The sequence below is a fragment of the Nansenia antarctica genome (assembly GCF_963989245.1).
Source record: "Nansenia antarctica genome assembly, chromosome: 11".
NCBI classification, from domain to species: domain Eukaryota; kingdom Metazoa; phylum Chordata; class Actinopteri; order Argentiniformes; family Microstomatidae; genus Nansenia; species Nansenia antarctica.
Genome location: NC_137681.1, coordinates 7,336,724 through 7,408,812, shown reverse-complemented (window position 1 = coordinate 7,408,812; position 72,089 = coordinate 7,336,724). Strand labels below are relative to the sequence as shown.

Genomic DNA, 72,089 nt, shown 5'->3' with positions numbered 1-72,089 from the left:
GCAGGAAAGGGCATATAAAGATCAGGGGCTGATACATCTCAATCACCAAGCAAACAACAGAAACAGTACATTAGAGAGCCCAGTCTTGAAGCCTGGGGGTGATTATACCATAAGCTCTATCCAGTACTCAAGTCAATTTTAGCATCCCCAAAGTGTCAGTGACTTCAGTGTCAGTGACTTGGTAAAAATGTCATTGCATGTGTGCGTGCCCCCTCCCTCGCCCACAGTATTTTACTCAATATGCGCAAAACTAAATGTTGAAATAGCAGTAATACCACGTTCATTGATAAAATGACATAAGGGATGGAAAGGGGGGATGGCAGTTTTAGAAGGGGGATGATTTTGACTGTTTTATTTCAGGGGGGATGGCATCCCCCCTCATCCCCCCTGAACTCGAGTCTTGGCTCTATGCAATGTGTGTGTGTGGGGGGGTGGGTGTGAGAGAGAGAGAGAGAGCTAAAGTGATACTAACAGAAAAAAATGCTGACATAGGCTTTAATCTGACAACTTGGGAAAAACCTCCCGTGTTATGGGGACCCCGCTCACTCAGGGAGATGTTGAATGGCTTCAGATCAGAGTGAGCATGTCCCCATAACAGTGTTTCCGTCCTAACACTAACAGCATCAATCACGTTTCTCAATAATAAAAAATAAAGAAATAAAGCAGACACTAAATATCTTGTTTGAGAACACAAGCTCAATTACTCAATTGACTTTTTTGGCTCTGTGAGGTGGTTGATAAATATAAGCTGGTGACTGGTCTGGAAGAGGAAATCAGAGGTGGGCTCCGGTTGTTTCGGAAGTGCAACTTATCCACAGTGTGGACGCAACGCACGTGGTCACAGGGGACTATATTTGTCTTTGATCCTGTAACTCTATGCTAAGGTCCCATGTTAAAGGTATATAAATAACCAGGTTTTCCCCTCCACAGTGTCTGTTTACATTTAGCCAGTGACGAAGCTAGCTTGTGTAAGGTGGAACGGATAGATTGTTCGTTTATTATCCTGAAGTTTGGAAAAAGCAAACAGGTATTGTCTCTGGTCAATTACTTTTTAGTGTAACCTGCAGGTTATTATTGATGATCTTTGTGCTCTCAATAGAATATGCATGATTTGTCCAATTTGACTCGAACCACCTTGAAGTTTGAGTGAAAAGGACATTCTCCGTTTTGCTCACTCCCCTGATTGTCGTTCTGTTCTTTTTGTAGCCCGAATTTGGACTCGCTATGGACCAACACCAGGACTACATGAACAACGCCCCCAACAGCTACAGCTACAACTCTGGGGACACCATGAGTGCTTCTATAGGAGGTATGACCATCAATGATCTACACCACCAGGAAAACGGGGTCCAGCTGGGACTCAGGAACCCTGGGGATGCCCCCATGAAAGGTCAGACACCTATTAGTCTCAGAGAAGCAGCTCAACTAGAACAGCAGTCAAAGAAACGCTTTGCGATCTGGCCTCATAATAATATCACGGCCAGGCTAGTCATCCCCAGCTTTCAATTGGCACACTCAGCTTTCAATTGGCACACACTCACCCCCCCCTGCACTCCCCTACAACTCTTCCCCTAGGTACTGCAATAGTTCTCAGTCAATTTGCGTAGTAAAATGAGGGTTAAAGGAGCAGGGCTTAAGTCTGTTGTAAATCTGCCGCCTTTGGCCACAGAGGAGAAATGTAGAAACCCCCCCCCTAAAATGGACTTGCGGTGTTGGACATTAGCTGTTGTGTTTCTGCCTGTGCGCCTGATTTGAAGAGGCAGCCACTAGAGACAAAAATATATAAGAACCTTGAAGGGAAAACTCCAGAGGATATCTTCATTAAAATTGCACAAACCATAAAGTCCGATTAGGGGTACATTATTCAGGAGTAAGACAACAAATTACTTCATTAGAACATCTTATTATAGCTTCACGCAAGCAAATATCTCAGATATGTGTGGACAGTGACACGATAGGAATCGCAGCCAAGAAGTATTATTCAGATCCCCAAACTCTAAACATCGCCGCCGCCTGTCTAAAAGAGGAGCATTCGACTAAAGATCATATGCCCGTTTCCTAGTCGTAGTCTATGCATTGAACAGGGCGAAGGCTGAGGCCTAGGCTTTTGATTGTGCTTTGTTTTAATCCCTGCTACGTAAAGAAAACAAGGCATGCTTGACTGGCGGTCTCTCCGATTGCAGCTGCACACTCTGCTCTGGAATCCAGGCATCTGGGTCAGGGCCTCAGTACGCACCCTGCCCCGCCATCCGCTATCACTGCTACCAATTCAGCCCAGAAACAATCATGCTTTCAGGACCGTGCGTAGTAGGCCATTGACCTACAAAAATGGTACATTTAATAATCACATTGATTCTCAATGGGATGCTAAAGCCAAGACGAGCGAAGGGAAGCAATGATAGGAAAAGTGCTTGGCTACAGTGATGATATCCGTCCCCTTGTAGGGTTGGCACACTGTACGCAGAAAAGCACAGTAGCTGTACTAACAGAGTAGTCAGTATTGCCATCCCTTCCACAATGACGACTGTTGTGTCAACGAAAATGCAACAACGGTAATAACCATCTCTTTTCATCCCTATGCACCCCATTGGTCTTTTGGCCGTGTAGTACGTAGCCTAGCGTTCCCCAGTTTACAGCCCTCATTAGTGCACTCGTTCTCCCCCTTCGGCCTCCCTATAACCCCTCGGAAGAGCAGGACGCCCTACTCAGAGTCAGGTTCCTCCACCACGTCACATAGTGAGTACCTCACACTTCACTCTTTAGTAGGTAGACCGTGATTTGGCCCGTAGTCAAGTGGAGAAGTAGACTGAAAGGTGAATGATTCCTATTTAAAAATCTAATTTCTATGATTATCCACTCATCTCAACTTCCAAGGGTTTTTTGAGTCCATATCGTGTTCGTAGAGGGTTAACTCGTAGTGAAGTCCAAGTGGAAGTGAACAGTGTCTGACAATTTAAGTCTCCAAAAACCCAGCAATATGTCCGTCAAGTATTTCACAGCCTGTAAAGCAACTACATGTATTTGGAAGCCATACATGTTCCCTGATTCAAGGCAAAAATGTATTCTCTCACAAGCCAAAACAATGGAACATCCCAGGCTAATAATGGTGGATTGCCAGGGGGAAATGGATAATCATAGAAATCCTTTAAAAAGGAGTCAAACAGTTTTGAGTGTTGTTTAGTGATAGATGAGAATCTCTAGATGTGTACAACTGTATTTTGGTTATATTTATCAATGTTTTAAAAGCTGGTCACTTCCTGATATAATTATATTTCAATTAAATATTGAGTTAGGGGTGCAAGAGCTGGTTGGAGGGTGCACATTAAGCTTGGATTTAGGGACTCAAAAATAATACCCAATGCCAAGGTATAAGGCTGTAATAAATACTTTTTTTTAGATTCCAGTTGACCGCGTTTGTTGACAGTCACTGCTCTGATCTCGATGAGCACATTTAGTTTTTGCTCTGCCAGTGTCCTGCTGCACTTGGTGAATCCATCTTTGCCCAGTCAAAGGACATCTAACCTAATTTCCAACTGAAAGCTTGCCTTTATGGTAAATGCTAAGTGGAATTCTTTGGATGATATGACACTGAGGTCATCCGGTTGAAGTTGTGATTTAAAACGGGTACGGTTAGGGTTAAGATTAGGGTTAGGGTAAGGGTTAGGGTTTAGGGTAGGGTCGTCATCGACCTTGCCTTTATCTCACAGTTGAGCCTGAGGGACCAACACCAGAGGAAAGAGGAGCTGAACCAGTGGTGTCTGAGCTCTCTGAACTAGAGGGCGCCCCCTGTGGTGAGGAGGTGCTACTAGGCACCTCTGATGAGGATGATGCTGGTATGCCTCCACTACCACCGCCCTTTGCATTCAGCTTGAATACCAAAGATTGCTACACATTAACTTGTATCCTAACTGCTGTTTTTTTGCTTCCACTATGTTTATAAATGTGTGTTTGTTTGCAAGATATCACTTTTAACATTACTTTAACTATTAATTTGTTTCAGAGCCATACACCTGGGAAAGCTTGCTTTGGTTTGCACCTTTTATTTGCCTTTACAGATAACTTTAAGAGCCTTCATTTACTAACCTCGACTTTCTTCTTAATTTAATTTAGTTTGGCCCACTTGCACACCATGCACGACCATGTTTATGGCAACATGTCGGTAATGAGGCTAGAAATTGCAGTAATGTTGCTCGCTCAAAACAGATCTAAAATTAGCTGTAAAAAAATGCTATGCAAAATGCTAAATGAATCTCCCCATTCTCCACAATAGCTTTGTATTGGGGAAGGGCCATGTGTCACTGACTAACAAGGAAAGAATGGTCCTCTGTGTTAGTAAGAATGAGCTGCGTTAGCCCCCCTCCAGTCTGAGTCAGACATGTTGATCAGGAATTTCACATTTACATTTTTGGCGTTCAGCAGACACCTTATTCCAAAGCGACTTACAATCAATACATTTGACTAAGCAAGTGAGTCATCAATCCACCAGTCGTAGCAGGAAAAGTAATCTAGCTCAGGCCCGGGGCCATTGGCAGTCTCAGTGATAGAAGGATTTTTATTTTTATTTTTTATATATAGGCACCGGAGAACAGAGAAACAGTACAAGGGGGGCAGTAAAAGTCTTAGGGGACACAGTAGAGGGGAAAAGCGGGTGTCTCACGAGACGCAGTGCTGGGGGGTAGTAGATGTCTCAGGAGGAGCAGTTAAGGTGTAACCTGAAGAGATGGATCATGAATAGTAAGCATTTGATGGGAGGTGTATTGCAGGTTGAAAGGTCCCGCCGATCTGTTAAACAGACCCTGAAATATATATTTTTTTTTAAACACAGCCGAGCCGCCAGAGGAAATACAAGATGAGGTGTAGTGTTGGACCAACCTTAACGTGAGGTGTAGTCAAATTCTCACTGCTAACCTGTCAATTCCCAAATGAAATTCTGGCCTTGATCTACCGTATGAGGCAAACGTATGGGAGACCGTTGGTGTTAACATTAGTTGTCGCGGGCGTGGTGCTTTAACTTTAATGACGCCGCACTTTGAAGATATGTAAAACTATTAACAAAGTTGTCTCCTTTGTCCCAGGACGATAATAATTGACTAATCATTTAGACTTTCAAATGAATATTACAAATATTAATCTATTGCTATTCTGTATCTATTCTTTCTTTCATTTTTCAATCATTTTTTTAAACATTTACCACAGTGCCTTGTGACTGCATAGGGTGATATCCACCTGCTGCCTATGTACAGTATGAACCATCACTAACATGTTGCGTAACCTTATTCCTGACTGAAAGCTTGCCTTTATCTCACAGTGGAGCCTGAGGAGCCAGCGCCAGAGGAAAGAGGAGCTGAACCACTGGTGTCTGAGCTCTCTGAACTAAAGGGCGCCCCCTGTGGTGAGGAGGTGCTACTAGGCACCTCTGGAGAGGATGCTGCTGGTATGCCTCCACTACCAACGCCCTTTGCATTCAGCTTGAATACTGTACCAAAAACTACTAACACAATTATTAAATTAAAAGTGCATAGCTTATTCTCTTTGTGTACATGACATGACATAATGGCTTTGGGTACAGTGTGTTGAATAAGCTTAATACTGTTTTGCTTAAACTATCTGTTTGTTTCAGAGCCATAACCTGAAGAGGTTTATTTTTTATGCTTTGCAAACTTTATTTGCTGAGGTTAATGGTCTTCACAGACTAACGTTTCTTTCCTTGCTTTAATTAATTAATATCTTCTTATGTTGACTTTTGATTTAACTCCCTAGGTGTGGAATTATTTACTGTGCCTTTGTTCTGTTGTCTGTGTGGTCAGGTGTCTAGCACATAATCACACAGCATGACGTCCTCCCTTGTTCATACACAATACCACTGCTACACTATCACTACTAGAAAAATAGTTTATATAATCAGGGCCTACCGTGTGTTGATCATGGATATTATACTAAGCATGAGAGAGAGAGGGAGAGAGTTTCAGAGAGGACAAACTGGGAAAGCTGACGATTGAAAGGTCCATGTGATCTGTTTAACAGATACAGGGTCCTCAGATATGGGGAATGAATGACACAATAATGGAGAACACAGCTGAACAACCAGAAGGAATACCAGGTTAGCAGGTTAGGTGTGGCGTTGGACCATGTAAGACTTCAATGAAAACATTGTGTTGGTCTCTCAGCACCTTAAGTCTCAGCACACATAGATACTCAGATTCAAATGAGGATGTTTCATTGAGTCTTCTTTAGAAATAAAGAGTTGCTGTGGCTTTGTGCATTAACCAAGGAATTTTTTTGGCATGTTGTTAAGTGTCCCAGGCTCCTTTGCTTTCTTTGCAGTGGTGTGGTTTCATGTTAAGTAGCCGTGGTGCAGATGTGTTTGACAAAGCCTAACAGATGATTGTCTTTTGTTCCTTCCCTCTGCATCCCCGTGTTTGAACAGCGACTGGTGGAGCAGCTACAACCGGTATGTACTGTATCTCATTTGAGACTATGTAGTTTGTAGTTGTACTAATACCTTTTTCAAGATACAAGCCGTTTTGATACACATTCATCTTCTCATTGTATGTTCTCTGAACACTATGGACATGTTTCCTGGACACAGATTAAGCCTACAGCTAGACTGAAAAGGTATCTTCAATGGAGGCTTCACTTGTGTTCGGTGAACCGTCCCTAGCTCAATTGTAGACTACAGAAGTTGTATCCGAGCAACATTTAACTGGATATTGTTTTGGTATTTCAATAGTCCCCACTGATAACATATTTGGGAGAGAATTGTTCTATGAGAACTGTTTAAAAGATGATTCAGAGGCCAATCAACAAGTTGAAAACACATTTTCCAACAAATGTACAGTATGACAGCACATGCATCACAGCACATTTGTCTGTTACATCAATGTTTCAGTCATTGTCCTATCTCTTCATTGTTTTGTGTTTATCCAGCTATGATGCATTATGTTCATCTTCACGTCATTTGTTTTGTAAAGCTTTAGAAAGCTTTACATGATTTGCTTTTCATAGCTGATGGACAGGCATCAGCTATGAAAAATGGACAGGCATTTTTTTTCTCCAGTTTTTGTTCTTTTTTTGTTCCAAATCATGGTCATAGAGCTCACTGTCAATTGTATTTCTCTTTTACTTCTCATTGAATTATATGTGACAGCAGCTGGTGAAAGTGGGAACTAGTCGACAACCGACCAAATGTTCAGACTTTTATTCTGAAAAATGTAAATGTGGATTCGGAATCCATTGCATTGCAATGTCTTGGCTTGACTAGCGAGTGTCATTGACTTTCAACAACGTTGACATTTATTCAAAGTTTTCAGAATAAAAAGTCTGAACATTTCGATTTTGGTTTCCGACTTGTTTTTACCAGCTGCTGTCACATATTTATTGGGGGAGATGGAAAAAGAGGGCTGTGAATGTCACCACTGTCACCCCTGTCACCATTAACCTGCTTTTCAAACAAACTAGAGGGGCATTGTGCAGGAGACCTCAGTGGACTCATGTTGGCTGCTAGTGGATCTGAGGGTTCTGAAGACAAAGCGATTGTTGACTTCATGGCCTTGGGAGCTTTCTGTTCTCCGGACTCTGGAGGAACCACGGAGGCTGGAGATTCAGGGGGTGTTCAGGAAGCAGGGAAGCAGTGTGGGAAGAGATTTAGTGACTCTCCATGGGCCTCTGATGACCAGGGCCATGGGTCAAAGGAGAGAGGGGATCTCTCAAAGTGGGACAATGCAGCGGATTCTCCGAAGGCTTTCAGTCTCGACGCGCCCGAGAGCCTGGCTGGACTGAGCGATCTGCCAGGCGTGTCGTTGGTCCGCAGCACGGCCTTGGAAGACCTCACGTCTATAGGACAGAAGAGACTGCTGTGGGTGACTGACGAAGGAGAGGACTCCTTCTCAAATGAAGCCACAAAACCTGGACTGGCTTTTGACTACGCTGAAGCTCTTCAGCAGCAGGCAGCTCCAGGTTCTTTCACTAGCTGGGACAATGGATCCATGCCGATCATTCCAGAAAGCCCAGATCCTAGACAGATTCAAAGTTTGTCCAATTCCCCCCACTTTGTTCCTGGGGACTCCATCATACCAGTGTCCCGAGGCACTGGCCATCAATCAGGAAATCTTGAAGAGGTGCCTGAGCCCATATCTAAGGGCACTAATGGATTCCAGAACCCAACACACATCAACGGGAACATCACTTCTGAGAGTGACAAACATTTGCAGACTGTGCTACCTGACAACGGTGTCATTAACTCTAAAACTGACACGGCATTACAAGGTGCAAGCTATACTTCCATGCCTGACGAACTTGTGGATGACTGTGAGGTGAGCAATGGCGTACAGTCCTCCAAGACAACCGAATTCAAGAAAACTCCCCAAGGTTCTCCTGCAAGAAAGTCATTGGTCCCAGTTGCTATATTCAAAGGTCTGTTTGCAGTTCTATTCACCAATCCCCAAACCAAATCTCTTTAGTTAATTCCTTCCACTTTTTTGATTTACAATACAGCTACTGTATGCTATGCAGCACTCCCTCTAAAAAAAACAAAACACTGTGGAAATAAGCGTTTGGCTGAAGAGAAGCTTGTTGTCCTAACCTCCCCACTTTCTGTTTCTGTTTCGTCTCTTCGTCTTGCAGCCCTATCCACCTTGATTTATGGATAGAGCCCAAATGTATTTGAGTGTTCCCACAAGTAATGTATGTACAGTATGTCACTCTGCATGTTTGTTAAGTCCTCCGCATCACCATCTTTGTATCGTGTTTCATTTTGTCTCCACTTCCACTTGTACACACAGATAAAAAACGAAATATACTTATTTGCCGTCTCAAAGTTCCTGCACTTGGTGGGTTACAAAGTGGCAATAAAGTAAGCAATTACAGAGCTTTTTTATGAAAAGATGAAAAGAAACACACAGGAACTAAGTCTCGGTCTCTCCTTTACTTCCATAGCTCCATCAAAGGTTGACAATGACACTGCAGAGAAGAAGGTAGGTGATTGAGCCAAAAGCAGATTTGCAAACTTGGTACACATGCCACTCATTTCCTGTTAATTAGTCATGTAATGCATGATTTCCCATCATTTACTTTAAAGGTTTTAGAATTTGGTTGTTTATTATTATTATAATCATTATTATTATTATTATTATTATTATTATTATTATTATTGTTATTATTATTATTATTATTATTATTATTATTATTATTATTATTATTATACACTCATTTCTTTCCTATGATATAAAGACACCCAAAACTGCCACCAAAGCTAGACCCACCTCTGCCCCTAAAAGACCCTTCCCAGTCAACAAGGCCCCCAAAACTCAGGTCCCCTTCAAAATTGAGTTCAACCTTCAAACTTCAACACCCATTAAAGCCAGTGATGTGATGGCCAGGCTACCCAGAGTAAGTATGGCCTAGGTCAGGTCATTCTCCGCGCATGGCTGAGTGTGGCACAAGCTAGACCTCTCCACCATCTTTACATCCTGAAATGATTGTATATCATTCAACGGATTGTTCATGATTTTGGATGTTATACATGCATATTTTAATTTTTGCTGTTAAATTAGTAAAGTGTATTATTATTATTGAACGGAGAACACTTACTAAGACTTACTGGTTATTACTTTTGAGCCACTGAGCTGCAGCAAACTGTTTCAAGAAGGGAAATATGACATGGAAAGTGTCTGAATATGACATATGGAAAGTGTCTGAATGAATCAACCAATCTAGATAAGCGGAAAATTAGGTACAATGCCGAAAAAAATCATGAACTATCCCTATAGCTAACCCTAACACTCACTAACCCCAGCCATGTCAGCTGTTTTTGCAACCAGTCATGATTGAGGGTGGATTAAAAGGGTTTGAATGTAATAATATAGATTATATTTGTTACATTCCAGACCGGTAATCTCTACTAATGACTGAGGGTAATGTCCTTTGTTTGGTAAGGTTTGGCAACGCTCTTGAATGCATTTAGGCTACAGCAAGCCATGAGGAGCTCTTTCCATTTCTCTTTCAATTGCAGCTTTCAAGGAACTTTAGGTTAAGTGGAGAATGCTTGTCACTAATTGTCACTAATGTCATTCAATCATGTGTTTGTTTGTCTGGGGACGGATAGACTACAGGTGGTGCCAGGCCTCAGGCCCCCGGGACTAAGATCCCTGCTAAAACCCCGATTCCATCAGGTGTGTTGCTACTGCATATGAATGGATGAATGAATGAATGAATGAATGAATGATCTTTATTGTCATTGTAACAGGTACAACGAAATTTAAATGCAAGCCCTAGGTGCTAACAATCAACACAGTCCTAAGATAATTTAAAAAACAAGAATGAGACATAAATAGACATAAATAGGGGTGGATATAAATAAAAATAGGGGGATAAGTGATCGGTAGACATCTGAGAATGTATCTATTATGTGTATCTATTATGTGAACTTCTATACTTATACACTATATGGCCTATTCACAGGGGGTATAGACATTGCCAAACCACTGATTAATGTCCAATTTGTGGTGTTTTTGTAATACAGCAGGTGCTAAGAAACCACCCTCGAGCAATGACAAAGGTAAAGACAGAAAATTACAAATTTAAAGCTAAATATAGTCCAATTCAAGGCACAAGACATAATGGCACTTTTCCACTGTCACTTTTGGCACCAGTGCTTAGCCCAAAGACCTTCTTGTTTACATGTTCGAGAACGGCCCATAAAAAGCAAAGGGTCATGGCACCAAGACCCTACCCTGACCTGGGACCTTGGGGAGATTTTGGAGACTTTTTTGGGGACTGCTACTTGTTATGTTACAAAAGCACAAACACATTTATTTTTCTTTTAGGGGGGGTAGATCAGCATTGAAAAGTAGTCAATATAATTACATTTCTATCTAATGGCAATGCTTGCATTATTTCTAGCCCCCCCCCCTTTTTTTTTTTGCTGCCCCAACCCTCCCCTCAAATGGAAGACACTCAATTCTACTTAATGTATCTATTCACTTGGTATGGTACATACATACATACACCTACACACATACACATACGTATATAAACTGTTTAAAGCCACATTTAGAAGCATTTACATGCACTATTATGTTAGCACAGGGGAATAAGCACTCAATGGGTAAGCAAGCACCCATTTAATATCATGAGTCATGTGACTGGCTCATCAAGGCTGCCTTGCTAACTGAACAATCTAGGCTAATTTTCTTACATTTCCAAACTAAATAAATTCCTCACATTCAACCACAGAACTCATTTGCTAGTTTCAAAGTCATGCTACTAAGAAATAATTCACTGGAGAAAAAACATGACAATTATTACAGTTATTGTTTCAGCAATAAGCAATTACCGTCATTGTAGTCATGTCAATTATGTCATTATTAATTAGTCCGTTTCTGGCGACATTGATAGTTTGATCCTCCCTGCTCTCCCCAGGACCTGAGAATCACTCTAGCTGGTGGAAATATAACGCACACAAAAAACCACCAGTGCTCTAGCCCCAAAAAGGTCTAGGACCCAGTCTCTAGTGGAAAAGCGCCATAAGGGGTCTTGGATAAAGCTAATTTCATAACTTTAAAAACACCATGGCCCAACCCACAATTTTTTTTTTTTTTTTCAATGGCCTCTTAAAATTAAAGATAAGAATCTTAAAAAGTTCTATGTTAATAATAACATATAGATTTTTATTCATTCATCTGGCTCTTCACTCTGCACTCTACCCTTTACCCCGTTACCCTTTCAACCCTCTTTCAGACGACACCAGTGGGAAGAGCAGCCCTGGTACTCCCAAGTCTCCCTCCGCCAAAGCCCTTCCCGGGAAGCCCTTGGCTGTGGCTACCAATCAAGTGAAGAAGGTTGCGGTGGTGCGTACCCCGCCCAAGTCCCCTGGCTCCCTGAAGAGCCGCCCGCCTGCCCCCCTGACCCCCGCGGTCCCTATGCCGGACCTAAAGAACGTCAGGTCCAAGATCGGCTCCACTGACAACATTAAACACCAGCCTGGAGGAGGCAGGGTAAGAATAGGTGTAATTGTGTTAGTACACTGCAATGTGCCTTACATAACTTGTTTTCTATTCCAGTTCCCTGATTCACTGACACTGTCCCTGTCCCCCCCCCCCCCCCCATCTGCTCTAGTGTTTTGCACAGAAGTGGTGGTTGTGTGTAGTTAGCTTTCAGCTTTTCTTAGCTTTTTTTTTACGGAATAGACTAAAGTAGCGGATCTGTAGGTGGTGCTAACCGATGCTTTCTAGTATTCAGGCCAATCATGTACATTTCTTTGAGGCTTATACATCTTTCTGACTGTGCTGAAGATCTGTGGGGAGGCTGGGTGTTTCTGACAGCAGCTGGTGAAAGGTGGAACAAGTCAGCAACCAACCGATGTTCAGACTTTTATTCTGAAAAATGTAACTCACCGAATCCATTGCATTGCAGGCTAAAGAAGGTCTACGACCAAAAGCTTGCAATAAATGAATGACTTTTGCACAGATCTGAGTGTGTGGATGCTGCTTTTTTTCACTCAGCGTTTCAGTAAAACAATGTGTTTTGAATCAGTGCTCTTATGAAGGTGATTTGAAATAAACCCAAAAAAACGTTGTTGAAAATCAATGACACGCTCGCTAGTCAAGCCAAAATATGGCAATGCAATGGATTCAGTGAGTTACATTTTTCAAATAAAAGTCTGAACATTTGGATTAGTTGCCGACTTGTTCCCCCTTTCACCAGCTGCTGTCACATTTGTTATGTACAAATAAAGGTCTGCATCCATTTCCAATGCTATCCGCTCTCACATTTCGGTCCTCTGCCTTGAAACTCTGAAGGATAACAGCCTCTTCTTCCCCTACCTCTACCTCTTTTCAGGTGCAAATACTTGAGAAGAAGATGGACTTAAGTAGTGTACAGTCTAAGTGTGGCTCCAAAGACAATGTGAAACATGTCCCCGGAGGTGGCAATGTGAGTAACTAAAGAGATGAACTCAACACCATCGTCTTGAGTATCTCCACAGTTATGATCATCAAAGCAAAAACATTGGAAATAAAATACGCCTTCTGTGCCGGTTCTTTTGTCCTTGCTCTTCCTAAGATAAATGATCATAGGTTCACTAACTTGACAATGTACTGCATTAAGTATTGAGTAACTAAGTGAGTCAAATTATCTCTAGATCTCGAGATGTTCACATCCCAACAAAGAGTTCAAATTCCTCTTTCAGCGTGGTCCTCACCTGCAGCCTTGCTGCGTTTATTTACTACAGGGTGACACTCGCTTCCCTCTACTTCTTTCAGGTCCAAATACTTGAAAAGAAGTTGGACGTAAGCAATGTCGTGGCTCGCTGTGGCTCCAAAGACAACATGAAGCACACTCCCGGAGGAGGCAGGGTGAGTAGCAGTGCTCTCAGCTTATGTTTGACTTTTCTTGTCAAGACAAAAATCTCTCTCACACAATACCTATCCATCTATCTAATACAATCTGCTCAATCAGTGCCTCATCTATCTGGCAATTTCTGGAAACACCCATGCTCTCAGTAGCCTCATCAAGGCCAATTGATTTTCCATAGTCAGGTCCTCATTGGGCCAAATAGGACTAGGGGCCTACTTTAGATTGAGGGTGGACTTTTTCCAACACCCAAGTACTTAGGTTGGCTAGTTAACATGGTGGGTGGCTAGCTATGTATTGTTAGCGTATAGTTTGCCATGAACCTCAGAATGTAAACGAACTGGAGATCATAATACTGGGCTAATTTGGAAGCACAGCTGTACAAATATGGTTCTTCACTGCAGGGCTCTGAGCGCCGACTGGCCACTAGTTAGCATGCAGCACGGGCACCACTCTGTGGAAAGCCAGCTGGTGATAGAACCTAGTTTCTTTGAATCTAGTTATATAACAGACTATTACTGTAGCTCAGTCGTCATCAGATTTCACTCACCGTCTCAGCTTTCATCATCTGCAGCTTTCATGCTGCTTTCGATTCCTCCAGTATCACAGGTTTCTTCCCCTAACTCTGCTGCACCGTTTCAGGTAAAACAATACTTGATCAGAACATGGACGTTGAATCTTCCTTTGCATCGATTGGCTTAAACCGGCTTAATCTATCAACCAATCGTCTCCCACAACACCTCCCCCCCAGTGCTTGCATCATGTGTTGGATGTGTGATTCACTATAACCAGTGGTGGTCTAGTCTAGTGGATAGTGAGTTGGACTGGTGATTGGAAGGTTGTGAGTTCAAATCCCACCTGAAACAACAACACCACCACTAGTGTGCCCTTGAGTAAGGCACTTAGCCCTCAGTTACTCCAGGGAGAACGTCCCTGTAATTGTACCGGTAAGTCGCTTTGGCTTAAAAGCGTCTGCTAAATGGCAAATTATCTTATAATGTAAATAATGACTCACTCCCACTAAGGCCAGGTTTATTCCAGTTTTATATGCGCTGTGCAATAGTAAAGGATGAGTCTTGATCATCATCAAAGCAACCTTTGGTAAGAAAAATCGAGTTATTGTCTACCGCCCCCAGCCCTCCCCCCCATCACCTGGTTAAGTCTTATGAATATATTGTACCCCTCTTCGAAGCACATTCAACATATTCCTTCATGACTTTCTCCTCTGGAACAATGGTCCTCATTCGCCAGCCTCGGCTGCTTTTGGGTTTCCCTAAGGTAACAGTCTCTTTCCCTGCATCTGCACTCCTTTCCAGGTACAAATACTTGAAAAGAAGTTGGATGTAAGCTATGTCCAGTCTCGCTGTGGCTCCAAAGATAATATAAAACATGTACCCGGAGGTGGGAATGTGAGTAACGGGAATAACCCATAACCCCCCTGCAGTTGTGCAGCTCTTTCCAAAACCCTTCCCTAATTCCAACTAGAATAATCTGCATCTTCATAGAGGAACTCTGACACTGTTGCACGAAAATCCCCTGTCGACTACTGTGTGTTCTATCCGTTTCAGTCTGAGAACACAAATCCCCCCCACTTCTCAACTGCGAGATATTAACACGTCACTTTACCAATTGTCATAAAGCCTATATGAACAGCAATGAGCATACCGTATGTAGAACATTAGCAGAGATATCGGTGAGATGATTCAACACTGTTCTGTTGCATAATGCTGTACACACTGCATTGGCTAGCTTGTCGGCTTGTCATCTAGCTGACCTAAATTGCTGCCTGTGTCAGTCAGAACTCTGTTATATCATATGACATTAGTCACAACTTACTAATGAAATCTTATGTAATGCTCATGGCAACCTAAAGTAGGCTTGATGACATATCCCCCGGAATCTGTGTCTGTTAATTTCCCTGTGTTTGGTGACGAGATCAGCAATAGTTCACTTGACCTTCAGATAACATGCATGGAGTACTTGGCCTTGTGCATTGTGAGTGCGGCGGCCACACTGATCAACCGACCCTAGACAGGTCAATTATCTAATATGAATTGCACTTCAGTTGTCAAGCGCTGTTAGATATCATATTTAGTTTTGATTTAGTTAACGGTAGCGATGCCAATTGTAAATAATAGAATATGACATTTGAAGCAAAGTTATGAAGTAAAACAATGTGCACACAATGGAATATCCAACGGGACAGCCATCTCTTACCAACAGAGTGTGTCTGTCCTCCGCCCCTGCTAGCGTAGAGGCTAGCATAGTGAGCAGCAGAGAGGCTAACGTAGTGATCAGCAGAGAGGTGACATCACTGAGGAGACAGGGAGCTTTGTGTCAGGAGACGCCAGCCGAACCCCTCATCCTGGGAGCCTGTGATGAGGTCATATGGTGTCATATCTGAGCTTGTATTGTAATGCGCGGCTGATGAACATGGTATTTATCTAAAAGTAACATTAGCAGTTATTCAAAATTAGACTGGGTCCAATTTACTGCTAGGAAACGTCTCCAACAATGTCTTTCTTTTTGGTAAAGCAGTGTTTAATGATATTGTAATCAATTGTAACCGTTTACTGTAGTTTTCTACAAAAGCAGTTTCAATGTGGGACATTTAAAGATGTCAAGCTGGTTGAAGAACTGGTTGATCAAAATGTAACTATTGACTTCAAATGTACAGTTATATGAGCAAGGTCAAAGGGTCACTCAGGGTTTGGTAAATACATTTTTGGACTTAAAATGAATGATATATAGCCTTTTATTCTTCTAGAATATAACTTTCATATTGCATCCACTGTGTTGTTGTTTGAATCCCAGATTGCCCCTTTAACGTAGCAAGTCAGTCTAGTACGTAACTGAGTGTTTCTGTGTGTGGTGTGTTAACAGTGTTTTACTCCTCCCAATAACCCTCTTAAACTAACAGGTCAATGCTAAGAGGCCAGTGCAAGTTCCTACTATATGTGGTTGCATGCATTAGCAGGTCAACAATAATACTTTACCGGCAAAGAAACTATTCAATAAACAATGTATTGTTATTTTATCTTTTATCTCTCCGCACAGGTTCAAATTGTCCACAAAAAGATTGATCTGAGTAATGTTCAATCGAAATGTGGTTCTAAAGACAACATCCGTCATAAGCCAGGTAATTACTTCTTCGACCTTCTCCATGCAAGACGATGCATTGTTAAACATCCTCATTATTGTCATATATCCTGGTAAAGGTTTAAGGGGACCCACAGTGTTTTGTGCACTGGAGGTGGTTTGGTGAGCCACTGTATGAGGAGTAACTGTGCCTGAAGATTTGCTTTAGCTCCCCAAATTAATACCTAGTCTGTAGCTCAGCCATCCGACGAGCTAATACCTAGCGACGAGACCTGCTGGGTCTGATACTGGTTGGTCACACCGGCTGTGACCTGGATGGGTATCTATTTGCAAGGAGGGGGGAGGTCAAACGGGTGTGAAGCGTCATTAGATTAGATTAGATTAGATTAGATTCCACTTTACTGTCATTGCATTGAGTACAAGTACCAGACAACGAAACGCAGTCACAGTATTATGTCGGTTAACCACCATGTGATGAGTCATCTTGCATGAGACCTGGAGATTATAGCGTTAGCTCTCTGAGATAATACTGAGGCTGGCTAACACAATCTGGAAGCGACTCATGTTCTACTACTGGTCACCCACATGCTTGAGTTAAGAGGGGTAAAATGTCAGCCAAAGTGACATCAATAAGCAATAATAAAAAAAAAAGTTTATTACATGCATCATTTAGTTTTTTGTGCATCCATTTTGCCTTACAGTACTTTTTTTATTTTTTTACTTTTGCAATTTAGGTGGAGGAAATTTTGAGATGAAGACGGAGAAATTAGATTTCAAGGTTGAATCGAAGGTCGGCTCTCTGTCCAACATCGGGCATGTGGCTGGAGGTGGAGGGCGGAGGGTAAGATGACAGGCAGTTGTTCTTGAAGATTGTTGCAATTTCCCTGGATTACACATTACATATCACACAGCCCCAGTATCTGTGATTGTGTGCTTTCTACATTTTCACCTTGTACCGCAACATTTCTCTATTGCTTGCTCCAGGCCTTGCGATTATGGAAACATAGAGCTGAATGGAAATTAATGATTGCAACAGTCTCATAAATCAAATATCGTTTTTTCAATTATCTGCTAACACGATGCTATGTGCTATGTGTGTCACATTGCAAAATGGCATTGTGCAAAACACATGTGCCAGACATTCATTTGGAATGGTTTGTTTATAGTTGTTTTGTTTATTATGTTAGATCCGTATAGAGAGTTCATGCGTCACACAGCACATACTTGTGTGTAACTACTTAAAAGTGCATTAATAGTATTGTTGTATGATGTTCCCATTTCTGCATTCTACTATTGACACACACAAGGGTTTAGGAATCTTGGCCTTTTCCACAAGAGGCTGTAAGCCAACTGAAACATGCGCAGACTAAAAGCACACAGCCCTGCATCAGTCAGTCCCCTGGGTGACTGTGGCTGCCTAACCCCTGCTCTCCTTCCCCCTCTCTCATCCCCTCTCCATCCTCCCCCTCTCTCATCCTGTCTCCATCCCCCTCTCTCTCATCCCCCCTCCTCCCCTGCCTGTTTGGTGTCATCCATTTCTCTTACCGCTCACATACTAAAATACTGGCTTCCTGCTTCTCTCACCACAATCTCTTAGCCTAACCATCTTGGCTCGTCCCCCCTGATCTGCTCCATTAGCTGCACACAACTACGTATCCATGGCTTCTAGCACTTTCTTCATGCCTTAACCCCTAACCCCCCCACCCCCTCCACCCCACCCCACCCGCAGTATCTTTAGATTGTTTTCCCTAAATGAATAATCATCTAACATTCACTTCACCCCCAGTACATGGTTTTGTTTGAGAGCATCATCGTCATATTCATCAATTCATTTAGTATTTCACACATTTTGTTTTTGTTTTGTTTTTCATTATGTTGACCCCCATCACGTTGTTTTTGTTGCATGCTTTGTCACCCCCACCTCACTGGGGGGTACCTCTGTAGAGAGAGAAGGGGAAAGAAGCAGAAGGGTGTTCCAAAGACAGCCCCTCAAATGGGAGCATGTCCAGCCCTTCCCCTGCAGACACCCCCCCACAGTCACCTCAGCCACCCCCCTCAGCCCCCGTCACACCCATCCTGATGAACCCCCTCATAAAGATTGAGGACTCCTGTAAGTACGTAACATCCAAGAGTGGGGGGGAACGTGATCTGTTACTAACTGTGATATACTAAGCATTATAGTGTATCCCCGTCAGAGCGCAAAGAACATTATCTCAATTCACCTCTTCCACCATGCTTTAACCACCAGAGGGTGCCCAAATAATATCAGAACAAATATGAGAATATTTTGTTACTGCATGGCTTGATCATTTGGTTTAACCTAATGAAATAAACCATCTGAAAAAATAAATGATTTGAAATAACAGTATTTTACCGCAGATAATTAGCCAAACAACTTTGACATGTGTCGGACCCCAGGAAGACTAGCTCATGTCATAGCATTAGCTAATGGGGATCCTAATAAACAAACAAACAAACATGCACTTTCTTTGTCAATAACATTAATCAACCAATGAAACGGTCTTGACCCACGATCCAGCAAAACCATTACGCTTACAAGTGTGTCGAGGATGTTGACGTACGTGTCTGTTGGCAGATTGAGAGCCACAAGCTGACGTTCCGCGAAACGGCCAAGGCCCGTACTGACCACGGCGCCGAGATCGTCTCTCTGGAAGACGATCCCCAGCAACTCAGCACCATGTCCTCCTCCGGCAGCATCAACATGGTGGATTCACCTCAGCTCTCCACACTAGCCGACCAGGTGTCTGCCTCTCTGGCGCAGCAAGGCTTGTGATCGCACACCTGAACCGTCGAGACCCCAACAACCACATTACCACGTAGGAGTCGTGACGCCTTCCTCGTCATTTTCACAGAACTTTTCTAGCTACCCCATATCACTGTTTGTCTTCACTGACATTTTTGAATTGAAACTGTTCTTGAGGTATTATCATTAGAAAATAGGTCTTAAAAAGAGAAATCCAAGTATAGGCCAAACAAAGTTCTGTCATCCATGTCTGTGGTTGTTTGATATTTCTTTGCCATTCATATTTCTACCTTTTGTAAGTGTCAATTTAAGAGTTTATTGATCAAGAAAGAGCAGCACCCTGGACATCATCTTAACATTTGTATCCATATATTAATTGCGTCTTTAAAAACGAATTGCACTGTCACTATGACTGCGAAGCCCTTAAATTGATTAGCCTACTACATTTTCAATGTGCAAATTATCTTTCATGAGCATATCCTGGATGGCTTTGTGATAGCTTGCATGGAAAACTGGATTGAGACATGGGACATGGGAGGCCCCACGTTTTAAAACGTAGTGAACACAAGAGAACACATTCAGTTACAGGGTATACAGTAGGTTCATCCGTGGTGAGGAAAGGTGGGCTCATGTAGCAAGTATTTCATTTGGACAGTTCAGTTTAGACCTCTCCTATTCGCTGTCTTTGCTTTGCGTGCCAAGGTTGTATAGTTCACTAGGGTTAACATTACCTCTCTGGGCTAAAGAACAGATACAGAATGATAAGCATAGAACCTTGGTTTGAGTGTTTGGGCACACTTTTCTAATTGTATTCTGTGGATATGACATGTATTTGATATGGAGGAACATTTGGATTGTGCCTGCTACTGTCAGTGTTAATTTATTTTTGGGTTTTTCTGTTGTTGCTCTTGTTGTAAATGCGTTTCCGCTTTGTCTTATGAGGTGGCAGTTTAAATTGTACTTGTTGCTACTATTAGTGATAAATTACAAACAAAAATGTGTGTTATTCTTAATAATGTTTAACAAAGAAGAGATTAATTAGAGGGGAAGACTTCAATGTAGAATTAGCAGAATTATAGCAGGCAAAAATGTCCAAGCAAATGTAGGTCATCGCACACAATTGGCACTACACCTTTTGCATATTTTGACAAACATCGAGGAGCACTGTTGAATTCAACTAGACAATAATTTAAACTGATATCCAGACCACAATGGACAACGATGTAAGGAGTAGCACTGGTGTATACAAGGTCAGAGTCTACCACATTATGGCTAGAGGGTATGGACTTTGAAAAAGAGCCGTCTTACTGTCTTAAAGCCAATAAATGATCTGATTGGTCAGAGGCACACCCTTCCCATGAACCTTTGCGGGGGTGCTTTAACTTGCCTGATTTGACTGACACATGCCTGATTTGACCAAGGACAGGAATATATGTTGAGTATGGCATACGTTGCCAAAAGAACACAAAAGCTTAAAAAAACACAAAAATAGTAAGAAATAAAAAAGAGGAGACATGAAGGTAGCATCATGAAATAAACAATTAATAGCCTAATTGCATACGTAATAAACATATTAAAATTAACATGAAAACGAGAACAAAAATATGGCTATTCTCAAGATAGTTAACTTAAGACGTTTTGAACCGTGCAGCATTGGACTCTCCAGGCGTGTCACGTGAAGGTACAGTACTTTAGCGTCTCCCTGCGTGTACGTATAGGCCTACTAGCTGCCTGTGCATGAGCATGCCCACACCTTCCTCAACTTGTCTCACAGGTCATAAAACTGTGTGGTCTGTTCCCTACAACGTCAATGTACGCAGCGGGTCTCCTACGGTCATAATCAAATACACAAAGTTGTGTCCCAATGTTTAATGGTGGGCCACCATTATATTATTGTCATCATAGATTGCTGTCTCAACTCTGAGACCATCTAACCTCCTTGCATGCATTTCATGTAAGATTAAGCAGTCTGTGGTCTCCCTTTTTACACTGCTTTCATTGTATATCCTGGAATACCTGCTTTGCCTATTAGGATATATCATGTAGGTATTAGTAGAACAAGGGAAAACCACTGTCCTTTAGGTGGAGGCCAAGGTACATTGACAACATGATGTTTTTTTCCAAGTGTGTATGTTTGACTTGTAATTGCAAAAGATATTTCATTGACTGAGAACGCAGCATTATAGACGAAGGTGCTTGCAACACAATAATCTGCATGCTAAATTGTTGGTTATTTTCATCACTAATAGACAACATTTGTTTGAATGTGTTCAATGGGTATGTGCACTGTGTTGTGTGTGTGGTTTACTGGGACAGGTATGTCGGAGGGCAGGTACTGACTGAAGAGTTCCAGTACACATCAAAATAGGGAAAAAACTTTTTGGGTGGTCCTCTCCATTAGCCTCTGTACTGGGGCTAACAGAAAGGTTTTGCAGTAACAAATATCATAATCACCCGTTGGTTATTTTTGCCGCTGTACAGTTGTGTGGAACATGTGATTGTTGATATTGTTATGGTGCATTTGATCAATAACTGGTTTGATGATTCTTGTCGCTGTACATGTGAATTTGAAATAAATACTATTAAACCACTGTTTTCTCCTGCCTTAAAGCACAGAATAGGAACACCACTGGTAATTGCCTGCAACCACTAAACGGATATTCTGAGTTCTTAAAACAACAACAACCACCTAGGAGACGTTGTAGGCAATATTATCTTCTGTAATCACGTCAGAAAGGTTAATGAGGAAACCTAGACAACTATGCCAAGTTAAACATAAATGTTTTAATGGTACTATTTACAAAAAACAATTCTGCTGTTGATAAGGTTAACTGCTGCAACAATTTAACAGGTACACTGACATCTTGCGTAACTACAAAAACAAAAACAAAAATACAGTGATTGAATGACTGTGGCATAAAAACACAGGTGTAAAACCATAGATTTTGCATAGCAATTAGTTACTCAAGGGGGATAATGGTGGTGTTGGTTATGACATTGTGGGGTGGCAAAAACAAAAAAATGCATTCTGCAGAATAGTAGTCTCTCTAGATCAGATTGATATAGGGGCGAAAGTATTCTCAGCATCAGAAATATTCCCTTAAAACTATAAAACCTGAGGTCTGGGCTGCTTCTAGCAAAGAGCTGCTACATTTGATTGAAATAGAGAACAGAAGTTTATGTTCTTGTCAAGTTGAACCAGACAAATTCAATTACCAACATAGAAACATCTTCCAATAATTCACCAGCATGTACTCACACAATGGTGTGTGCCTGTGCACCCCCCCCCCCCCCCAAACGGAAAAAAACCAGATAACCTGCTTGATTTAATCTTTTGCATCAATTTGACTACGCTAACATATTAGACCAAGGATCAGGTGTGCGTGCACCAGAAAAGAAGAGAAGCAAGCCGATGCTAGAGACATCCCTATTCACCCTCATGCGTAGAAAGTTCCTGTTCTATGTGTGCTGTGGAGATCTGATTAGCATTAGCATGTTATAGCATGCAGCAGCGTTCCCTGTCGGACAAGTGCTCTAGGACACCTCCCTCCCCCCCCACCCTTCCCTCTGCTATCGCTCCCACAAACAAGATGGGCTCGCAGGGTCAGTCGGAGGATCTTGGGTGTGTACTCAAAAGAGATTCTAAAGGAATGATTACCATCCAAACACAAAAAAATGTGTAATGTTTTTTTTATCAGACGATACAAAAAAGCTGTCAGGAATGAAACAAACAAGAAAAAGCAAAACAAACAAAACTTGACTTGGCAGTGAAAGAAGTGCTCCATGATTTCAGATGCCCTCTACAAAAAGGACACCACATCCCAAATGTACCTGTTTATTGGGGAGAGAATGAGTATTTTTTTTCTTTTTTTTCCTGTTTTGTTATTTGTCACTCCACTAAAAATGTACATGGGAACACAAGCAAACTAGTCAATAGAAAACACCCTTTGGCCATACTTTGAGGAGTCCGCTACATCGTGCGCTACAAGTGTACACGCGACATATGAAACACCGCTAAGCCCCATGTACATCATTTAGCCTACTACAGAAATAATTTTTTGTAACATGTTCTTTTATACTTTTTTTTTTCCATCTTTTTTCTTTTTTTTGTACATTTATTTTTACCTGCGACAAAAACAAGTGTAGGGAAAGGCTTCTATGTTCCGTAATATTCACTAAAAACTGTGAAAAGTATTAGACTGATGTTTGAATATCAAACAACAGGAACCCTTTTAATATCTTGTTTCGGTTTGAGGTTCTGCTTGTTAATGCCAGAGAGGGGAGGGGTGAGGAGGACCTCGGCCTGTCAGTCATTCATCGGTGGGCAATGGCCTTCTGTTGTTTGGGGGTGTCGTCCTCACAAGGCAAGGGGGCGTCTGTGTCGTCCGATTCCAGTCTACCGTAGCCTGTTGCTCGGCAACCTGAGACGGTGCGGATTCTTGGCCTCATCTCGTCGTCCGTCTCGATCTCTGGTTCTGGGTCCTCCGACAAGGGGAAGTTTCGACGCTCCCATGGTGCCACCGTCTGTAAGGGGATGAGGAGAGGTACACGGCGGATTTTAACATCATACTGTAGAAACTGAAATCTGAAGCGTTGTTGTACGTTAACATGCATGACGAAATAGTCAACACGGTTGTGGTATTGTGCCGGTTCGTAACAGCATCAACCCCTACTCATGTTTAAGTGATGTGAGGGGTTAGGAAGGTGCGTACGTACCCTCTCCTCGAAGGTGAAGTCGGGCGTGGAGCAGCGCGTGTCCTCGCTGGACAGCAGGCGGTGGGAGTCGCGCGAGCAGGGCGTGTAGGGGTTGGAGGTGGTGTCAGGGCTGGCGGGGCTCATCGGGGAGGGCACGTAGCTGTAGTCGTGCAGCAGGGGGCAGTGGCTGTGTTCTGGGGACGCCGGCTGGGGGGTGGGGGGGTTGGTTCCACACAGCAACGGGGTGGTCCGCCCGTCGACGGACTTGTAGGACCTGGGGAACAAACGGCCAAGTGTGAACAAACAGCCAGGTAGGAACGGTCCTGAGAGCAACTAAAAGGGGAAGAAACGACTATACACCGAACCTCTGACTCGTTCTCCAAAAACACTGACTCAGTCTACTTATATGGTTTCCACAGATCCCCCACAGACGTCAGGGCCTGAACACCACCCGGCCAAACGCAGCTACGTTCTGGCACTAGCGGGTAAATCCATCAACCCTTACCAGCCACATTAGCTGGGTAGATCGGGGCGAGTCACCGAATGTTGTTTAGAAAAATGTGAAAGCTAGAGTATCTAGGCTACAGTACTTTGTCTCTCTCCACCGCACCGCCTCCAGATGGTCACACAGAACTCTGCATCCCTCAGCCTGCTCTCACACTGCTCTCTCCTCGTGGACGACTGCCAACCTAAAGCCGAGCCGACTGCTCAAACCCTCCATGCCAGAACAACTTGCGGGGAGGAACGTCGGGGACACATTTTCCATGACACAGGAATGGGATAGTGGGATTGGGACGGGGGCTTGAAAAACACTGAACCCGTCCAGAGATAGCCTATGATGCATTTTACTGGTCCAGGAGAAAGAAAAGTAGGTTAGTGTCTGTGTCTGTGACGGACACGGCTGTCTAACGTGACTGACCTGCTGCCTCTCCTCTGAGCGGGGGCCAGGGCCATCCAGGTGAAGCGCGAGCGCTCCTGGTCCTCGCACGGCAGATGGAGCTGGGAGAAGGCCGCGTCCGAGAGGTCCTCCACCTACGCGCGCACGGAAAATGGTCAAATGGTAAATGGACTGCACTTATAGAGCGCCTTTTATCCAAAGAGCCTTACAACGGCCTCTCATTCACCCATTCACACAGACATTCACACACCAAGGGCGGCAAGCTACCATGCAAGGCGCCGGCCCCGCTCACTGGGAGCAATTTGGGGTTCAGTGTCTGGCCCAAGGACACTTCGACGATGTGGCCAGCCGGGGGCTCGAACCGCCGATCTACCGACCTTTGCGATCATTAGACGGCAGCTCTACCTTCCTGCGCCACATAAACGTTTGTGTATGAGCCATTTGAAATATGCCACGGGGGCTCTGAAAAAAACAAGGGCTTAGGAAAGAAAGAAAGTGTGTTTGTTTTCTTACCTCTGTGGCGTTTTCATCCTCTGCCATGGGCTGGGAGAAAAGGTCTACTTCGCGCCAACTACGAAAAGGCACAGAGAGACATCGCTCAGCATCACGGTCGTACCGTTTCTACACACTACTGAAACATGCTCACTTTAGCTCTGACTTACTTAGCTACATAAACAAATATGTCCATTACCTAATGTGGAAGTGGGCACCGGTAGGACATGGTGTATTAGAAGTGTACAACGTGTGTATGTGTGTGTGTGTGTGTGTGCGGTAGCTACCTGGGTGTGAGGATCTCTTTGTACTGCAGCTTCTCCACGCGCGTGGTGGCAGCGATAGACATGGGGATCACGATGTTGTTGATGTCGAAGGAGCTCTCGCCTCGCCTCCTGCGGATGGGCTGCTGCAGGGGGACAGACGGACGGACACGGGGCTGTCAGTCACTGACCCCGAACCACGGAACACACAGCTTCACCTGACCTCTAACCCTGAGGGTTCTCACCTGACCCCTAACCCTGAGGGTTCTCACCTGACCTCTAACCCTGAGGGTTCTCACCTGACCCCTAACCCCTGAGTGTTCTCACCTGACCTCTAACCCCGAGGGTTCTCACCTGACCCCTAACCCTGAGGGTTCTCATCTGACCTCTAACCCCTGAGTGTTCTCACCTGACCTCTAACCCTGAGTGTTCTCACATCACCGGGCTCCGACTGGCAGACCAGATCAAGCAGTCCAGTTTAACGGAAAACTTGGTTCATATCACAATAACTCCATCCCCCCCCCCCCCGCTAACCCCCCCCTAAGTCTTGTTCTCTACCTCTTTCTCTCCCGACAGTAACACACACTATGACGCATCTACGGTCCACACCGGTACACCTAATCAAGGCCACATTGGAATGGGAATGTCCTCCTCTTTCCATCACACAAACACTTATCATACACAGGTGGTGATTTAAGTACTGATCAAAACCACTCAACAACAGTCCTCCAGCCTCCTCTCTCCCTCTCATACCAACGCTACACAGTTGACCTATCGTACGCCTCGTCGCTCCAGGGTGTGCTCTTACGGGTGTGTTTAGGATGCTCTGGTTGTTGGGGCCCAGGGGGGTGGAGCTCTCGGAGGAGGTGGACAGCTGGCGGGTGAGGGGGCTGTGGATGGAGGAGTGCAGGCTGGTCAAGGAGGAGCAGGGGCTCCCAGCATCCAGGAACAGCTTTGGGGAGGCTGGAGAGAGAGATAGAGAGAGAGAGAGAGAGAGAGAGAGAGAGAGAGAGAGAGAGAGAGAGAGAGAGAGAGAGAGAGAGAGACATCAGTGTCATTAAAATGGTCATCGAGCAAACCTGTCTAGAGTTGCTGCTGTCCTGTCTTTCTAGAGGAATCTAGAGGTGTGTGTTCTCTTAAACACAAACACTCAATTTCCTTTCCCTCTACATTTACTAGCCAATCATAAAGCTCCAATGTGAGACGGTTGAGGTAGCCTCGTCTCCTCCCTGTGAGCTCCTAACGAGGAGGTGGTGACATATACACTTTTGATGACGCTCCCACATCGAAATTCCAGGTCCTACTGCTAAATATTGATGAGTGGTTGCAGTTTTTGTGTCCCCCGACCACAAGGGTTTCATATGAATGCAGAATATGGCTGTGTTGCGCATTGGCATACAGGTCTATCTACGTCAACTGCAGTACAACAGAACAGGAGGCAAAAAATACAGCAAATACGCTTCATAAAAAAAATATGAAGCAGCGTATCTGATCTATATTTTCAAGGATTATTCAAGTGAGCCTTGTCCTACACTCCAACTTTGTCTCCCTGGAGAAACAACAGCCCACGTTCTCTGGCAATCAGGCAAAGTTAGCTGGAGAGTAGGCGATTGTTTTTACATAAGTGAACAATAAGTGGTTCTATCTTGCCGTATTTAGTCGTACACATCCTTTTCCTCCCCAGGAGTTTTGAACAGTGTGGCGCTGGGTTGCATCATCGAAACCCGAATCTTTATTCTGAATGATTTATGTCAAAATGAGCTAAAAATACAGCTAAAGTTCTGAATTCACTGAAGAACACACTAAACGCTTTCACTTCATTTCACTTTCTCTTCTGATCAAAGATACTAAAGTTACTCTACTATTACTAAAAATATATTGTTTCATTTGCCATGAGATGTTTACATAGTGGCACTGGCCAAGTCCACAGAGTGGCCAGCACCACTCTTCCATTCTTTGGGGTGAGCTCTGGGGGTCACAGAGGTGTGTGTTGGGGTCACAGAGGTGTGTTGGTGTGTTGGGGTCACAGAGGTGTGTGTTGGGGTCACAGAGGTGTGTTGGTGTGTTGGGGTCACAGAGGTGTGTGTTGGGGTCACAGAGGTGTGTTGGTGTGTTGGGGTCACAGAGGTGTGTGTTGGGGTCACAGAGGTGTGTTGGTGTGTTGGGGTCACAGAGGTGTGTGTTGGGGTCACAGAGGTGTGTGTTGGGGTCACAGAGGTGTGTTGGTGTGTTGGGGTCACAGAGGTGTGTTGGTGTGTTGGGGTCACAGAGGTGTGTTGGTGTCACAGAGGTGTGTTGGTGTGTTGGGGTCACAGAGGTGCGTTGGGGTCACAGAGGTGTGTGTTGGGGTCACAGAGGTGTGTTGGTGTCACAGAGGTGTGTGTTGGGGTCACAGAGGTGTGTGTTGGGGTCACAGAGGTGTGTTGGTGTCACAGAGGTGTGTTGGTGTGTTGGGGTCACAGAGGTGCGTTGGTGTGTTGGGGTCACAGAGGTGCGTTGGGATCACAGAGGTGTGTGTTGGGGTCACAGAGGTGTGTGTTGGGGTCACAGAGGTGTGTGTTGGGGTTACAGAGGTGCGTGTTGGGGTCACAGAGGTGTGCGTTGGGGTCACTCACGGTCAGGCCTGTCCAGGGAGTGCTCCCGGGGCCTCTTGCGGCTGTAGCTCCCGGAGGGCGAGGACAGGGCCTGCAGACGCTCGGCCTTGCAGAGGGGGGGGTGGCCCTCCAGCCTGGTAGCACACAGCACCCCCCCACTGTCCTGCTGCTGCCGCTGCTGCTGTTTCTCTGTCCGGCCCTTATAGTGAGACAGCCCTGAGGAGAGAGAGAGAGAGGGGGAGGTGAGGTAGGCTCTTATAGTGAGACAGCCCTGAGGAGAGAGAGAGGGGGGGAGGTGAGGTAGGCTCTTATAGTGAGACAGCCCTGAGGAGAGAGAGAGGGGGGGAGGTGAGGTAGGCCCTTATAGTGAGACAGCCCTGAGGAGAGAGAGAGAGAGAGGGGGGGAGGTGAGGTAGGCTCTTATAGTGAGACAGCCCTGAGGAGAGAGAGAGAGAGAGGGGGGGAGGTGAGGTAGGCTCTTATAGTGAGACAGCCCTGAGGAGAGAGAGAGAGAGAGAGAGAGAGAGGGGGGGAGGTGAGGTAGGCTCGTATAGTGAGACAGCCCTGAGGAGAGAGAGAGAGAGAGAGAGAGGGGGGGAGGTGAGGTAGGCTCTTATAGTGAGACAGCCCTGAGGAGAGAGAGAGAGAGAGAGAGGGAGGTGAGGTAGGCTCTTATAGTGAGACAGCCCTGAGGAGAGAGAGAGAGAGAGGGGGGGAGGTGAGGTAGGCTCTTATAGTGAGACAGCCCTGAGGAGAGAGAGAGAGAGAGAGAGAGAGAGGGGGAGGTGAGGTAGGCTCTTATAGTGAGACAGCCCTGAGGAGAGAGAGAGAGAGAGAGAGAGGGGGAGGTGAGGTAGGCTCTTATAGTGAGACAGCCCTGAGGAGAGAGAGAGGGGGGGAGGTGAGGTAGGCTCTTATAGTGAGACAGCCCTGAGGAGAGAGAGAGAGAGGGGGGGAGGTGAGGTAGGCTCTTATAGTGAGACAGCCCTGAGGAGAGACATGGAGGTGAGGTAGGGTATGATGTGTGTGTGTATTCTCTTACAGTGAGACCACCCTGCAGCGAGAGGCACTGGTGAGTGGAGGTAGGGTATGGTGATGTGTCTTATTTTCTTTCAGGTCACCTTGACTGCCAAAGGTTGTGTGACAAGTAACAAGTATGTGTATCTGTATGTCTGGTGCGTGCGCACCGGTGTGTGTGTGTGTGTGTGTGTACTTACTGACTGCCATGAGCGAGTTGGAGAGCTTGTGCTTTTCTTTGGAGGAGGAGGAGAGCTTGTTGTGTTTGAGGGAGAGCTTCTTGGGGGCCTTGGTCCTCTGCAGTGCCTTGCCCTGCCACTGGCTCTTCAGCACCTGCTGCAGGCGCAGGCTCACACACACATCTGCCAGAGAATCAGAGACACACTTTGAGAACAGAATATGTGGGAGATAAGGATGCGGAAAGGATGGGTGGATGCGGAAGGAAGCAAGAGAGAACGATTTAGACATTGCGAGGAATCGGGAAGAGGATGAAATTAAGAAATGCGGTTGAAAATTCTGGTGTTTTTGACAGTTGTGAGTATGACTGGACTTCCCTGCTTCTAAAAACAAAAACAACCGTATGATATTATCGTCAGTGAGAACACTGGTGGCAACGGTTACGATACTACACAACACAACACAGTGAAACACTGTTGGGGCGGCAAGTTATCACAGACACAACCAACAGGAGAAGTTACAGGGAAATGGATTTACACACTACATATGGAAAAAGTCATGAAGAAATCATTCATAAAATACACGACAGACGACTGGACACAGGGTTCCCACACCTTCTGAAACATCAAATTCAAGCACCTTTCAAGGGCTTTCAAGACTCAAATTCAAGGACCCAACACGGCATAGTTTGAGACAGATCTAGATGAGAATGTATATAATAGTAACTATCCGCTCACAGACAACAATTAAAAAGAGAGGCTTGAATGTGTGAACACTAGATGGTCTCTTGCCTTCTCTTCCACAGCACAGCAAAACAATGTATTGTGAAATATGTGTAAAGTTAAGCAATACAGAGATGTATTTACTAGTTGACGAGCTAAGTAAGACATTTTTGAGAGAGAGAGAGAGAGAGAGAGAGAGAGAGAGAGAGAGAGAGAGAGAGAGAGAGAGAGAGAGAGAGAGGAATTCAAGCACTTTCAATGACCCATGTCTATTTTCAATAGCTTCAAGACCTTGATTTCTTTTTCTCAAATTCACAAACGTTCAAGGATTTCAAGGACCCGTGGGAACCCTGTGGACAGATGCTGTCTCTGGGGGGGGCGGGGCCTCACCGTCGGGGAAGGAGAGGATGGGGTGGACCCCGGGGTCCAGGCGGGACAGGCGCTCCAGAGGAGGGAGCTCAAACTGGGGTTCCTCTTTCGGAGTGGGACGCCCCCCACACGTCACACAGGAGGGGTTCACCCTGCAGTTGCACTCCACACTGTTGGTCCTCTGACCCTGGAGACGGAGGGGCTGGGAGTTACACTGGAGCACAACACAGCCTGGACATCAAACACCGCAAGCTAGGATCTAGGGTTCTCCTGGATCAAAATAAGGCTTAGGTGGTGGGGGTTTTTCTTTTCCGATTTTTGTGCGCCCACAAACCCGGTCCTTGTTCTTATAATCACCGTGCTGACATTATTGAGATGTATAAAAATATGTGACAATCACATTTTTTAAACATTTTAAATATTTATTGAAGGACAAGTAAAATGCCTGGTCTGGCGGGGAGGAGTAGCGAGAGCGCGCGGCATAGGCCCTGAGAGATGGTGAACTATGCCTGGGCAGAGGATTAGTGGTCCTAATGTACAAAGTGGCCGTCCGACCCGGGTATAGGGGCGAAAGACTAATGGAACCATCTAGTAGCTGGTTCCCTCCTGAGTTTTCCTCAGGATAGCTGGGGCTCCAAATCTCGAAGTTTTATCTGGTAAAGCAACTGACTAGAGGTCTTGGGGTGGAAACGATCTCAACCTATTCTCCTCTTAACTTTAAACGGGTAAGAAGCCCGGCTCGCTGGCTTGGAGCAGGGTGTGGAATACGAGCCGTCTAGCGGGCCACTTTCGGTAAGCAGTACTGGCGCTGTGGGATGAACCAAACACCAGGTAAACAACTAAAACGTTATTTTAAGACCTCTGTAAAGATGCAGTATCCCTAACTAGCCAGACTATTTAAATGGGTAAATATCTCTATTTAGAGACCCTGGCGAACTGTTGTCGACGGCCTATGCTCCTCCAAAAGGAGCGATAGGCGTAAGTAAGTAAGTAAATATCTCTACACAAATGAATCTTTCACGGGTAAAGCCTTCGCCCACGCCTTTCCAATGCAAGGAAAAAAAACCCCGCTGCAATCAAGTCGGTAGAGCAGACAAAACAGATAAGTTCCAAAGGACACTTCAACACTATGATTAGTCGGAGTGGTTGAAGAAGTATTGTTGTTGGTTGATTAAAGCAGAGAACCGATCTCAAGTACACACTCACCTTGCCGTTGAGGTTGGGCACTGTGTTGGGCTGAACGAGTCGCCGTCGTCTGCAGTTGAGTAAGGGGCGTGTGCGGGCGGACACACAGGTGCTGTCGTTGGGTGTGGGTTGGTGTTTGGTGCCGGGCTTCTGATCTGTGCTGTCAGCCATCCTACGAACACGAGAGCCACAAGAAACACATTGAAGCAATGTTTCCACAACCTCGCTACATCTGTCCACTCCTTGAGCTTATTGAGGAAGTGTCTTATGGATTATGCATTGATTCAACATAGTGTCTTCATAGTGCATTTGATCAACTAGGCCTTACGCCTTCAACAGACAGACTGCAGAAGATGTGCCAGTCTTCCCCCCCTGCTACTAGCGTGGTATGGTGAGTGGGAGCTGGAACTGTTTGGTTTTGCGCTTCGTAATTCAAACAATTGGCTGCTGCCTGTCTAGAATTCCAAAACAGGTGTTGAATAAAAGCTACCATAGTTGAGAGGCTTAACAAGTGTTGTGGTGTTAGAAGCTAGCGTACACTATCACAAAGTAACTGTTCAACCAACTCCACAGCATTTTAAAGTACGAGTGTCTGCGCGCAGAATCCCATTTAAAACAAACTTCCGCCGTAACGTAAGCGCAGTCCATCTGTTCAAGGCTTGATATTAATGGGAGTATGGCACACTGGCATTTGTTCTCATCTCCAGTGTTTTCTTATCATAGTACAGACAATCTATATTGGTGACAAGATGACTGTTAGTCATGCCTTTAAGGGCAATGATCTTCATCTTGGATTTACACCTTTTCATACAAACAGTTGAGAACTCAAACATGTCACTTTCTGGGGTGTACACACGTTTCATGAAACCTTGTGTAGGAATTGCTTACACTTGTGAGCTTTTCATAAGAACACATCCAGGAATGATTTAGAAACTCATTGATGAATAGGGCCCATTGTGGTATCAGGGTTCCCACACCTTCTGAAACGTCAAATTCAAGCACCTTTCAAGCACCTTTCAATGACTTTCAAGACTCAATTCCTTCAAGGACCCAACACGGCATAGTTTGATACTATTTGACGAGTAAGTAAAGTAAAGTAAAAACAATTTTAATATATATATTTTTTCTTAAGAGAGAGAGAGAGAGAGTGAGAGAGAGAGAGAGAGAGAGAGAGAGAGAGAGAGAGAGAGAGAGAGAGAGAGAGAGAGAGAGAGAGAGAGAGAGAGAGAGAGAGAGAGAGAGAGAGAGAGAGGGGAATTCAAGCATTCAATGACCCATGTCTATTTTCAAAAACCTTTTAAGACCTTGATTTCTTTTTCTCAAATTCACAAACATTCAAGGATTTCAAGGACCCGTGGGAACTCTGACAAGAACAAATCCAGGAATTACTTAGAAACTCATTGATGAATAGGGCCCATTGTGGTATTCATCCATTACCTGTTGAGAACTCCGTTGACAGGCCGGCCATTCTGGCCCCTCCATGGTCCAGACTCTGCTGTCGTGACGTGAGCAGTCGCCGAGTGCTCAAGCCGCTCCAGACTACAATCCTGAAGAGAGGAAAGAGTCTGAGACCTCAACACCCAGTCAACCACACAGCGCTGCTGCTGCTGCTGCTCTAACAGCTGCGCAATTCTTCACATATGTGAGACGGAACTGACACGCTTTATCTGACACGCTTTATCTGTGGTCAATGCTGCTTCCTACATCAGCGGAAGAGAGTAGAACACAAGATGTGCCTCACTGCAGTGTGAATTCACGACAACAACAACAACAACAGTTCCGTGCCTATGGTGTCGCAAACGTCACGTTCCGAATCTAGCAGAGCTGACGAATTAAAAAAAAAAGTGTAGCCTGAGATTGTCTAGTGGCAATGGCATATGTTTAAAAAATATATAAACATGTTTTTACTTTTCTTTCAAAAGACACCTTGCAATTTACCCACTGAAACTGAACCAACTGTTCCCCCATTTTCCTAAGAAAGTAATAAATAAAATAAAATAAAAAAGCTAACCAGTGACCTTGATAGTGAAACCGTTGCATCGTCACCCAAGGCCCCACCCCTTACCTGAGAACTCTGGCAGCTTCCAGGCTCAGCCTTCACCTCTACCCCTCCCACAACCACCGCACTGGGGGCCACGCCGCCCAACTCCACTGTGCCCTGAACAGCAGAGACAGCAGACATTACACCTCCACCCCCAAAACAAGAAGCCACAGCCAGCGTGACATAACACACCCCCACCCAACCTCAGACCAAAGAACATCACACAAAGCACAGCAGACAGCCTAGCGGTGACATAGAGGGATACTCAAAAAGGTGAGCTGTCATTCATTGTCTGGGAAGAGCAGGGGGACGGGCACTGCTCTGCCGTTTGATTCTCTGTCACTGGTCACATTTACACGGACACACGCGTGGGGGGTGCTGGGAGTATTTAGCCCGACGACGCCAAGGCGCTGCTGACCTTGTTGCCGCGGATCTGACGGTAAATGTCCGTCTGCTGACGAATGCGGTACTCCAGGTCCGATATGTGAGCCTGGAGCCAGTTCCAGTGGCTGATGATGGAGGCCCGCTCGATGGTGTAACGACTCTCCGCCCGCTTCCATCTGATAGGAGGGAAAACACACAGACGTACTGATGTTAATTCAACCTGCCAGACACACCTGCTCCGTGGAGTTCCATTGATTCAAAACCAAACTGACGACAAAACCAAACTGACGACAAATACAAACTGACGACAAAACCACATCCACCATTAATGTACGTGTAGTGGAGTGTGTGTTGACTTTCACAAAAGTGGGTCATTCTTAGAATAATGAATGACTTACAAGCTTTCCCCCAAAAATGTTTAAATGTTGCATGATGCAGAAGAGGCCCATGAAACAGCCTTTACAAACAATTCCAGTCCAGGACCAGAAACAAAAAACGTACGGTGTATAGTATGGTCACATGCCACTGAAGAAATAACACCCCCCTTCTTTATGACAATCAATATCGGCCCCTTTCAATCCAATAAACCAATAACAAGCTGTGAGTCAGTGATTTTTGTTCTAGGCAGAGAGCTTCACAGCAGGGTGCAATTATCTGATATTCTTTGTTAGTTAAAGGTTATCTCATCGTCATTTTTTTTCAAACAGCAATGGAGAAATGATTGCTTCCTGAAAAAACACAAAAAGCGTTACACTTCTATCTCAATCTGAAAAGCAAGTAGGGTAAACAGTTAAGATTAATTTAGGATTTCTTAAAGAGGCAGTGTTTTAATTTGAGACTGGCTTGAAAGCAAATGGGCATAATGGTAGGCAGTGGCATATATGTCTGATTATCCGTATGGTACTAATCATTTTAATAAGCCATTTTAATTTGATTAAGTGCTTTGCTGCACCTAAAACACTACAAAGTAAAACATTTGTATAATATGAATATATATACTGTATATAGCCTATATATTTTCTATATACCTTTTTTTCTCCTTCTTTTCAGCTTTCAGACCGTTAAAAATGAGTCCTACTTGTCTGAAAGAATGTAATGCCCTGCACTGATAACTACTGATTCTCATCAGATCATTTCTTTACAGGCAAGGCAAAGCCAATGCAGTGGAGTCAGTCTGACTTTAAACTGTCCATAACCTGGAGGGAAATGCATGATCCACCCACAGGGGGCACCATTTCATTAAAATAGACCTGGAGCTCAACTGACCGTGGGAGAACAATGAAAATAAATGAGTCAGATGCCAGACAAAGATAGACCCTGGACTCCTCCCCACCATTTCTGTTTTCATTTTTCAAGAGCTCTACTAGAATGGAGGAAGTGAAAAAGGAGGCTCCCTCCACAAAGGAGGGGAGGGAGCAGAAGAAGAGAAGGAAAGAGAGAGGGAGGGAGGGAGGAGTCAACGTGAAATGTGCCAGGGAGGGAGGCTTGTACGTGGAGAGGCAGACTTAAAGAGCAAATCTATAGGCCATGGGGGGGTGGGGCGGAATAGCATCATGGGCCACTAGGATCAGTCTGGTAATCCAACCAAAAGGGGGAATTCTATGAGTGCTTTCCTTTGAGGTTGTTGCAGTGAATCACTGATGACTCATTATCAATTGATTCTGGACATCAGAAGTGTCCTCCCTTTCACTCGTCTAGGCCTAATTCCCTTTTCAATCCTAACTCGCACTCAACATTCAGCTCATCCACCAGAGCCTCTTTCAAGCAGGGAAAGCAGTTGTTTAGGACATTAGAGAAATACAATAATCCATTCGGAGTGCATTGTGAGATTCCCTATTCTACACATGATCTTGACACAGCTTGACACAAAACCGCCTATATTTTTTTGGGGCGGCGAACATTCTGTAACGCTGCACCCTCCTGAATTATACCCCCTGCTGGCTGATCTGACCAATCAATGCACCGGTATCTCATTTACATCCGTGTCCCAATGGGCTCTTCTCTCAAAACAGCAGCGGTGGCCCAGAGAAACATCGCCACATTCGATTGCACCAATCACTCAGGGGGGGACTGTGCCATAGTTCACCGATTGGGAATTGTTGAATTGATTCGCTGCGTGTATGTGTGTGTGTGTGTGTGTGTGTGTGGCAGCATCACCTCATGAGAAGCTTCATCATCGTTGACAGGGAACTGTAGGAGTAGGAGTAGGAGTGTGTGTGTGTGTGTGTGTGTGTGTAGGAGTGTAAACTGTGTTCTGAATCGGCAAATGCCACAGATTTTATATACATTTGCATCTCCATACTAGTGTGCCGACAAAGCAGAGCTGGTAGACAGGTCAGACAAGGACATTCAGCTAGGATGAGGAGGAGAGGAGGATATGAGGGGAAGAGGAGGTCTTAGAGGAGACAGTGGGGGGATGGTATGAGAAGGCAAGAGGAGGGTGGGTGGGTGGGGGGTTTCAGCGAATCACATGACTGCGGGGGTGTGAGTCTGAATCAGAGACGAGCGGTGCCGTAGAACTAGGCTGAGGAGGTGTTGTGGGAAACCGGCTGGAAGGTGAGGCCAGCGGCTATGCGGCCTGGTGAGTCTCCGGGTCCTGGCGTTGTAAACCAAGGCCGCGTCTGAGACCTGAGGACCAGACCTTCCTGGGGTTTGGGTGGAAGTGTCTGGGAGGGGGGAGACGACTAAAAGCCAAGCCCTTGCACATAACACTAACGCTGTTAGGGAAAGGGGGGCGGGCGATGGCCTCAGTCGTCAGCATAAGGAGGAGGGGTCGATAGCACAGCTCAGACAACCCTCCCTATAGATACAGGAGGAGCTCCGTCTCCTCTCCGCACCGTCCCCCGCCCCCCCCTCCAGCACAAAGCACCGACACTCACTAACCACACGTTTGTGTTTGTCAGCACATTCCCACCACGGCGCTGCCCTGGACACAGCACATACAGCCTATGTTATACGTGACCAGCACCCCATACTATAATACTACTACCCCCATACAATAATAATACTACTACCCCTATACTATAATAATACTACTACCCCCATACTATAATACTACTACTACTACCCCCATACTATAATAATACTACTACCCCCATACAATAATAATACTACTACTACCCCATACTATAATACTAATACTACCACCCCCATACAATACTACTACTACCCCCATAAAATACTACTAGTACTACCCCCATACAATACTACTACTACCACCGACATACAATACTACTACTACTACCCCATACAATAATACTACTACTACCCCCATACACTAATACAGGGGTCCCCAAACTTTTTTCTGTGAGGGCCACATCATTTTTCCTTTCTGTGATGAATGGTTCGGCCTGGGTCGGTCTCTAACATAAAATAATATGGAACGGAGTGGAACGGTGTGAAATGGAGGCGGTTGCGCAAAGCAATTGCGCGCAGGAGAGCACTGGTGGATGCAAACAAAGTCTAAACAGTTGAATTTGGATGGAATGTATACCTATAGTGATATGTCAATGAAATATAATCAGTTTTACAGTCTGATACATGAGGGAGGACCCTCATCATACACGGGGGGACCCATGAAGCAGGGCTGTCTGGGGGTCCTTAAACGAGCATCAAACACTTAATTTCTTGCATTCTGGTGAATTTAGATGCACCAATTTGTGCCCTTTCTGCATCAATTTATGGTGGAAATGTCATTATTTATGTAAAGGAAAACACAATATTCAGGCACCAGATGACCATTCAAAATGTAATGTAATATAATGCAATATAAGGCTCTCAGGCATTCTGTACTTTCAAATATGTATTCTCCTTGAGCAGTCAACATCAACTATAAATCAACATGAAAGCTAACTTATTTGCGAAACAGCGCCCCCGCCATTACGTCGGCGCAATGCCGCAATTGCAGTTAGAAATTACAGAAATCCACCGAGTGCAGCGCTTGTAGAAAATACGACCGTCAGAGTTTTGTTGAGAGCTAGAGGCGGCTAGAAATATGACGGAGGCGGCCGCCTCATAATTCTCAATGCAGGAAAAACCCTGCTTGACACAGATCATGAACATATCGGTAAAATTATTTTGTTTTCTCCTGCAGCTGGGCATCTACATTATCTAATCCCCCATTGCTTCAATTCATCTGGTGCCTACTTGCGGACAGACTCACCGCGGGACACACCTCCTCCGCGATCACATTCGTACATTTATTGACAAACTTCTTTGCATTTAACAATAATAATCGCTTGTGCACTGTTGGTTAAAAACCCTGCATTCTGAATCAACTTTTCTCTTTACCAAACGTTTGGCCATTTTTCATCTCTCTGAATGTTCGTTCTAGCTCGCATGCACCTGCTACAGATCCGTGCTCGTTCACTATGGAACGTTACGTTGAATGTTGTACCGCATTCTGTGGGCGGGTGAAACTAACTAATAATGTTATTAATTAAAATAGTTTATAACTAAGGGAAATTTTAATTTGAAAGCCAACCTTTAATATCAAATACAGATATGATATGATTAAAACATATATTTAAAGTTTAATTTTCAAAATATGTTTCTGGCATTGTTGAGAGTGTGTGGGGGCGACGTTGTTCAAAGGGCCGGTCCAAGTGCGGGGGTGGGCCGTGTTCGGCCCGCGGGCCGTAGTTTGGTGACCCCTGCACTAATACTACCACACCCATACAATAATACTACTACTACCCCCATAAAATACTACTAGTACTACCCCCATACAATACTACTACTACTACTACTACTACTACTACTACTACCCACATACAATACTATTACTAGCCCCATACAATAATACTACTACCCCCATACAATAATACCACTACTACCCCCATACTATACTACAACTCCCATACAATAATACCACTACTACCCCCACACAATACTACTACTACTAGGGATGCACGATATGCATTTTTTTCCAACCGATACCGATACCAATGTTTAGCCGCTTCTCGTGGCCGATAACCGATATGATAACCGATATGAGAACTAGGGATGCTCCGATTTATCGGCCACCGATTTAAATCGGCCGATTTCACTCCAAATGACTCGATCGGTGATCGGCAAAAATGGCCGATCGCAAAAGCCGATCTTTTAAGTTATTTTATTGTGGGAAAACGTTATTTCTATGTTGCGATAACTTCTCAACAGGATTTTACAGGGTTCGTTCAAACTATCGTAATTCTTGAACTATATGTGCAATCGGGAAAAAAACAACAGTTTCTGAAAGCAGAGAAGTTGTACTCTCTAACCATTTAGGGTTATTACGGTAGTTCGCCAAAAAAACAAATGCATTGACCTCTAAGCGTCATAGGAGCTGGAGAGTGATTTCAAGAGAAGCGGTATTTTATACTTTAGTGAGTTTCTGTACATATATGTTTGTGATTGTGAAATGTCATGAGGTTAGTTCTAGCGAATTTACCTGATAGAACATCGACATGCTAGAAACACATAACTACACAATTAGATGATCATACCGCCCCAAACACAAACACGTCCCAAAACAAAAGTATTTACAAAAGCCTTACCAAATAGTAGTCTATGGCAAACGAGAATGGTGAATCCAATCCATAAAGTATTTAGTGATCGTTAAACTATTGTTTATTTTTCGTGTTATGAAAAAAAAACGAGTCGGCGAGTAGCGTAGTTCTAGGCTGCGTTCGTAAATTCGCTCTGGAAATCTGACCAGCAGTCATGGAATGCCTCTTGTCCAATCAAATTACTTGGTCCCTTTATGACGTTGAGCCCAGTGTGCCCTCCGGCGCTCTCAGAGCGAATTTACGAACTCAGCCTAGAACTACGCTACTCGCCGACTCGTTTTTTTTCATAACACGAAAAATAAACAACAGTTTAACAATCACTAAATACCGTCAGTTAAGCTGCGCCCAAAACCCAGATATTTTGCCACGTGAAACGATAAGACAAGAGGCCACGATACGATAATCGCCGTAGGAGGCGATTCGACTGTAGGCATGTGAAGTTATAATTTCTTCAAACTTGCAGTGGTAGCAACGGTGTGTGTGTGTTTTAGTAAATATAGCGTGCGTGTGTGTGTAGCTGTACGTGTGTGTGTGTGTGGCCCTCCTGTGAGAGGTGTGTGTGTGTGTGTGTGTGTGTGCCATATCTCAGTATGTAGGCTATGCAGTGTAAGTAAGTGTGTGAGTTTATTCTGTTATTTATGCTATTATATCTAGTATTGTGTTGAGAAGCAATGGAAATGAATCAAGAATTGATAAAGTAGGCTAACTTACATTATCATTGTTCTATATGCAACAGAACAGATCACCCAGCATTGCTAATGAGAATGTGAGTCTAATACCAATACTTGCTCAATAGGTCTTCAAATCTATTAAAAGTGTTCTTATAAAGGTCTTAAATGTAACTTGTAGAAACCTGCTTACATTAATTATGCGGGTGTTACGGTCAGGGCCATCGCTACTTACACGCGCATCATTGTTAGACTGTTAATGATAGAGCTAACCATCGACGGACAAAAAAAAAGTGTCACCTTTTTGGACCATCGCCAGTTTGCACCCCTGCGTATGTAAACCATGAAGGCCACGTTTATGATGTCTTTTATACAGCCATATCGACTGACTTGGGTCTGCGTTTGCTTGGTGCCTAATGGATCAATACTTTTGTCTAAAAAGCAAAATATATGTAGGCTATTATCCAGTCAGTAGGCATACAGTTATGTATTTTTTAAAAGATCGGTATCGGTAGATCTTGAGGAAAAAAATCGGTGATCGGTATCGGCCCCAAAAATCCAGATCGGAGCATCCCTAATGAGAACAGATATAATTTCACAGTTGATAACCTGTAGTTCATGCACACCTGAAGGTAAGAAAGGCTATGTAGTGAGCAAAGATTGATGATTTAAAATTCCATAGTGATCTCACCAAATCTAACTTACCGTATTTTCCGGACTATAAGTCGCGCTTTTTTTCATAGTTTGGCTGGTCCTGCGGCTTAGTCAGGTGCGACTTATATATCAATATATATATATATATATATAATTTCATACTGACTGACATGAACCAAGGAGTAAACATTACCGTCTACAGCCGACAGAGGGCGCTCTGGGCTTGTGACAACTATATGCTGCTCCTATTCCCCTGAAGAAGTTATCTAAAACATTAGCTTGTTGAAGCTAAGCAAACGGTAGCTTGGTGAACTTGCTTACTGGTAACTTGCATGTTGGACTCGCTGGCTTGTTATGTTCATTTAGCCTATTCAGCCTCCCAGGTATGTTCTTTATGCTATTGTGTTGCTGAATAACTGTTAATGTGTTAACATACCGGACTTCTATTCAGCCTGTTGTTCTGTGTTCTATTGTGTAGTTGAATAAACTTGCCTTTCCAGATTAAATGTCTGTTCTTGGTCTTGGATTTTGTGAAATATATTTCTAAATAAATGCGACTTATAGTCCAGTGCGACTTATATATGTTTTTTCCTCTTAATGGCAAATTTTTTGACTGATGCGACTTATAGTCCGGAAAATACGGTACATCACTATTGTTAACACAACAAAGAGAACACTTCTGACTCTTCAAATGTTCATTTATTATTTCCTCTAACAAACAGAATCTGTTATAGACAGTGCACAATGCTTTTTTTTAGCCAAGATCTGGCCTCCTTTTATGAAAAACAAAAAAGGCTCACCTAAGAGTAATTAGATCAAAAAAGTGTCAAAAATAAAGTGCATCTTGTCCATCCCTGTAAATTGAAAATGCATAAATAAAATATCAAAAAATAAATAAATAAAGTGCATCAGTCAATACAAAAATAAAGACTTTTAAAGAACCAAAAGTTGTATAGAATTTTTACAGAAACTAGTGCCAAATGGCTGCTTAGTCTGCAGATAAACAGAATGACACAAGGCACATAGTAGGCTACACTAGTATGCTTAATAAAGCAACTGAAAAGGGCTGGGCTCTCGTATGCGAGTGGTGTAGCCCATATATGCATTGTGCGCATATTATGTGCATATACGACACGCGTGAAGCATTTCTGCGACACGCGTTTCTGTTAACTGTTTTCGTTCCCTCATCGCTGTATTCAATGCCAAAATCATATTCCTTCCATACAGCGTGCTTGCAATGGTGAATCTTAAGGTGACTTATGAGATTTGTTGTGTTGTAACTCGTAGACCTTTGCCCTCCTCTCCGAACTTTTGTCGAACATGTATTGCAAATTGCAAACGCACTGCCTCAGAAACTTTGAAGAATGTCCACACCAGGGAAGCCATGTTTCGCTCTCGTCTCTACACTGCGTGAATGTACGCAGGCGCAGCAGCATGAACGCGTCAAGCGGAACCAGAAATATTTCCGGCTTCATATTATCGGCTCTATATCGGCTAAACTTTAATAAAACCGATAAATATTTAATAACATTAATTTCCCATTATCGGGCCGATAAATATCGGTGCCGATAATATCGTGCATCCCTAACTACTACCCCTATACTATACTACTACTACTCCCATACAATACTACTACTACTACCGGTACTACCCCCATACAATAATACTACTACTACTACCCCCATACAATAATACTACTACCCCCATACAATACTACTACTACCCCCATACAATAATACTACTACCCCCATACAATACTACTACCCCCATACAATAATACTACTACCCCCATACAATAATACTACTACCCCCATACAATACTACTACTACCCCCATACAATAATACTACTACCCCCATACAATAATACTACTACCCCCATACAATAAAACTACTACCCCCATACAATAATACTACTACCCCCATACAATAATACTACTACCCCCATAGAATACTACTACTACCGGTACTACCCCCATACAATAATACTACTACCCCCATACAATAATACTACTACCCCCATACAATAATACTACTACCGGTACTACCCCCATACAATAATACTACTACCCCCACACAATAATACCACTACTACCCCCATACAATAATACTACTACCCCCATACAATACTACTACTACTACCCCCATACAATACTACTAACACCCCCATACAATAATACTACTACCCCCATACAATAATACTACCCAGAGAGATGCCCCTTCACTGCTGAACATACATACACTAACATTTACAGGTTCACGGCCACCAAAAGGCTCAAGGCTTAAAGGACAGCCAGCCGACAGTAGACAGACATTCAGGACCGTGAGATCCTGCTTCACCATGCAAAGCATCCCTGGTATGGGGAAGGACGTGGACGCAGGCTAGCTGCAGATTTCTACTACTGTTACCCTGTTACCCTCACACTGAGCACCAATAAAGCTACAGTGATTCCCTGGACAAGCGGCCACCCTCCATTTCAATCTACGCCATCAGCTAGGCTAAATGTATACAAACAGGAAGTTGAGGAGGAAAGGCATAGAGACAACGTGAGCAAAGTGGGATAAAATGAAAAGGACCACAGCAATCCCACGCTTGCCACCGTGTAAAAACTAAATCGTCACAATCATCACTGGCCTGAATTCCCTCTGCCAACCATCCTCAGTAAGATCCAGTTGAAATAACCTGTTTTGTGTGTTGTACAGTATGTTACGTATGTATTTTTACATGAAAGAGTTATGGACACTTAAAGCCAATCCAAGCAATCCTCTATCAGTGAAACTAACATATTGGATGACTCACTGCTTGGGTAAACAAGGAAAACATGGTGTTTGCTTTAGTAAAAGTATTAAATAGACAGTTTTGCATGCAACGGACGGTTGGGGGAAAAAGCAGCATAAGGTTACCTGTGCGGTACACATCTCAACGCTCTGAACAGAGTCCCCCTAAACTAAACAGCTAAACTAAGCATCCCAAAAAGCTGATTACTGGCAGCCAGCAGCAACTCAAGGCCCAACAAACACAGTCCTTCAGGCAACACATTTAGAATTCCTTCTGGTTGAAATTGTCCCCGCTAACGGTTAAGAATCGTTGGAGCTTTTCTTTTTTTCCCAAACATCCCCTAGTGTGGACAGGACCTGGTGCATGGGAGTTGGATCAGAGTGAGGCAGTAGGCAGAGGGCGTGGGGTATAAAGAGGGTCAAATTCTGCTGGAGAGCTGCAGTCATTACATAAAAAGAGGGGTTATGTAACGCCTGTGGATTCATGTTGAGGAGAAACTCGGCAGAGCTAAACAAATCCAGATGTGTCGAACAGGATGGGAACCTGTACACAGACAGGAGGAAAGGGAAGAAAAAAAAAAAGAAAGAGAGAGAGAGAGAGAAAAAAAAGACTTGACGACTAGACTGCAGTGTAATGCTGAGCAATGGGCAGCAAGCAACAGCCTCCACAACCTAATTCTATAGAGAGGGGCCGTGACGCTACTCATAAACATCAGAGAGAGTAGCTACATCTAACGGAAATAATCAAAACGGGGATGCATTTCCTCAGCTTTGAGGCCTCAGGGGAGACTGGGCATCTCCACAATCAACCAAGTTGCTCTACTCGTGAAATAAAATAATGAATAGTCAATAGTCAACAAGAGCTTTTTACTGGTCATTGACACGGCTCATAAAAAAACCACGCCAGACACTGTAACTGGTAAAACCAGTGTTTATATTCAGATGTGATATATTCAAGAGAATATCTGATATGTATAGTAGAAGGGAGATGTATGTTAGTTTAGCTAAGCTAGCTAGTTTAGCTATGCTGGTGAAGTGTCTAGATTGTTGCTAGTCACATATCTTTATCTTGCCATGACACAGCAGGCTTTACTTAACCAGTGCCTTATCATGGTTAGGGGGTGGCGTGTGCAACTGTAATTTGTGACGTCAGGAACTACCCGAGAAAAAAACAAGATATAACACTTGGTGACTCACGTCCAAGGCATCAAAACAATATTCAGTAGTCAACCTAAATATGAAACCTACAATTTTGCAAACAAGTATTATTATGCCTAGAACAAAGGATTTAGCGATTTTGATTTCAGTCCTACTTTAAATGGATAGAATTGTAGAATCAACTGTAGGCTAACAGAAGGCTAACAGAATAGCAATTTGACAACTGATTTGGTACAATGTGAACCATTGTGTAATGTGTGTGGTTTGTGATGTTTGCCCCAGAAATATAAACCAGCATCCCTACTTTCGTAAGAAAGGAGGCCATGGCCCCATGGTGCAACACTATCATGTTAAATGTAGACATATTGCAAATGTTAAATTGAGCATATTAAAAAGTTTGACTAGTAAAACAGGGCTGCAACATTAGCATAGCAAAATAGCATTGACCAACTGACTAGCAAGAGGAAGTGAGGAAATTGTCTATAGTATAGGTCAGATAAGATGTGATAAAGATGCACAATGAAAATAATGTTATCGTGACATTAGCATTCCTAATAAAAAAGCCTAGTGTTCGATAACTCTTATCAGGTAGACAACTTTTACCTCACGCTACAAAACTCCTAGACCATAGAAACAGTCTGACTGCTCATTCCACAGCTCTCACCAAATTGCCAACCTAGCAAAAAAAAAATGGGACGAAATGTTTTTAATTTGCTATAAAAGACCTAACAGTTCACAATAGGGCCACTTACGTTGCTCTGCAATGTCTGCACTCTTTCCTAACCAGAAGAATTATTCATGTTATTTTGATGCTTTAGGCTGTGCTAGTAACACAGGCTACTCTGAAGCTCTGTGTGGATACAAAGATATTTAGGTCAAAGGTCCAAAGGCAGCAGGAAAGGCTGTAAAATCACTGTTCTTAGCCGCTTTGTTAATAATCTACCAAACACAACACAGGTCAGTAAGTCCATTAATGCTGCTGACCCACCCAGCAGTCTATTTTCACTTTCAAATATATTCTGCAAAATGAGACACCCTCACTTGAACTTCCCATAGAATACATTTAGAAGCCCCCCCCCCCCCAACACACACACACACACACACACACACACACACAAAACTACAGAAAATACAGTTTCCATGAAAAACCCCTAAGTTTCCTTCTCATTTAAATCTAACCCGAAAAGTCAGCTACTCTGGACAATCTCTCTGCAGAGAACACTCGGCTTCAGCCTTGAACCTTGCAGTAGACCCACTATGAAGGGGTTTGAATAGATTCGTGGAGTGTATTGTCTTCCACAGGATACAACCCACACTACTACACATGCTTCCTGAGCTACTGGCATATCTGCCCCTCCCTGGAGTTTGACCGTCTACAGAGAGAACGGACTAATTCAGATTACCACCTGCTTGTGCCTTAATAGCAAATTGTAGAGAGAACGAAACTAGAGAAGCACCGGCTTTTATATGACAGCTGGGGGATCATTCATACCTGGAAGATTAGGATCGTTCTCCTGGGCGATATTAGATGAAGCACAATCTTACCTCTGATCTACACTAGTCCTACAGTATGTTCCTCCTCCCAGCCAGGCAACAAACAGATCAAGATTACATGTTATGGTTGACGCAGAGCTCTTTTAACCTCTGTTGCTGCTAAAATTATAGTAATATGACATGGTAACTTGACAGAAAAGGGCACAGAGGTGTCCCACCTAAATGCACTGGTGGACTTGCAAGGTGGATTCTCCGAAATTGCATTTTGTAGTCCTTTCAGCCGTCTTGGAGGTTGTGCAACACTCATATGTAGTCATTCTTTTGCTTACAACACAGTCAGTCGTTCATATACAATTTTGTATCCTTTTATTTGATTATTTTGGTCCCCTTGGGCCGTGCCATCTTTCTGGTGGTACTTACATTTTGACATGTCGCTGTTCAATGTCAACCCTGGTCAGTTCCTCCTCCTCCAGGTCAGAGTCCCCCCCGGAGCTGCTCTCCGTCACGTCCGAGTCAAAAGCGCTCTCCGCCGAGTGCAAGTTGGCCGTGCCGCTCAGGTACAGCCGCTCCAGCTCCATGGGCATCGAGCCGCTCTTCAGGTACCTGCCTAAACTGTCCCCCGTGCCGGAGGAGTGCCGCCCTGTCCTCCACGTGGCCGTGGGGGTCAACATTTCGGCCTTGTGGCGGGAGGCGGTGGGCAGCCTGCTGAGAGCGGAGTCCAGGAAGCCGCCCAGCTGTTGCTGGACGTGCCGCTCCACCTGCTTGGCCTGCACCACCTGCAGCCTCTTGCGCAGCCGCCGCAGCCGTCCCTCGATCTCGCCCTGGCGGCAGCTGTTGAGCAGGGTGCGCTCCCTCACCTGGGCGTCCAGGCTACTGAGAGAGGAGGAGGAGGAGGAGGGATGAGACTGGGGCGCCGGAGAGCAGGCTGGGGACCCCTGCTGGCTGCTTCCCGCTCTCTCCCCGTCGGTTACGGACGGCTGCAGCTTATTCGAGGGCACGTCTGACCGCTCCGTCAGGTGCTCCGAGTTCGGCTGCCCATCGGGCTGACTGTTGTTGTTGTCGTAGGCCGAGGGCGAAGGTGCGGCAGAGTGGACCGACGATTGCGATTGGAGGTTGTTTCCTCCGTCGCTTTGGGGAACCCCCGGGGAATGCTTTTGCATGAGGGTTCCCTTCAGCAGGACATGCCCAGACAAGGTGCCCATAAATGTCTTTGAATCGACGGGCGGAGTCTGGGGCTTAGAGTCTGCGTTAGCGGAGGGCTTGCCGCCGTTCACCGCCACCACACAGCCAGTGCCGGACATGGCCAGCTTCTTGGCGAGTCCGTTGACAGGCGCCATGGCCTGGCCTCCTCCGCCGTTGTTGTTGTTGGTGGTGCCGCCGCTCATGAGGCTCTTGAGCTGGCTTCCGGATAGCTCCAAGGTCTGCCGCTTGCTCAGCAGGAAGTCTCCTCCGCCGTTGAAGAGGGAGCTAGGCAGGATGCTGTGGCTTTTCAGAACCGACTGTTTGATAAGGACGCCTTGTAGTTTAATGGACTCCTTGGTTGAGGGGACGGGCGTCACATCGGAGCACAGGTAGGAAGCCACCAGTGGCTGGAACTTGCCCAGGGCCGAGGCCGGGGTCTCAGAGTCGGGCTGGTGGAGCTGCTGCTTCTGGGACTGCTGCTCCTGGTTCTTGCTGTCGCCGCAGAAGTCGAGAGAGCACTCTTCGGTGGTGGACGAGACCTTGCGCTTGGCGGTGCTGCTGCTGTGGATGAGGATGTTGCTGGCGTTCCCGTTGTTCTCTGCACTGCCCGGGGAGAGACTAGAGGACGGGGCGGCCAGTTTGAAGCGGATGTGGTGAGCTTCGGCTGGGGCGTCTGTGAGAGCGGGCGCCATCGCAGCCATGCAGTGCAGAGAAACGGGCACCGCCGCCTGCTCCACACCACCCGCTTACTGCCCCGCCAGAGGACAGCCTGAGTGGAAGAGATAGAAGGAGGGAGACACAGGAAACAAGGTCAGACACTAGTATGCCATAGGGCAAAAACAACCACACAGGAAGGTACGAGGCAGAGAGGAGAACCAATAGTAGTTGTGGTGACTGACAGGCCTGACCAAGACATAAACCATATTATGCTAGAAAAAGATAAAGGTCACGTTCCTGAAAATACAATCATCTAGACAATGTTGTCTGATAAGGGATATTTGAGATGTTCTGTAATAGGCTACTAAATCTGTCTGAAACTGAAATTATATAAATGTAGATTACTACACCGTGCCGTTGCTGAGACTTGAGGGGAAAATCAACTTCATGTAACTTTGGAAAGAAGGCACAAATGCACTGTGTATGCCTATTTCCTATGAAGGCTTTTTGATGAGACACACTGCAAATAGGAGGCAAAAACAAACTCCAGTATCCCTGGCTTAATAGTGACAAGTGACAACGTACATCAATTGACGTGGAAAAAAATGCATTTCGGTGCAAAGCACCCCAACATTTAGACATAAAAGGGACATTTTGAGATGGTGGCTTGAAAAAATAGTCACACTCCTTGACGTCAGACTCTACAGAGCCTGCACCAGCCCTGCATGAGCTCATGTTACATACCTGTTTGGCTGGGTCTAATGTGCACACTCCGACTACTCACTACACCCTTCCCTCTGTGCCACCACTGGGTTTAAGGTACACTTGGATTACAGGTTTGGTCGTCGCCATCATAATCTTCACGTAAATATAATTGCTTAGCATAATTCGTAATTCTTTCACATAAATATAGTTGCTTAGCATAATTCTAAATGATTCAAGACTCGCAAGATTGTAGAAACACTGGTATTTCTTTAGTTTCAGTATCGTTGTAGGCTGCTAAAGCAATCACGCAAAGTTTCTTCAGGAAGTCTACATTCTAGTTATAAAATGATTTAAAGATACTTCTCTAGCTTCTGGTAAACATTGCATCTATTTAAGGAAAAGAAACATGATTGATCAACATATAGTGGAGAGACTATCAATTACAAAGTCAGCTAGCTTTTGCAATGAAATGCAACTTACACAATTATAAGAGTTCTTGAAAAAACAGGGTTTGAGTCCACCTAATATTACAATATTACAACAAGAAACAACATAGGCTACAGGAACAACTATAGCTGGTCAACAAAAAGCCGAAAATCCTGCAGACTGATTCAATAATAATCTTCCCATAATAGGATATTTCTTCCCTGTGAATCTTCAATGACTTCAGGGATAAAATGCAGGAGTGGGGTGCCATGCCCCGACCTTGGGGTTTGGGTGATGAAGCCAGACTTGGACAACAACAAGTCAGCATAGCTAATCTCAGTAGACCAGTAACATCTATTACACCCATGCTTGTGAGAACAAGTTGGCCTTCATCATCTACTACAAACGCTCCTCTTCAAAGAATGATCTGTGCCTGCCTATTCAATTCAAGGATAGTCAGATAAAAGGAGGCAAAGTCAATGCAAATTAGTCAAACCCTACTGCCTTGCCCTAGATGTGCCCTGCTAAGTCAGTCAGTGTGCAGCAGGGTTTCATATGGGCACGTAAGCAGGTGGATTTAGCCCCAGTGATAGCCCAAAGCACATGCCAATCCGACTTCCTGTATGTATGATGTTCAGATGAACAAAAGGAAGCATGCACATTTTCGAGAATCTAATAAGATCTAACATGGTTAAACGTGTTCACATCACGTCACTACTTACATTTGTAATGGTGCAATGGGCATTTTTATGACATGTCTCAAACGAGGTGGGTGGTATAGCCTATTTCTGAGTTAATGATATACACAATCTAGTGCAAATTAACAAGGTATACATCTAACGAACAATAAACCAAAGCCTTAATGCTAAAACCCGGTGTGCCTCTAGCTGGATCGTCTGTCAGGCCAGATGAATGGGAGCCTCAGTATTCAGCCGCAGTTTCGAGTCAGGGCGCACATCGCCATGTTGGTATTTCCGAGGGAGAGATTATGCAACGCGATTCATCCACGTAATACCGCCCATTCAGCTCGGACAAATCCACTGAACTTGTTCGCATTTAAAGGCGTTAGCCTATGTATAACATCATTCAACAATCCAATCTAAGCTCACGAATAACCTTATATTGGACAACTTATTGCATGTGTTCCCTTTGTTTCAATTAGGCGGAATGGAAACGTATTGGTCCACAATGGCCATAGATTTGTTGACACTGATTGTAGGATTTCATCTTCCAAATTCATAAGCAGATCCTGGCGCCTCTTACATCTGCCCTTAGCCCCACAGAAAACAAGCAAGAATTGCCACATTTCACGAGGTCGCATTCATAATTACTTCAGCATGGCACAGAATACATTTCAACAACAACTGGCTACACGATGACATAGTGCAAGATCACTGATCGAGTCAAAGAGTCTGAATATAAATAAAAATCGGCACGCTAGTTACTAGTGTGGAAATGCAATGTGTGGAAATGAAAGAGTACATTTCATTTCATCAGCAGCTGATGCAAGTAAGCGATGTCAGCTAATGCTTAGCGAAACTACCAACATTACGTGCTCGCCTATAACATCGATTAAGCTATAGACACTAGTCACTAACCAGCTAACCAACACGAACATGTTACTGTGTAAACCAGTCTGCAAATAAGTAAGTAAGTCGATCCATAATAGGGGTTATAGCTGGTATATCCGAGCGAACCCAGGCATAGAATACTGCGTAACACATCCGCAAAACCTCCACGACACACAGACAGACCTGCCTCAAGTTACTTTACTGGTTTGTTGTGTTGTTCCCTGAACCCTAACCCTGAAATTAAGTTGCAGGTTCTATTGGCTAAGTTAGAGTATTAATAATACTATTATCTTGCATATTAGCGAGTCTGTCCATTCGTTATGGCCAACTCTAGTTTATTATATTATTAATCTAGCGCTACGTTGAGCTTAAAAGCGAGATAAAAATTTGGCTGTGCAAACAATAACGTACCGAGAACTAAACGCGCATACATCCACTAACCATTAAAATAAGAACCAATAAGGCGAATACACCACAAAAAAAACACGCAGTTGTTTATTATAAGGGGGGGGTCACATCCTTACGCGTGGTAATTGAAATTATGAAATTAAAACTCTCGCTGGGCTGAACGATTTGCTGTGATCACGGAGGCTATGATGGTGATATGGTCATGATCTTTCTTGGCATTGGCAATTTGTTCCCAAAAATAAACCCACTTCGCTTTAGCTTTACACTGGGCTAGTTCTGTTGACCGATGACACTATTACCGCCGAGTCATTTAATTGGGATCACTAAAGCCAGTCGATTTTGTGTTTATCTAAAAGACTAGTTTCTCTAAAAGAAAGCTAAACAGTTGGAGTTAAACCTTATACCAGTCTCTGGCTAGTAACAAAGAAAAAGGAGGAACCTACCACGTGACGAGGCGCACTATCCGAGGGAATTTCGGCAGCAAAAAAAATCCCCCGCAGTTTTTCGTGGAAAATGTCGATTGATACCAGCGAAAAACACGACTCTAACAGATTAATCGGCCATTCCCCTTTCGGAAAATGCAACCAGTTTCGACCAACGAGCCCGGGTGAGAGTGCCCCGCGTTGAGATCCGTGGATCCGGAATCAAGCAATGGGCGAATCAGCTAAACTAGCAGCTACACCTTATTACCAAGCTAACGCGCTAGCTCGCCTCGCCACCACTACGAACATAGATAGGGCAAGGCGGTAACAAAAATATCGCTTTCTGCGACTAAATACTTCCGCTGTGTGTGGGTTCTGTAAGCCACAATCCCTCCACGAAAGCCCCCGGTCGGTCGTGTTTAACTAGGTATTCGAGAGGCTAATTCTCTGAGAGTCTTTTTCGCGTTTTTTTAGGGAGAGACGCTCAGAAAATGGCGGCTAGCTCCTCTCCCTCGGATTTGAGTCTCTGACAAACATAAGCGAGAAGTGGTGTGTGTGTGTGTGTGTCTCGCTGGTAGGCGGGAGACAGTTCTCCTGCTCGCCGCTAGGGTGAAGGGCACACAAGAAACCCCATGTAAAAAGCCGCACAATGTACCAATGGTACCACAAGAGGGAGCTCTCCTTCAAAGTGGGGTTTCTGCCAAATGAGGGCACAAACGCAAAAGCCAGGCTTTCAGATCGCAGTTGGCAATGCATGGCATGGCATGCCCAGTAAAATCTGTTGTTGAGAACCTTGAGTGGAAAGTTTCGAAAGAAGCATTGTGCAGAACGTGTCTTTCTAAGCGTGTAAGAGAGGAATCGTGTCACTCCTACTAGTGCCACGTTCAGCATCGCACATTCCAAAATGAAATCAGTATTTCAGCTCTTGAAATATAAACTGAATTCCTGCTCTATGTGGCTTTGTGAATATGAAGGCTGGCATCGTGGCTGAGCAGCCTGGACTGAAATAACTAGGGGTTGAGTCAACAATATTGACTACTGGTCCAGGGTGTTTGGGGTATGGTGTATTCTACATGACAATCATTTATATTCTAGAAAACATTTCTATATGTACTTTATGCAACACGTTTTTAGCATGTGCATGGCAGAGAGCTGTGTGTACTTGCTCAACTCTGACTACCCCAACTCTACTGTCAGTTTTCAGGTCCTAATGACAATTACAACGGTAGCATCATGCTCTACCAACTGAGCCACCCACGACCATTCCCGTGGGCTGTGATCTTTCTATTGCAGTAGTCAGTCAAGCATGGGCCTAAACCCAAATCTTTAATTTAATCCTCAAACCCACTCTTCGCAAAATACATTTTAGAGAATTATCAATGGGGAGGAGGTGAGGATATAGGACACAAGGATGATATTATTACACTCTTGGAATTAGAGTGACTAAAATGATCATGGTGAAGTGATGCCTTGTTGAGCTCAAAAGGATTTATATAAAGGACACACCTTCATAAAAAACACTGTAATAAGGGCAAACGCAAAGGGCGCTTAGGCGTAGCGGGTTAAGCGCTGACCATGTAACCACAGGGTCCCCGGTTCGATTCCGGCCGGGGACATATCCTGCATGTCGTCCCTCCTCTCTCTCTCTCACCCATCCTTCCTGTCTAAATCTTCACTGTAACTGTCAATAAAAATGAAAAATATGAGTGGGACTGCCCCACTCATAAAAAAAAACGTTAAAACAAATAAAATGTTAAAGAAAACACTGTAATACAGTGAGTAATACCATAACCCAGACTTCATACAGGTATATGTGGAGTCAGTTCTCTGGCTAGTTGATGAGGCGTTAAACACTTCTTCATCGGGTTTACTGCATAGACTGGCTGCAAGGTAGACAACCTGGGACGCGACCATTGTCTTCACTGTATTGTCTACTGCCGTACAACGTCTTGTGTTTTTATACTTAATTCGGCATATATCAGCTCACAGAATCTAAGTAAATTCCCCTTGAATACGCCTCGAGTTAAAGGGCTTGAAATAAGGCGTAATTAAACTTCTGAATACTTGACTGAATATTTCTTGAATCTCTCCAACCTGTCATTCATACAATTAACCACCAGCAATGTTTTTTTGTTGTTGTTGTTTTGTCCATACCTGGAACATGGTGTCCATTTGGGGGGTTGACTGGATTCAATACTCCAAAGTTCCAAAGTGCAAATGATGGTGAAACCTGTAAGAAAAAAGTTGGGGGGGGGGGAAATAAGTTGGATTCTATTACAAATGTACACGTTTTACCTTGAGCATTTTTTATTTTTGCATTCAGTTCATCCTGCTCAACAAAAATTATATATGATATTAATATTATATTAATAGCTACTTTCATGTCTTGAAAAAAATTACAAAAATGTTCACTAGTAAGTGATCGTGTTGACCATAATAAAGGAGTTTACTGCAGATGTAGATGTTTTTTTTTCTTCTTCAAAACAGTGGCTGCTAAACTAGTATTGAACTATCCAGTGGTTTAAAGCTGTGTAAGATAAGTCATTCAACATTAGCAGACGATACTTCTGCCAGTTTACACACATCCACTGTGTGTAGTGTGTTAACTAGTGACATATGTGAATGATGAGGCTTGATGATCAAAGCTATTGATCATTGATCAGTTGATTGATCTGAAGCCATCAGCGAATTTCATGTCATTGAATGTGTTGATACTTTCTACAACGTTAGCCAGCCAGCTAGCAACGGAGCCAAGTTAGCTAGCTAGCCATTATACTGACCGATGCTGGTTATTATCAAGGTCTGTTCTAGATGAAAAATATCAACATCACATCAAATCAGGTCGTTAAATATCGACTTATATACGTGACTTTTTATGTCAGTTACTGAAATTTAAATCATCTGATTTTAAGTTAGAGAAGACAAATTCATGCCTACCTGCTTGCTCAGTTTACCAACGGTCCACGGATTGATAATAAACCCGCCTACTAGTTCAGTGATTGGCCCAGTGCCTCGAATCGGTGGATTCTATTGGCTGCCCATAGCTGTCGATCTCTACTCAGCGGAAACTGGGGAAGGAAAGTCCATACTGCAAGAAACTTTATTATTGTCATACCCCACAATGTCCGTGAAAATCTCATGATGCTACAATTATCCAAATGTGGCGTGTATTTAGCTCCTTTTAGCAAGCATATACCTATATATATGTATTTAGCAAGCATATACCTAATTCAATAAATTGTACCAGTAGCCTGCCGTAGATTGATATGATCAGGATGACCATGTAAGATCATACAGCCACGTTGCAAATCTACTGGAATATTTCAATGAAAGAATGGATGATGAATGAATGAATGGTCTTTATTGTCATTGATATAGTACAGGTACCAAACAACGAAATTTAGGAGGGGGGGGCTACCCTGGTGCTAGGAAAAAAAACTAAAAACAAGAAGGGAAAAGAGCTGGTTTACATAAATAAAGGCTATCCACTATCCACTATACTATACTGTACAAATAAAACACTGTGCTGTACTCTATGCTATGCTATACCTATTCTAACATTTCCTATTCTCTGAACCTTATGTACCCTAGGGTTGTCATATTGCACATAGTGTTATTGCACATTCATTTAAAGTGTCGCAGTTTGCAGGTTTGAAATGTACACAGTTGTGTTTCAGTACTTGATTTCAATCTAGTATCTGCCATCAATTTGTCTAGATTGTCCAGGGCCTAGAACCTAGGTCTTTGCTGTGTTCAAGGCCTGAATGGCCCTGGGGTAGAAGCTGAGCTTCAGTCTGTTTGTCCTTGCGAACATGGTCCAGTAATGTACATTCAAATACCATCTGATTCAAACCAATGACATAGCTAGTGATACATGGTTGGTCATGACAGATGATGTCAGCTCATGGTAGCTGATTTCACATGATAATGGCACATGATAATGGCTGATTTTACAATCAATAGAGGGCATGCTTGGCAATAGACTACCTGGAGAAAAAAAAACAGTTGTGGGTCTCTCATGGGTTGTTAATAAATGAGTTGTCATGTCTACATCTGTCAAGACGTTATCCATTACAGAGTTGCCTTTGACAGACATTTCTGATATTATGTGTTATTGTAAATGTGTTTATTATTGATAATGATAACCAGTGTTGAAAAATAACTTGATTCCCTGCAATGGGGAATGGTATGAGATAGAGTTAGACTGAATGCAACCCCACCCTCATCCACCTCCACTGGCTTCTGGTCAAGTCCCGCAGCTTATACAAAATCCTCCTCCTCACCAACAAATCCCTCCATGCCCGTGCCCCCCCCAGTACCTATCTGACCTCCTCCGCCAACATACCCCAGCCCGGAACCTGACCCTCAGACACCGGTTTGCTTTCCACCCCCTCGCACCAACCTGCAAACCTTTGGGGACAGAGCCTTCAGTGTGGCTCTGGAACTCTCTCCTGACAGTGATCCGCAACACCCCTACCCTGGGACACCTTCAAATCAGCCCTCAAAACCCACCTGTTCACCAAGGCCTTTGGCCCATAGTTTAGCTATTAGGCGTTGTCTCTGTGTTTTCTGTTTTTGTGTCTGACTGTCTTTCTGTACATTTGTAAAGTGTCCTTGGGTTCCTTGAAAGGCGCTATATAAATCTAAGATATTATTATTATTATTATTATTATTATTATTAGGCATATGCTGCCATCATCAGGTTCATCCTTAATCCCATTCCAGGGGGTTCCCTCCCATGCTTCCCCCTCATTTCCTCCACCACTACCTTTCTACATGTGACACTAGTACTACGCTACCAACATTTATATGAACTTAAATGAATGTGCAATAACACTATGTGCAATATGACAACCCTAGTCGTCTTATCTGTACAGTATAGTATAGTGGATAGTGTACATAGCCTTTATTTATGTAAACCAGCTCCTTTCCCTTCTTGTTTTTTTTCTTGTTTTTTTCTTTCCTAGCACCAGGGGAGCCACCCCTCCCAAATGTCGTTGTTTGGTACCTGTACTATAGCAATGACAATAAAGACCATTCATTCATTCATTCATTCATTCAACTTATTAGACAGTACACAAACTACAGTTTACAAATTCAACACTAGATGGAGCCATGACATTAGAGCATGCAACATTCTGACCATCTGTCACAACTGTTTCCAATGCATGAAAACAACACTGTCATGACACGTGACATTCAGTGACTTAAGATACCATGACGTCTTTTAACATGTCATCTTTCATAACAGCGGTATGCGTCTTTTACGACATACTGTTCAAAACAAGTGTTACCTGTAGTCTTATATACAGTAGTTAAGTATTAGCCACAGTATCAAACTGCATATCCAAAAGTATAAGAATGATACAACTTATAATAATAATAAATAGTGTTTTATTTGACATACACATACAACAACTCTTCTCATTTAAATAATATGTAATAATAATAATATATAATGTAAAAATCATGAAAATGCTTAACTTAATTAAGAAAGCTGATATGGGCCTTCATGTAATGATATATCATTGTCTGTTGATCAGACAACGCCAACAGCTTTGGAGTTCACTGATCTGAAGTAACTGAATGAATGTAAGCAGTATGGTGGTAGCTGCACCTATCCTCCCAATGGGGTTAGTTTCCTCTAAGCCCATTTAACTTCTATAACTTTGTCTATATCGAAATACCCACAGATCTGCAAACACAGGAGCAAGGGCTAGGAGTTGTATGAACGCATTCAAGGATGTTTGTGTGTGATCACCTTTGTCTATGCCTTTGACTCTGTGTGTGTTTCTCATCTTCTCTGCCATTCCGTACTTTTCCATTCCAGACTCTGACAACCAGAACAGAGGAGGGGGAGGGGAGGGGCTTGTTGCTGCAAGGAGGGGCCAGAGGCCAAACTGTCCAATGAGGAGCAGGGGTCACCGTCAGGAGTCTGCACCCGTTTCATTCTGTTCTGTCTCCGCTCCATCAGTTCTATCCTGCCCTCTGTGACTGTCACCGATGAGGAGGTCGAGGAGGTCATGATCAGTGCCATCATCTGAGCTCAGGACACCAAAGTCACCAACCTCCAGCTCCTGCTCAGCCTGCCTGTTGGCTCTCACCCTTGGCTGGGTAGCCGCATCACTGTGGCCCCAGGCTTTGCCGGCCTTCCTGGAGGTCTTGCTGAGCCTGTGAGGCCGCGGGGGAACGCGTGGATCTTCTCCACTTCACACTGTACTGGAGATTCACCTAGGAGACAGGGAGAGCATTGTGCAAAATACACAGAGGGACAGTCCAAGTCAACACTGTCAGTGACACTGCAACAGCATCCTGGGGGTCACATCACCAACGACCTCACCTGGGATGAACACACCAACCAGGTGGTGAAAAAAGCACAACGTCGCCTCTTCCGCCTCTTGAATTGAGAATCAAGGACCCCAATTGAAATAAGCCAGTGGCTTTCTTGGGTTTTTATCCTTTTAGTTGACCTTGTATGTAATATGTACTTTCATGTACCTACTTCTGCAAACCTTCTAATAAAGTTTTCAATCAATCAATCAATCAATCCATTTCAGGCGGCTGAAAAAGTTCGGCTCAGGGCCTAAGATCCTAGGGGCCTTCTTCAGAGGTACAACCAAGAAGACACATCACTGCTTGGTACGGGAACTGCACTGCCCAAAACCTTAAAGCGCTGCAAAGCATAGTGCGGACAGCTGAGAAGATCAGCGGATGTGAGTTTCACTCCATCCATGACACCTACAAGGACCGGTGTGTCAGAAAGGCCCTCGGGATTATTAGGGACCCCAGCCACCCCAATCAGAAACGGTTCGAGCTATTGCCGTCTGGGAAATGGTACCGAAGCCTCGGGGCTAAAACCCAGAGCATGACAAACAACAATGTCCCCCAAGCAATCAGGCTCCTGGAGGAACACACTGGAAGAATACAAAAGTCTGCCACCCCCTAACCAGCGTCATACACGCTACAAAATGAACATATTACAGTATTATAACTACTGCACACTACTGGATTACTTGTATATCATTGGACTAATGTAATACCGTACTGTATTGTATAATATATTGCATTTGCAAACCACCACTTTATTACTTTAACAATGTAGGGCTACTTATTTTACCAACTTACGTTAGTTATTATTATTGTGTTTTTTGTATCTACTACTGTGGTACACAAGAAATTGATGATGATGATATATAATAAACTTAACTAAACTATACTAAACTAAATACTTGACAAGTATGTGTGTGTCTAAATAATTGACAAGTGTCTGTGTGTATGTGTGTGTGTCTCTGTGCGTTGTTTGTATGTACATAAGTGGCTACCTCCAGCCCTTGGTCAATGCCATTCTTGAGACCTGTGAATAACTGCTGAATAACAGTGAATAACTTGTCTAATGTGATGATTGTAGAGATTAGTATTGATAACAAGATCACTTAGCTAGTTTGTGGGACTGCGTGGTTCACCTCATGACACAAGCGTAGCTGACTAACAGTACCAGAACTATATTAGAAACTGAAACTAAGGCTGTGTATCCTGGCTCTGGCTTTGTTTGGTTCAGAGCTTAAAATAGACCAGCTACTCCTAGCTCCTTCAGACACCAAGGCCCAATCTCATTTGAGGGCCGTGTAGTCCAACCACTTGGCCCTACCCCTCCATGCCAACAAGAATTGGGACATCCTACCCCTTCACGTGAACGCGCAAAACAGAGGGGTAGGGCCTAAGTTGTAGGGCCAAGGAGTGAATTGAGATTGGGCCAAAGCCTCCATTGTTGTTACTATAAGATGTCATGAATAACTTAATGGAGAGGAGGACGGGCTCATTGTAATGCATGGAACGGCATAAAGGAATGGCCTGTGTTTGATATCATTCCATGCATTACAATGAGCCCCTGCTCCAATTTCTACCTCCACCAGCCTCCCCTGTGCTACAATACTGTGTAAGCCTGTGTAAGGAGAACTCTGTTAGAGGAAGGATGTGTGTGATTTGTCCTTCCTTGAATTTAAGTTAATTATGGGGAGAGAGGAAGGGCGTGTGTGTGTGTGTGTCTGTGTGTGTGAGTGTGTGTGTGTGTGTGTGTGTCTGTGTGTGTCTGTGTGTGTGTGTGCCTGTGTGTGTGTGTGTGTGTGTGTGTGTGTGTGTATGTGTGTGTGTGTGTGTGCGTGCGTGCGTGTGTCTGTGTGTGTCTGTGTGTGTGTGTGCCTGTGTGTGTGTGTGTCTGTGTGTGTGTGTGTGTGTGTGTGTGTGTGTGTGTGTGTGTGTGTGTGTGTGCGTGCGTGCGTGCGTGCGTGCGTGCGTGTGTCTGTGGACGCTTCCTTCCTTGCCTCCAGATGGAAGGAAGCAGCCAGAGGAAACTATTTCACAATTGTGGAAAGTCCACCTCAAATGAGGGGGGCAATAGTGAACGAGAGAAAGTGAGAACAACTTCGAAGAACACTTGGTTGTAGGTCAGTGACGCATTTGTTTACCCCCTAACAATGTTGGGTACGTGTTTCTGTGGAACACCAATCATATACTTGAAACAGGCCAGGAAATGAAAGGAGATATAACTGAAGAAAACAAATGATTATTCTTTGATGAAGACAGATATGTGCGGCTGCTTGTTCCTCACTCTGATCTGTCTATGCGTTCTCCCAGGTAAGTGTCTTGTTTGAATTCAATTAAATTCAAAACACTTATCTCGCAAGGGGCAATTACAGCATGCGGGTAGGACTGCACGCACACAGAAACAACATGCAACAGTTTGCCCTGGACAGGACAGAATACAACAACAAGACAATTCTATCAGAATCTGACATTAAAAACATCATATGCAGATCATAAATATAAAGGGATGACTGACAGTTGAAATATAACCGTGGTCTGATGTTTGAAGCATGTACGGATGACAGGATAATTGGAATGCATGTGTGTTTGACACCATGCCTCATTCCATTCCATGCATTAGGATAAGGCCTGATGGACAAGGGCATTTGAACAATGTTATTCAGAAAGGACTCTTGCCCAACTCTTGCTAAATTTCCCATTTAGCAGATGCTTTTAAAGCGATTTACAACTACATATTACAGGGACATTCCCCCTGGAGTAACTGAGTGCTAAGTGCCTTACTCAAGGGCACACTAGTGGTGGTGTTTCAGGCAGGATTTGAACTCACAACCTTCCGATCACCAGTCCAACCTCACTATCCACTAGGCCACCACTACCACCCTAGACCACCACTACCACCCGTTATTCAGAAAAGACCCTCACCTCTATTTTGGGTTTGGGCTTGGGGATAGCTATAAAAGAGATTGGAGTCAGAAGGATAATTTTTTGGAGACACAGGGTTGAGTAGAAAGATGTGGAATCATGCTGTGTGTGAATTCTTGTGGAAACAATGTGGTTAAGCTGATCGTCAGGGAAGGCTGGTGGAGGTAGAAATCGGAGGATGGGCTCATTGTAGAGTATGGAACCAAATAAGGAATGGTATCAAAAGGTATAAAGCATGTACTAATCCAATGTATCAGGTATCCCTGCTGGTCTAGAGTTCCACATTCTTCCTGATCAAACCTTTGTCCCCTCAGGTTTCGACGCAGACCTATGTTGGACGTCTGTGTTGGCCAAGAGAAGTTCAGTATCTGTACCAGAAGGGGGCGCTCTTTCTCTGTCGTGTGTAGTTCAGCATTGTGGAGATGACCATTGGACAGGAGGATGGGGGTTATTCTCTGGGGGACAGTTCCTCCTCTTGGAGCCCACATTCAGACACCATCTCTCCAACTTGACTGTATCAACCAATCAAACTCGCCTGTTCGTCGATATCCACAACGTTAACCAATCAGATTCTGGCAGGTACCAATGCCAGGTCGCATGGATGCACGGGGACACCAGCATTGGTCACATGACATATGTGAACGTCACTGCAGGTGAATAAGAATCGGCTATCATCTTGTTATTGTTGAATTGTTTCATCAGATAACAATAGCTAATTTCAATACAAAATGTAATTTAACATTTTTATAGTCAATTAGCAGAAGCTTTGGACAATCTTTTCAGCAGCAAGTCGCCTTCTTTTTTTTTAATGAGTGGGGCAGTCCCACTCATATTTTTCATTTTATTGATAGATATAGTAGATATTTAGACAGGAAGGATGGGTGAGAGAGAGAGGAGGGATGACATGCAGGATATGTCCCCGGCCGGAATCAAACTGGGGACCCTGCGGTTACATGGTCAACGCTTAACCCACTACGCCACCTAAGCGCCCAACAATGACCATTGTTGTGTCAATCACAGGACATCAAATGACTGAACATATCTGAACATGTTACCATCAAATCAGGGGAGGCTGGTGGAGGTTGAAATCGGAGGACTCATGCTCATTGTAATGCATGGAAGGGAATGAGGACTAGTTTCAAACAAACACACATGTTTAATAACATTCCTCATTCCCCTCCATGTAGCCCCATCCTCTACAACCTCTACACCTACGACTTCACCCCCGTCCACCCCAGCAACTCCATCGTAAAGTTTGCAGACGACACCACCGTGGTGGGATGCATCTCGGGGGGGGACGAGGCGGCGTACAGGGATGAGGTAGAGCAACTGAGCAAGCTGTACAAGGTTAACAACCTGCTGCTGAACAAGTCAAAGACCCAGGAAATCATCGTAGACTTCAGGAGGAAAAAGTCCGAGATCCAGCCCCTGCTCATCGACGGAGAGAGCGTGGAGAGAGTCTCAACCCTCCGATTCCTGGGGATGCACATGCGGGATGACCTGTCCTGGAAGGACAACACAAAAGCCACCATCAAGAAGGCACAACAGCGGCTATACATCCTGAGAGTCCTCAGGAAGGAACACAGCAAGCAGGAGATACTGGTGACCTTCTACCGCGGCGCAGTGGAGAGCATCCTCACCTACGGCATCTGCAACTGGTTCTACAGCTGCACAACCGCGGAGAGAAATGCGCTACAGAGAGTCGTGAGAACAGCCCAGAAGATCACCGGCGCCCCCCTCCCCTCTCTGGAAGAGCTGTACAACACACGCTGTCTCAGGAAGGCCTCCAAGATCTCCAGGGACCCAACCCACCCTGGGTACGAACACTTTACCCGGCTGCCCTCGAAAAGGCGGTTCAGGACCATGGCCGCAAGGACAAACAGAATGAAGAACAGCTTCTACCCGTCCAGGCCCTGAACACAGCAAAGATCTAGGTTCTGGGCCCTGGACAGTCTGAACGGATTGATGGCAGCTGCTGGACTGAAAAAATCAGGTGTAGTGCTGAGGCACAAATATGTACATTTCAAGCCTGCAAACTGCGACACTTTAAATAAATGTGCAATAACACTATGTGCAATATGACAACCCTAGTCGTCTATCTGTACAGTATAGTATAGTGGATAGTGTACATAGCCTTTATTTATGTAAACCAGCTCCTTCCCTTCTTGTGTTTTTTTTAAAGTTTTTTTTTCTTTCCTAACACCAGGGGAGCCACCCCTCCTAAATGTCGTTGTTTGGTACCTGTACTATAGCAATGACAATAAAGACCATTCATTCATTCATTCATTCATGTATTACAATGAGCCTGTCCTCCAATCTTACCTCCACCAACCTCCATTGCATCAAATATGAGGCTAGAGATTGCAGGACTAATGCCCCATGGATTGTACATTGTCTTTCTACAGCCATCTCAGATCCGTTAAGGAGGAGTGTGTATCCCAGGGTCCTGGTGTGTGTGAGTGCTTGTCTGTGTGTCCTGCTCGTCCTGGCTCTGGTTAGCTGCCTGAGGACAAAGGCCCCATCCCAAACCCGGCTCCGACCCTCTCCTCTTCCCTCTCCTCTTGCCTCTCCTCTTCCCCCTCCTCAGCCACCTTCACATGGCAGGATCCCTCGTAAGGACAACTATTATCTCCTTACATGACTTTTTAGGAAGTGGATCTCTGTTGTAATCAATACTAATACTTACACCAGGGGAGGCTGGTGGAGGTAGACATCGGAGGATGAGCTCATTGTAACGCATGGAATGGAATGAGGAATGGTTTCAAACACAATCAATACAAGTAACAATACAATACAATACAATTACAATAAGAGTCTCCTCCAATTTCTACCTCAACCAGCCTCTATTGGGGTTACATTGTATTTCTCTTGTTGTAATTGATATTTCTATTACAGGGCATTTATTTATTATTACTATTATTCAGTCACACATGTACAGCAGGGGAGGCCGGTGACGGTAGAAATCGGAGGACAGGCTCATTGTAATGTGTGTTCGATACCATTCCTTATTCGGTCCTATGCATTACAATTAGGGATGTCCCGATCCGATATTGATATCACCGCGATATTGGTCCTGAATGCTGGATCGCAGATCGCACCAGAAAAAAAATAGGCAGCGATCTAGGGCTCGCGATCCGGCGTGTCACTCACGTGATGACAACAGTAGTAGTCAGTGGTCACGAGCATGAGAGTTGGCTAGTAGCTACCTGTGTGTAATGAGTCTGACAATGTCATGATGCTAGCTGGTGAAATCATAAACCATTTGCTTACGTAATTTTTCGGTTGTTTACATAGTCTGAAACTACAGATGGTAAGCTTTCAAATGATGCGTCATACATTGAAATCGGAAAAAAAATCAAGACGACACGAGTATTTGAATGTTTGTTTGCATCAATGTTTTGCTCAAGAATGGTGACTGCTAAACGCTGCTAACAGCTAGCGGCTAACGTTTCGTTCTAAAAAGAAAGTATGTTTACAAGCCAGGTATCACTTACCGGGTAGCCTCTGGCAACAGTGAATCCAACCCACAGATTATAAGTATTTAGTGATCGTTAAACTGTTGTATATTATATCGAGTGGTACTTTAAAACTTGAAGTTGCCTGTTGTGAAAAAAACGAAAAGCAGATATTGTTGACACCCCTTTGATTGTGCGACTGGTTTCTGGTCTCACCAGCAGCGTCACTAGGCTACACTTTTAAAAAGGGTGATATAATTGATTTGCCATGTCAGAGAAGATAAATAGAATAAAAACATGAAGGCACTAAAACTAGAAATCAGACAGTAACTCTTTTCTACAATGCTGAATGCTGCAGTTTAAATTGTTTTAACTTTAAACCAGTTGGTCACTGAGTACTGCAGAGTACTGTTTTTGTTGCTTGAATAAAGGCTGGCAGTCTTTAATAGCCAACTGTTGTTGTGGACTATATACTGGGGAAGTATTTGTTATTATTCAGGAGTAAAACAATAAATACAAATATCGGATTGATATCGGTATCACAGATACCTGAAGCCCAGGTATCGGTATCGGTATCGGTAGTGAAAAAATGGGATCGGGACATCCCTAATTACAATGAACCCGTCCTCCGATTTCTACCTCCACCAGCCTCCCCTGACGATCAGCATAACCACATTGTTTCCACAAGAATTCACACACATCGTATACACATCTTTCTACTCAACCCTGTGCCCAATGTTCTCCAAAAACCTCTCCTTCTGACTCCTTCAATCTCTGTTTTTTCACAGCTATCCCCAAGCCCAAACCCAAGATCGAGGTGAGAGTCTTTTCTGAAAAACATTGTTCAAACGCTCTTTCTCCTTTGTCTGCGACGTTTCCTCTGGCGCTAACTGGAGCCTGTGTGGTTGTGTGTTGCAGCTGGTGTACGCAGCCCTGTCGCAGGCCAGCCTCGGACAGCAGAAGGCTGACGTTCATCCAGAGTCCGCACCGCCCACCATCTACTCCTCCCTCCGCTTCTCATGACCCCAGAGAGCCTGGTCAGACAGAGAGCCTGGTCAGACAGAGAGCCTGGTCAGACAGAGAGCCTGGTCAGACAGAGAGCCTGGTCAGAGAGGGGGTCAGACATTCCTAGCCTGCTGGCTTGTGTTCATGTCACAGTCTTGCAGTAGGACAGTAGTCACATCCAGCGCAGGGGAGGTTGGAGATGCTGTGGCGAATGTTACGCTGCCTGCAACATCATCCAGCATGACCGCTTTGGCTTTCGTTCATCGAGATCCGCGATGTGTGATTTAAGTGTTCCCTTCATTTCTTTGAGCAGTGTATAATATAACAGAGTAGAAATATTGCAGTGTAAGCATCAATTATCAAATGGTGTATGTGTTACGGTACATGTGGGAATACAGTACATGTGGGAAAACTAGGGTTAGGGTTAGGTGCTAGGCTAAGCATCAATTATCAAATGGTGTATGCATCGGCAAAATCTCCACTAGGGACAGGGGGGATGTCCCCCCCCACTTTTTAAACGAAGAAAATTGTGCATAAGCTGAAAATAAATCATGCTTAATATGCTATTGTTTGGCCAGCCATCATATTCTGGCTGAGAATGTGAATTGAGTTGCTGATTTTTTAAGACCCTGACATGTTATACTCCGCAAAAGATTGCCACGGACGAGTAGCGACAGCTTCTATCATCCCTGGTTCTATGCTATGACAGCTTCTATCATCCCTGGTTCTATGCTATGACAGCTTCTATCATCCCTGGTTCTATGCTATGACAGCTTCTATCATCCCTGGCTCTATGCTATGACAGCTTCTATCATCCCTGGTTCTATGCTATGCCTATGGCATCTTTGGACACGGGCAGCCAATAGGGCACATCCTCTAATTTCGCCACTCAAAAGGGCACTTTAGTGTGACGTTTTTCAACGGTGGGGGCACATGGTCAAGTTTAGACCATTGGAGGGGCACCAATAGGGCACGTCCTCTCATTTTCGCCACTCAAAAGGGCATTTTTGCCACTCAAAAGGGCACTTAAGAGAGACGTTTTTCAACCGTGGGGGCACCAGGAGGGGCGGTCCCCCCCCCCCCCCCCCCTGAGTCCGCCAGTGGTGCTGACCCACATGTGTGCATGACTGAGTGCAGACTGCAGACCAATAAAAATGAAGTGCCAAAAACAGTTGAATCTTCTGTCTTTCTTTGGAGAGGGGATGAAAAGAAAGGAGGAGGATGTGAGTTGGTTCATTGTCATTTGTAAAACAGCAGGATTTGTCTATTACCCATGGTCCGATGTAACTTGAAAACGTGTTGTCCACCGTCCATAACCCTCATGAAAATCACATTATCAGCTTTGCTAGCTAGCCTATTATTTCAAGTTGTCATCGATTAACCGGACAATTGATCTGGTGTGGTGACACAGAGAAGATGATTCCCCCCGGGTTTAGTTAGTTATGGGTCTGCTCCGTTGGGTTTAAGAACCTTCTGGAAGCTGTCGGTTGTGTGTGAGACAGAATCTGACTCGCCGTGCGTAACGGAAATGAAAACGTGAGTTGACGTGTCAGGAAGAGGTTTGGAATCCAGGACTTTATTGTTGCAAATGAGTACAGGAAGCATGTGTTAGATAGGTAGTTAGGTAGTTAGGTACAGTGTAGACAGTATATACTGTGTAGGCTATATATCTTTGTGCAAATTAATCTTTATATTAAAAGTTTGATTAATTGAATTAATATTTTATCTTAATAATAATACATTAGACTTATATAGCGCTTTTCTAGACACTTCACTTCTTCTTCTTCTTCTTCTTCTTCTTCTTCGGCGTATGGGTTGTTGTTTCCTCTCCACTCCACCAGGCTCGGGGCCGAGGGGCTACCCTTTTACCACCCCGAGACCTGGTTGAGGGGCTCACCCGGGCTATATTTCTGGACACCCCTCCAGAAGCCACGTCATCGTCTCGTCATCTAATACCGACAGACCATGCATCCCATCCCGTTGGGTGGGTGGTACACCGGGCAATCCAGGATAACATGGTCTGCGGTTTGGTCCTCTGCGCCACACTCGCACGACGCATTTGGGGCCAAGCCCCATCTGTGCATTGATGAGCGGAAACCGGTCCGGAGATGATTGAGCCTCACCCAGGATAGCCTTGGCAAGTCCATCCCGAGGGGCTCAGGGCCGGCGACTGGGATGTGGTCACGGAGTTTGGAGGTGTTTGCCTCCCACTCCGTGCGCCACATATAATCCGCCCATCCTGCCGCACTGATGTTAAGATCTCTGCATCTCGGCAGGCACAAATGGGTGTCTCGACTTGAGACGCCGGGAGGGCTCCGCTGTTATAGTGAGCCTATCATGGAGCAGATGGTTATTAAGCTCCACGGCCCGGCAGTTTTGAGGGCCTGTTTACATGTTGTTAAATCTTAAAAGGTAAACAATGACTAAGCAGGAATACATAAAGGTAAGAAGATCTTGAAGGGGGGGCGAATCTGCCTACAGGGGTGAGATCGAGGGGCTGCAGAGCTGGTGCAGTGTTAACAATCTGGAGCTAAACGCTCTAAAAACAGTGGAGATGGTGGTGGACTTCCGTAGGAAAGCAGCCCTGCCCCCTCCCATCACGCTGGGAGGTACCCCGGTGGCCTCCGTGGAGTCATGCCGCTTTCTAGGCATGACCATCTCCCGCGACCTTAAGTGGGAGCGGAACACCGAGGCCCTCACGAAGAAGGCCCAGAAGAGGATGTTCTTCCTCCGGCAGCTGAGGAAATTCAGGCTGCCGAGGTCCATGATGGTCCAGTTTTACACGGCCATCATAGAGTCCATCCTCACCCACTCCATCATCACCTGGTTCCCTGCTGCAACGACCAAGGACAAGGCCAAGTTGCAGCGGGTGTTACGTTCAGCAGAGAGGGTGATCGGCTGTCCCTTGCCCTCCCTCAACTCCTTGCATGACACCAGGGCTCTGAGGAGGGCAAGAAAGATCATGGCCGACCCCTTCCACCCCGGCCACGGCCTCCTCACCCTGCTTCCCTCTGGAAGAAGGTTGCGGCTGCCTAAGGCACTGAAGGCCCGCCACAGGCTCAGTTTCTTCCCCTCAGCCGCCAGGCTGCTAAATGACTCTGGCTTCCCCCTCCCCCTAGACCTTGTATAACTCTGCACTGCACTTTATTTACAGCACTATCCATGCACTGTCTGTCCTGTGTTGTCCTGTTTTTGCCTGTTTTTGCATTTGTATTGTACTTGTTTTGTTCATATATATGTGAAAAAAGCATAAATGCACCTTCTGTAATGCCAAAGCAAATTCCTATATGTGTCAAGCATAATGGCAATAAACGTTATCTGAATCTGAATCTGAATCTGAAAGGGTCATAAAAAGGGGATTACAAAATGGCTTAATTCAATGGCTGCGGGGCGCACCAAACTCTTAATGACCTATGACCTCTTTTCCCCCGACTTGCTGGAGGTCCCATATGTAGTCATTGGCGAAGTTGACAATCTGGGTCACGGCATTCAGCAGCAACACATCCGTGTCATTATCCAGAATAACCTGAGTGTAGTTCTTCACAGGCAGGATGCAGTCCACTGGGACACCCAGCAAATCACTGCATCTTTCCACCTGAGAGACAATGGACGACAAGATAAGCTTCGTGTTAGTGGAGTGAGGATTAGATCAGTTTTGCACAGCCATTTCAGATTTCATATGAAACAAGTAAATTACGTTAGGTACATGGGGGGAGAGAGAGATGAGAGAGAGAGGGGGGGGAGGGGGAGAGAGAGATGAGAGAGAGAGAGGGGGGGGGGAGAGAGAGGGGGAGAGAGAGAGAGAGAGAGAGAGAGAAAGAGAGAGAGGGGGGGAGAGAAACAACATTTACCAGTTTTTTTATCGCCACGCTTTTGTAGATATTCCTCAGATTGAGTCCCACCTCCTGACAAGCCTTGTCTGGCATCGTCATGACAACAACTTGAGGGATTCCTGTGGACATTATTTAGACAACACAGTCGTGATCATGAAAGGTTGAGAGGTTTCTACAGTCAAATGTCACTTAACAGCAGCACTCGAGTTGAGGGGGGATGGCATCCCCCCAGAAATAAAAACGGTCAAAATCATCCCCCTTCTAAAACTGCCATCCCCTCTTTCCATCCCTTATGTCATTTTATCAATGAACGTGGTATTACTGCTATTTCAACATTTAGTTTTGCGCATATTGAGTAAAATACTGTGGGCGAGGGGGGGGCACGCACACATGCAATGACATTTTGACCAAGTCACCGACACTGAAGTCACTGACGCTGTGGGGATGCTAAAATTGTGTATTTGAGTACTGCTTAACAGTCATGTCGTCCCTTAACCCCATTTAAAAATGCTTTCAGAAACGACAGTATGTGCAACATAGTTATCAATATCCATTAAAGATATACACTTAGACAAATAAGACTTCCTTTAAAGCACCTCTTGGCTAATTACTCTTTTTAAAAATAAAATATATGTATACCTTTTGCGTTAACTACAACCTGTTTCTTTGACATCAGTACATAGTTGCTGTGTCTTGTTGATGCTGTTGTACACCTGGGGGCCGTTCCACTAACGTTGATTAGTATATCGGCGATTAAAATAAATCCTGCGATCAGGCAACTCGGAATTGGAATTCAAGCCTCAGGTGATTCCTCGAACGAGGATCAGGCTTGTGTCATGAGTGTTCACAGAACACCGGCTTAGAAATCCTCGATATGGGCGCGTGCACGCAGACATAAAGAGCCCCGAAGAGTCAAACTGTCGAAATGAAGATTGATCTTTATGAAGACGATAAATAAGATGTAAAATAGTGTAATACTGCCGCAATTAACAAGGCGAGGGAAATGGTTTGGCAAGGGAAATGGTTTGGCAAGAAATTGCTGACCGATTAAATGCGTAGGTCATACTAGCCCCAGTTATTGTTATATGTTCATATTTAATAAATGAATATTTACTACTGTGGTGATATCAGCAGCAGGCTACAACCCGTCATATCGTCACGATGGCCTAGTGGTATTGACTGCTGCCATGGTATTTATTCGTTATTTTAAGTCGGTGGTTCAAATCCCTCTTCAGACACACTTTTTATTGCATTTCGTTGTTTGAATTTGAATGTTTGTTAAAAAAGTATATAGGCTATAAAATGATGGTGCAGGCTAATTTACAAGAACTGACACGATTACAATGGTGTTTGAAGCCTTTCTGAGTAAATTATGTTCTTCTAACTTTGGCATAGATTATTTTTTCTTATGATTACTGATGGATAGAAGTTTCACTTAGACAGAACTCTAGCTGGCTGCCTTAACCCCTGCGCCAGCCACACCGCTGTAATGACGGCAATGCAAGTTGATAGACATACCTATTTTATTTTATTTTTTACACTTTTTAATTTATTTATTTATCTATCGATCTATCTATCTATCACACTTTCAAAATATCAAGTTATCTATCACACAATCAAACTATCTATCTATCGATCGATCACACTTTCAAAATATCAAGTTATCTATCCCTTAATCAAATTATTTATCTATCTATCTATCTATCTCGTGTGAAGTGGGAACTAATATTTCCTAAAAGACACTTGAGGAACTGTCGTTCGGGATGTAGTTTCCGCCTGTGAGCCTTTTTTGACGCACGCATTACCTAATCCAGCCTGTAAGTCTGCTCGGGACCAGAATTACTCAGAAGGATAGGTTGCATAGCAACCAAGCAGCGAATTATTTGAGCCACATTGACGGAACCGACCGCAAGCTTATTTAAACCTGGATCAGAGTTAATCGCTTGGATCAGAGTTAATCTCGCTTAGTGGAACGGGCCCCTGTTGTCTGTTACTTGTTTTTATTTTCACTTGTTTTGCCTGTTTTAACCTGCTGTGGCTTTCGCTCTTGGATTTTGTTTCATTGTGTTTTTTCCTTGTTATGTAAAGCACTTTGTGACCCTTGGTCTGCGAAAGGTGCTCTATAAATACATGTTATGTACTTACTTACTACTTACTCATGACAATGATAACAGAAACACTGGGAAATGTAAGAGGGGTTTTAATGGCTCACTTACCCAGGTCTTGGGCGGCCCTCCTGATATTCTTCATCTTTTCTATGACATTTTCTTTCATGACAGGGAGCTTGTCTGCTGGCAAAACACTCACCAGACAGTGAACCTTGTCACTTAACTGGGGATTCTCATTAAATTCTTCCATACCGTCCATTAATGGGGATTTAGGATTGAACTGGCCCAGAAAACGAGAAGATGTGTTAGATCATTTAGTTGTCATGTTGTCTTATCCTGAACTAAGCATGGAAATAATAATCTCCATTCATTAGAGTAGGGTCTCTTTTATTTGTTGGCATTAAGGCCACATTTTGTGTGTTTGCCTCTGGTTTACCTTATAGCCATCTGTTAGATGGCCCTTTAGAGCATTGATGACGTCATCAGGGTGAATCCCTGACCACTCTCCGGCCTCCAGACCCGTCATATCGTTGAATGCAAAGGGCAAACGTGAACTTCCGTCTCTAATGTAGTGTGTTTTGTACTTAAAAGAAAAACATTAAACATCTAAATAATTGAAGTGCATAAACATGTTGAATAATACCCTAGATGAGCAAATGTTTTGTTAAACACACACATATATATATATATAACTATATAGCTATAACATAACTATTCAACAG

At 44.2% G+C, this 72,089-nt stretch overlaps 2 protein-coding genes across 2 annotated transcripts; one reads left to right on the top strand and one right to left on the bottom strand.

Annotated features, from left to right (window-relative positions):
- Positions 1 to 1,224: 1,224 nt before the first annotated feature.
- Positions 1,225 to 19,243, top strand: LOC308167523 (uncharacterized protein; the record flags this gene model as incomplete). Its single annotated transcript, XM_080541940.1, has 12 exons — positions 1,225 to 1,390; positions 3,708 to 3,833; positions 5,309 to 5,434; positions 7,459 to 8,312; positions 10,103 to 10,169; positions 11,737 to 11,993; positions 12,838 to 12,930; positions 13,260 to 13,352; positions 14,667 to 14,759; positions 16,408 to 16,489; positions 17,184 to 17,290; positions 19,046 to 19,243. The coding sequence occupies 12 exons, from the start codon at positions 1,225 to 1,227 to the stop codon at positions 19,241 to 19,243; spliced, it is 2,262 nt and encodes a 753-aa protein (XP_080398066.1).
- Positions 19,244 to 22,783: 3,540 nt separating this feature from the next.
- On the bottom strand, positions 22,784 to 53,953 carry LOC308167579 (KAT8 regulatory NSL complex subunit 1-like). The gene is made up of 15 exons (XM_080541997.1): positions 53,875 to 53,953; positions 46,770 to 48,300; positions 34,085 to 34,226; positions 33,691 to 33,783; positions 33,063 to 33,172; positions 31,647 to 31,797; positions 30,462 to 30,627; positions 29,373 to 29,534; positions 28,177 to 28,371; positions 26,370 to 26,524; positions 25,586 to 25,707; positions 25,320 to 25,377; positions 24,828 to 24,940; positions 23,930 to 24,182; positions 22,784 to 23,737 (listed from the first exon to the last, which is right to left on the bottom strand). The coding sequence occupies exons 2-15, from the start codon at positions 48,230 to 48,232 to the stop codon at positions 23,528 to 23,530; spliced, it is 3,393 nt and encodes a 1,130-aa protein (XP_080398123.1). The 5' UTR covers positions 48,233 to 48,300; positions 53,875 to 53,953; the 3' UTR covers positions 22,784 to 23,527.
- Positions 53,954 to 72,089: the final 18,136 nt, after the last annotated feature.

Coding starts and splice junctions, on each gene's coding strand:
- LOC308167579 (XM_080541997.1), bottom strand. CDS start 48,232: ATGGCTGCGATGGCGCCCGCTCTCACAGACGCCCCAGCCGAAGCTCAC. Junction 25,708..26,369: donor AGAGCATCCTAAACACACCC/GTAAGAGCACAC, acceptor GTCCCCCTGCAG/CAGCCCATCCGCAGGAGGCG. Junction 23,738..23,929: donor ACTTCACCTTCGAGGAGAGG/GTACGTACGCAC, acceptor ATCCCCTTACAG/ACGGTGGCACCATGGGAGCG.